This window comes from Macrosteles quadrilineatus, unplaced genomic scaffold (assembly GCF_028750875.1).
Source record: "Macrosteles quadrilineatus isolate MER2022 unplaced genomic scaffold, UCM_ALF_1.0 Scaffold_1__1_contigs__length_201487025, whole genome shotgun sequence".
Taxonomy (NCBI): Eukaryota; Metazoa; Arthropoda; class Insecta; order Hemiptera; family Cicadellidae; genus Macrosteles; species Macrosteles quadrilineatus.
In genome coordinates, this window is record NW_026542594.1 from 125,293,760 (window position 1) to 125,365,848 (window position 72,089).

Sequence of the window (72,089 nt, forward strand, 5' to 3'; positions counted from 1 at the left end):
GTTTAACAAACACCGTGCGCAAGTTCGAATGTGACTCATTGTTGTGACACACACTTTTATTTTAGACCCTTCAAAGTCATAATTTAACTACACTTACAGTACATTAATAACTCCTAAAATAGAACTAAACCTATTCACTTTGTTTTGGTGGACCTAGACTCAGCTTCACTTAGAGAATAACTACGTCAGATAAGATAACTGGTCTGGGAATCCCAAACAGAAAGGTCATCGAGGCAGAAACCGAGCAGTCGGCTGTTAGAGAGGGAGAAGGAAACAGTGAAGGTATGTGAGACCAGTATACAGTAACACAGACACCAGAGACCAGTTGTGCAGTCTCCAGAGTTAGGACAACATCACAGGTAAACAAAACCACCCCCATCGAGCTACTTCAGTAGTGGCAGTACTTTGTTGTTTAGCTCACAATATTATCAATACAGATATTTTTACCACTATAAGTGAGTTTTACAAAGGTGTTTGTACTCCATTGTTAATTAAGAAGGCATATGCTTATTTATTTCATTATTTACACTTTAGGTTCCATTCAAATTTTATCCTAATTATTCTTGATTATTATAGTTCACTACTTAACCCTTTCAGTCACGAATGATTGTAAAAAATAAGCATAGATTTTTTTGTTTTAGCGAATTTCCCATATAAGAAACAAGCTATTACTTTTTCGTTTTGAGGTCCCTAGAGGCCAGAATCACCATCCGTTCAAATTCATATATATATACACATATATATATATATATATATATACATATATATATATATGTTTATATATACTTCCCATAGCGTTTAAGTATTGCAGATACATTAATTTAACTGTCACAGACGGTTCCCACACTCCGCACGGCTCGCCTTTACTACTTCCTTTACCACTTCCTACAACATGGACCTTTTTCTCTCCCCTCCCATATCGTTCTTTGAACGACTTCGTAAAATAGTTAATATAGTAAAATAGAAATCGTCCAGTGGTTGAAAACTAGCCCAAAAATATGTATATTTACAGACTTCTCTATTCCCCCCCCCAACACTGTACATAAAACATGTTATTGGAATTTGTTTAGATTTTCTGTTTATATTTTGTTATTTTGTCACCAGAATGGCAACCAATAAGACCCATGTTATTTTTTTGTTAAATTCTAACTCATTTTTCGTGCTTATTTTGAGCATATTTGAATTTATAAGGGGATTCTGCACACCTGCAGGAAAATATCTTTCATTTGGTACCAACCGCGCGTAATTTGGTCCATTAGTATGGTCAGGCTAGCTGTCATAAGTTTTGCAAACTTTTTTAGTATATAAGATAAGATAGGAGGATAGATAATAGAGATAAGATCATAACAGCTGATTAGATATTTTTTTTATTTAATCTTCCTCATGTCAAAACAAACTCGTTATAGTTATTTGTGTAACTAGTGGGCTCCGCGTTTTGAGAATATAGTTCCGTATGTTTTTGTAATTTGAGGGGTTTCCGCGCCTAAAAAAATGCTTTAAAGGTATTTCCTTGTTTATTAAGATCGTAGGAATGTTTTAAAAACGTTTAAAAGGAAAGTTCAGAAAGTTCAGAAATACCGAAACGATAAACACGAAATGACAGGTTAAATCGTAGTTATAGTCAATCAGCTGCTCATAGTATTATTTTCTTTAAGTGTTGCCAACCTATTTCCAAGCGTACACGGATTACGTGCATAATAGAACCACGCTGTTTTGTGTTGTTTCGTTGGAATCCTGATGTGCGGCAAAGTATAAACCGTACGACAAAGTATAAACCGTGCGGCAAAGTTTAAATATGCAGCAATTAGCAGCTTTCTGTACTATAAACAGTACAAGGAAGCCAACTTTGTCGGGTGACTGTAGGAAAAATATTAAATAATGCCACAGCAAACGTGCAGACTAAGCGAATTTCCATTTGCCTGATTGGATTTACACTAAAATCTCTCTTTAAAATTTTACATTCATTCCCTATTTAATAAGCATTAGTTTAACGAGTACTTAGGTTTGCTGCAACAAGGAGGTTTAAAAAGTGTTTTTGTGAAACTTTAATATTTAGTTTAGTATGAATTAAATACATTTTCCAAATTTGATTAAAATATGTCCATAAACAAGCGAACTAGTTTAACTATCCTCCATAAGAATAATTTTTATAATTTTCTCCGTAACTATTAGGCGCCTAACACAGTTTCAATATACTAAATAATATGTTTTTAGGCTTTACAAAACCCTCAAAACACCCCATAACTCCCGTTCCCATGGCACGATTGTGCTGGTTCGCTAGCTTGTTCGAATAAAATGTATGTTTACAAGTTTATATCAAATGTAATCAAAATTCGATAATTTTTACTCGAGTTATCTTACTAACGGACATACACACACTAATACAGGGTGCCCCGTAACTCTCTGGACACTTGTATATAGCGTTATTCCTTATGTCAAGACAGACACATTTCACTGTAGGAACATGGGTCTGTGGTGTCTAGTTTACCGACTGTCAGCATTTATGTGTTTTTTTACAAAAAACATTAATAACTCCTAAACGGTTTGAGATACAGCTTTGATATTTTGCAAAAATGTTAATCTTATTAAGACCTATTATCGTTAGAAATTATACTAAAAAATCATTAACCGTTTCAAAATGGCGGCCATGTAAAATATTTTATGCCAAATTTCACGAAATCCGTTAAATTTACAAAAGAATTGTAAGAGAAGCTTGTAAATTGTAGGTAGTTTTTAATGATACCTTATTTGTTAGGATTGGGTAAATAATAACAGAGAAACGTGTTGTTTTCGTAATGTATGACCACTTTTCACCATTTAAACAATACTCCTTTTACGTTGTTTAGCATTGTTTAAATGGAGAAAAGTGGTCATACATTACTAAAACAACACGTTTCTCTGTTACTATTTATCCAATCCTAACAAATAAGGTATCTATAAAAACTACATAAAATTTACAAAATTTTCTGTCTCTTGCAATTGTTTTGTAAAATTAACGGTTTTCGTGAAATTTGGCATCAAATATTTTAAAGGGTCGCTATTTTGAAACGCTTAATTATTTTTTAGTATAACTTCTAACGATAATAGGTCTTGATAAGATTAACATTATTGCAAAATATCAAAGCTGTATCTCAAACCATTTAGGAGTTATTAGTTTTTTGGTAAAAAAACACATAAATACCGACAGTTGGTAAACTAGACACCACAGACCCATGTTCCTATGGTGAAATGTGTTTGTCTTGACCTAAGGAATAACGCTATATACAAGTGTCCAGAGAGTTACGGGACACCCTGTATATTATATGGGGTAGTAAAAAGTCCCGGGACGGCTTAATATTTTTTTACCGTTAAGGAGTCGGAAGAAAATCTTAAATAGAAGCATAGGTTGATATGCACATCCAATTAATGGTCTTTGTTAGTAAAATATAATGCCACAAAACCCGACCTCAAACGAACAACTGAGTAAAAAATGACAGTTATTCAAAGATGCATTGAGTTTGCATTGTTTTTATACATTCTTGAAGGTAGACTATAATATAATAAAACTCACATTTGAAACTGAACAGACAAACTTTATTAGGTAACGCCAGAGACAAACATTGTTGATATTTAGACTACCCAGACTGGAATGGCTAACTATCTGAGTACGGCTATCGGTTACCTGGTGGGGGTAAACCTATGATACATCACTACCTTCCCATGTATAAGTTGACAATATGTACAATAATTAAAACATCAAGAATTCAAGTGACAAAATAAAGTAAATAAAACTTTGTTTACAATTCTTAAAAATACACACAACAAAACCGTAAACAACTTCTGAGACAAAAAGGACAGTTCAATATCATCAATCAAATTCAGAAAATGTAAATCTTTTAGTCGGCTTGATAACTCTTCCTGTACTACTAGTCTGCTGAAGGGGACTTGTATGTGAAGGTTGGAGAACGGGTGGAGATGGACGTGGATTGGTACTATTGTTAACAGGAGATGGTCTGGGTGGACTAGGACTAGGCACATGTCTAGGTGACGGTGTTTTGGTGTGGAGTTTCATTAGGTGAATGAAGTTTTGGAATATAATATTCTCTAAGCTGATTTACATGGACTTTGTGAATACTTTTGTCAGATAACACTCTTACCAAATAAACAGTCTGACTAATTTTCTTGGCCACTTGATCAACCACAAACTTTACACCAACATTTGTTTTTTTATTCAGATTTACCCATACAAATTGATCAGGATGGTAGTTTGGAATTCTTATCTTTTGCTTGTCTTTACTTTTAGACAGATTCTTTCTCTTTGACTGATTCGATACAAAGTTGAAACTTACATTTCTTTTTAAAGAAGACAAAGGTGTTTCAGGTAAAAAAGTAAGTAGCATTGCCATAGGAGATTTACCCGTTACAGAGGATGGAGTGGAACGATAAGCGTATAGACAATCTAGTAACATTCAGCTAATGCTTCAGTACACTGACTATATGTTGCTTTCTTGAACGCGATAGGACTTAATATAGACTTGAGTTCTGCATAAATACTAGGCTGCAAATTAACACACAGATAACTTTTTTTAAGATCATCATCAATCTTTTCTATTTTGAAATACAGTTCTAGTGTTTCGATATACAACGGAAAATCTTCCTCTTCCAGGAAAAAAACTGGTGCTTTAGACATTTTGAATTAATTATTGACTAAATTATAAAACACACAGACAGACGTTGACAAAATGGACGACATTGACTCACCGACCGGAGACCGGCACTTCTTCACTTTTCACTTTTATAAAAACTTGCAGTTATTGACACAATCACTTAATTAAACTGTTTTAAAACACATTTTCTCGTCGCCACTGACGTGTTCTTAAAGGTAGACTATAATATAATAAAACTCACATTTGAAACTGAACAGACAAACTTTATTAGGTAACGCCAGAGACAAACATTGTTGATATTTAGACTGCCCAGACTGGAATGGCTAACTATCTGAGTACGGCTATCGGTTAGCTGGAGGGGGTATACCTATGATACATCATACGCTACCTCAGGGTAGGACTTCAGCCAGCTAGAAATCGGAAGAAAATCATAACCGTATGCATTGGTCGATATGTATTTCATATTAAATCTCATAATTATTAGAATACAATGCCACAAATTTGAGTTCAAAGGTACAACTGAGTAAAAAATAGCAGCCGTTCAAAGATTCAAAATGGCAGTTAACAGCTGTCATTGTTTACTCGGTCGTTCGTTTGAGTTCAAATTTGCGGCATTGTATCTATCTCTTCTCTTCTATCTATCTATATATATATACAGGGTGAGTTTTAATTGTCCCCCCCCCCAACTTTTTTCTACATTTTTTCAAATATCAATCCCAGACCACTTCCAAACATTGTTGGGTAGTAAGTACTTCATTTTGACAAGGTGGTCATTTCCGGCCGCCATCTTGGATCCGCCATATTGGATGCAAAATTTTTTTTTCAAATGTAAAGGTGGGGTTGTGACCCATTATTTCGAACTACATTTTTACCCTGATTATAATGCCGCAAACCGTTTAAGTAAATCTTGATTCATTCTAAAGTTACGAGGGCTTTTTAAAACTTTATTTTTAGCCCATTTTAACATTGTGCATTTACAAACTAAGACCATAATCCCAAAATAGTGCCAGATAATGATAAGTATACACTACCAGTAATTGTCCACCTATTTTCACTTGGTTATGACTGATGTATTTTTTTTCGGCCGCCATCTTGGATCCGCCATTTTGAAATGTGATAAATTATTTTAAATATGAAGGGGGTGTTGTGACCCATCATTTTGAACTACTTTTTTAAGCTGAACTTAATTCCATAATCCGTTTTTCATTTTCATTTTTTGATTTTGAAATATTGACATTTTTAACAAAACAATTTCAATATTTCATAAATAAAACTTGATAACAAAAAATGGATTGCGGCATTGAGTTTAGCTTAAAAAAGTAGTTCAAAATGATGGGTCACAACACCCCCTTCATATTTAAAATAATTTATCACATTTCAAAATGGCGGATCCAAGATGGCGGCCGAAAAAAAATACATCAGTCATAACCAAGTGAAAATAGGTGGACAATTACTGGTAGTGTATACTTATCATTATCTAGCACTATTTTGGGATTATGGTCTTAGTTTGTAAATGCACAATGTTAAAATGGGCTAAAAATAAAGTTTTAAAAAGCCCTCGTAACTTTAGAATGAATCAAGATTTACTTAAACGGTTTGCGGCATTATAATCAGGGTAAAAATGTAGTTCGAAATAATGGGTCACAACCCCACCTTTACATTTGAAAAAAAAATTTTGCATCCAATATGGCGGATCCAAGATGGCGGCCGGAAATGACCACCTTGTCAAAATGAAGTACTTACTACCCAACAATGTTTGGAAGTGGTCTGGGATTGATATTTGAAAAAATGTAGAAAAAAGTTGGGGGGGGGGACAATTAAAACTCACCCTGTATATATATATAACTCAAATACCACTGACTCATTCATTCACTCACTCACTCATCACGAAATCTCAGAAACCATAAGACCTAGGAACCTGAAACTTGGCAGGCATCTTCCTTTTGGGTAGTAGACGCTCACTAAGAAAGGATTTTACCCTCTGACCTCTGGGATCCGCCCCAGTGGCTCTGGAGTTTCCCATGTTAACCTTATGAGTACTCATATTTAAATGGAATTAATGAATCTTGACAGCTGTTTCAATTAAACAAGTTGGTTCTGTTCTATGATGTTCAATAGCATTAAAGTTACAAGGATTACCAACAGGGTGCAACACTATTATTTCTTTTACATTTATGACAACAGCTCATTTGCAACCAAAAGGTGAGTGAGCGTAGCGAACGAACCTCAACCTGGAGGCGAGTTAGCATAGCGAACGAGCTCCAACCTAAACGTGAGTGAGCGCAGCGAACGAACTTCAACCAGGACGTCAGGACGTGATTGAGCCATGCGAACGAGATCATCTTGAAAATTAAGAGGTTAAACGGGGCAAAGCCCGCGGGTTACAGCTAGTCTGTATATAGATGCGAAATTCCGATCAACGCCAAACCATATAGTACCTAGAAGCATGAGACTTTGCATACATATTCCTCTCATAGCGTAGGCAGACAATAAGAAGCGATTTTACAAATTTCCCAATGGGCCCCGCCCCACAGAAGGTCAAAGTTAGCATGGAGTTCGTAAAGGAAGAATAATTTGTTTTCGGTTTTTGTTTACATTTGTCTGCACAGATGTTAGATAAAAAAATTAAGTTTACTAAGGTTAATTTGGACCATATAAACATCATAGTTGTGTGCCAGTGAAATTAACATAATTAATTGTGGCATTTTAGTTTTATCAACTACTAGCTGTGCCCGCGGGCTTTGCCCCGTTTAACTTCTTAATTTTCAAGATGAGCTCGTTCGCATGGCTCAATCACGTCCTGGTTGAAGTTCGTTCGCTACGCTCACTCACCTTTTGGTTGCAAATTGGCTGTGGTCATAAATTAAAAAAAATAATAGTGCTGCACCCTGTTGGTAATCCTTGTAACTATAATGCTATTGAACATCATAGAACAGAACCAACCTGTTTAATTGAAACAGCTGATAAGATTCATTAATTCCTTTTAAATATGAAAAATCATAAGGTTAACATGGGAAACTCCAGAGCCACTGGGGCGGAGCCCGAGAGTCCGATAAGAATAAAAACAACTCAGTTTTCCTATTTAATGCCTAAAGAATCGGTGTAACAAATTTCAGCCTCCTAGGTAAATGGGAAGTGGGAGAATTAGTGATGAGTGAGTGAGTGAGTGAGTGAGTGTGTCAGTGAGGGCTTTGCCTTTTATAAGTATAGAAGATAACGGCAGTTATTACTATTATAACTACAGTATTATAACTAACAGTTATAACTATTAGGTCTACAAATCATCGCATAGGTGTGATTAGTGTTGAATAAAGTAGAATTAAACTTAGTTTTTATTGCATTTGAATTTTTTTAAACTTATGATATTGTTCTGTTAATATTCTTTTAGTTGTTTAAACCGTCTCATAGTACGGACACTGAGGTTTTAACGTTCCACACAATATCATTAACATCACAGGAGACTGTGCGTGTTTATTTACTTCACTCTCATTCATAATTCAACTTACACACATACATACACTAACTGTACGCAAAACAATTGTTGAACATGTTGTGAGAAACTGGGTCTCCTTCTCGGTCTTATCCCACGACAGTGACGGGAATAATTAACTTAATTCAAGGGAATACTTCTATGAAATGTCTAATCCATTTACCTTTGGTGGGTTGTGTGAGCTGGTTGAAAGATATTCACATTTGTTTTCGAGGTTTATCGAAATGGTGAATTATGTCAAGTTTGGCTATGAACGTAATACCTTGAAAAGACTCAGATTTACTAGTGGGTACTTCGAAGTTTATCTTCACAAAAATGTAATTGAGTGATTACCGGATGTGCTTGAAGGTAATCAGTTTTTATACCACGACTTCCCTTGGTTCCTACGGACTACCCGTTTAAAGGTTGCAATTCCCTTTAAAAGTGTTGCTTCGTCCTCACCACCAACAAAGCGCAGGGACAGTCACTTAAGATCGCAGGACTAGACTTGAGAGAGGATTGTTTTTCTTATGGACAATTCTATGTTGCATATTCATGGGTCAGCTCAGCCACGAGTTTGGTGATGCTAGCACCTTCTGAGTAAACAAAAAATGATGGATACAAAGATATTCTGTAAATAATCAAAAATAGTACGAATAACGATCAAACTGTTAACTGCAGTTTTATTCATCATCGTAAAATGAAATATAAAAATTTAAAAAATTCATTGTTTATTTAATGTGATTTATTGTATCATAATCTGGCACTTATAATCACAGTATAATCTTTTTCCCCAAAGTTTGGCAACATTGGTATTGCAAATCCACCAAAAATAAATATTTGTATCGTCCTATATATATAGGACACAGTGACCCAACTGGTGAACCGTTGAACAAAACGAAACGTTTAAATATAATTTAACTATTTAAAATGTTTCTTCTGAGAGGGAACAGATTTTACACATTGGATGTTATATCTAATTAAATACAATTATTATGTTTTGTATGTAACAACAAAAAGTGCGTTTTACATTGTGTGATTTAGCAACTGATTCAATATATCCAGTTTTACGGTATAAAAATTAAAAAAAAATCCATTAAATTTGCATTTTTGTATTGTTCGAGCATAGTACCATTGACTATAGGATTCTGAAGATAGTCGTGTCGGCCTTAGTAATACAATACTAGAAGATCGTGCCAATCATACTACTAACTATACTAAAAGATCGCGCCACTCATCCTACTAACAATTCTACAAGATCGCGCCAATCATCTTACTAACTATACTAAAAGATCGCGCCACTCATCCTACTAACAATTCTACAAGATCGCGCCACTCATCCTACTAACAATTCTACAAGATCGTGCCAATCATCCTACTAACTATAATAAAAGATCGCGCCACTCATCCTACTAACAATTCTACAAGATCGCGCCAATCATCCTACTAACTATAATAAAAGATCGCGCCACTCATCCTACAAACAATTCTACAAGATCGCGCAAATCATCCTACTAACAATTCTACAAGATCGTGCCAATCATCCTACTAACTATACTAAAAGATCGCGCCACTCATCCTACTAACAATACATCTTTACTCAATACAAAGACAAAACGTGTGATCTTTTTGATAGAAAATATCTTCAAGCATTCTATTATGAAAATTGCTTTAATCATTTATTTTATATATGACACCTATTTAAAACTTGTAATTAATACCAATGAAAAATCAGAACATACGATTTTCCATGACATAACCCTTCAATACAGTATTCCAGTTAGACGTAAAAGTGTAGAGCTTTGGCCATACTTAAACGTGTCCAGCACTTGTTATTGTTTGACTAGTCGTCTTCCGATATAAAGCTCTAAATCTACTTTCGCACCAGGTTTTTGAGACCATGTTGCTGTGCACCCCAATGGTTGTTGGACCAGGACTTTTGCTGTTATTGACAACAACCATACTGGAATGCCTCGGTCAGATGAGCAGTAAGTACCACAATAGTTCTACCTTTGACTTTTGGATTCTGATTCTGAAGATTGTACAAGTAAGAGTGCACTAAAATATTTATTTGTTATCAATATTTTACACCACTATAATTTGCTGTACAATTTAGTTGGCTAAGATCAAATAACAATGTTAATGGTATTTCCTATTTTTGCTAACATTACAAGTTGTTGAAACATTCTTTTAAAGTATTTTAAATACCCCCGCTTGGGCCCGCTTAAATATGCATTAAAAATTCATGTAATGTTTTTCTTGACTTCAAAACTCTATTCAAAATCAATATTGAATATTTTTTTTAGAATTTCAACTTACTATAATCAATTTCAACTTATACTGGTAAAATATCAGTAGGGGCAATATGCCGGTTTAAAGTCACTTGGGGCGTTTTTCCCCATAAGCATAACATGGTGAGCTTTTTTAGCCACTTTAAAAAAAATCCTGCTCTCGGTCTATACACCCCTATACAAATGTTCTATACTATTGTACAACTCCATAAACATTTAAAATCCACATCCATTCTTATGTATATTCTCAAAATCGAGCGAGGTTTGCACGTGAACTCGGGCGCGCTCCCGGCCCATAGTCAGGCTTCTCGCTTCTTGCTTCCTGTCCCCAGTGGCAGCTCATGATTGAGTCCTGGGTGGGAAACCTTCTAAATGTCATCTTTTGTTGAAACATTTCCTAGTTATTTTTTTAAAATTATATTTTAAATTTCTTAATTTCTAGTAAAAAATTTTGAAATTTTTTAAATTCTGGTTGGAAATTTTCCAAAAGTCTATATATAGAGGTAACATCGGCCTGAGACCTCATTCCTAAACATGAAGCCGTCATGTCAACACTGCTCCGTGTCGCTCTCCAACAAAAGCAACCTGATTCGCCACTACAAGGTAATACATCAAATGATGGCGAAACTGTGCAAAGTTTGTGATTTAATCTGTGATAATAACATGGCTCTAAAATTGCATATATTACAAAGTCACTTTTTATAACTTCTGTAAAATGAATGTTGTTGGACATTTTTAAAGACACGCCAATTCTTGCATCAAATGTCCATATACAATTATTAAATTTGTCGGTGACTCGATTAGAGCTGACCTTGAAAATACTCTGAAGTCTTATCCTCTTCCGATAAAATGGACTTTAGTTAGGAAAATCAAATTTATAAAATATTCAATGGATCAAAATGGAAAATTAGTTAATGAGAAGGAATGCATTGCGGATTTTAGAAGCCTTTCTACCTTAACTATTTAGAAGAGAGATTTAAAGCCTCAAATTGAAAATGCACTTTTAAAGATTGACGCATCGATGCATAAATATCAAGCCCAAGGTAGTGGATGGATATATGACCATACTAAATATTGGCAGTTGCAGGTTAACAAGTATAAGCCCCTAACTCCAAAGTCATATATCCCCACACCAAAAAGTATTCAATAAAAACATGCAGTTTTAAATATAAAAAATTCTGACAATAAATGCTTCTGTTGGTAAATTTTTGCAGCTTTAAATCCAAGGAACTCTAATGAACATGCTGAAAGGGTCTCCAATTATGTACCTTATGAAAGTCAGTTAAATATGAAAAATATAAAGTAACTTGTAAAAATATCTGAAATAGATAAATTTGAAAGACAAAATAACATAAGTGTTAATGTATTTGGAGTTGAAGACCAGAAATGTATATATCCATTAAGAACGACCAAACTGAATAGTAATACTCATATTGATTTATTATTACTAGGTGAAACCCGTCGAAATCGACGGTTACTTTCAAGGCTTACGCTAATTCATCTAACTGCGATAAATTGAGTGAAATTATACATATTTTGATCATTTGGCATTGTTTAATAAGTAATAAGGGTAAAAACAATAATGATATTAATTGCGTTAATTACCAAATATGGTTGATAATTCAATGAAAAAAATATTTCCCATACCGTACGTCATAGGAGTTAATTGGTATGCTATTTGGTAGCTCTTCCATTGGAAGAACCTTTAAATAGTATTAAATTCGTATTGGTGGATCTTTTGTAGTTAAACACTTCCATGATTTCATCAGTGTAATGCAGATTGAGCTATGATTTTATATAAAAAAAAATACCTGTTTGTTGGTAAGACACGTTCTAACTTCAAAGGGTACAGTGTAAGTTTGATTTTTCCTTCGTCACGTCGCGTCAGTTCATATCGTACTTCTGTGCCAATGAATAACCTTCTATCATAGTTTTGAGAAATTGGTTGTAGGGTTACTGTTATAGCTGGAATTCCTTGACATGGGGGATGACAGTTAGTTGTCTCAGCTTTATCAATTACATAAAGTTTTTAATATAATCTCTCTACGGAATGTTAGGTGTAGGCCTAGTGGAATATACTTGAAGTGAAGTTGGCTTTTATTCTTGAACTGTTAGGGGTCTCCTCGTTTATATGGTCGTGCGGCTTCATTGGCAACAAATAATGCAAATGACATAGCAACGTGGCATTTCCAAAAAGTAATAAATACTGTAAATTGGCTGCTACGTAAATATTGACGTTTACATGCATTTTTAATCGACGTATCTTATAAAGGATGATGTGAAGGAATATGGCCTATCTGTCATGGCAGTAGCTGCTTAAATAGTATTTACTCATTGTGCCATTTTTACAGCCAAAATGTCGTGTTATTTTCAATATTTTACCAGCCCAGTGGGCTACGGTCCGTAATATAGGCTACTGCAAATAATTTTTCAAGATAGGTACCATTTTAGGAGTGTTTGGATGTTATTAGACACGGTAAGAAGAGCACAATAAACTTCTGCAGATGAATTATATGTTGGAGAAATATAAACCAAATTATAAATGTCAAATATCACAATGCGAGTTTGAGCATTTTGTAACTATATGGGTAAGTTAAATAGATTTTTTTTAATTGCGGCACAGTGCACTTCAAGAATATATATTTTTTTTTTACATAAATTAATGGGTTTTTTATGAGGAGCGCTAGTAAACATGCACAACCCTTTTCGTTAGTCTAATAACATTAGAATAGGCTCTCTAAGAGTTCATGTTCTTATTTGTATACATATCTATATTACGTTTTCACTGTTGAATGAATACATTGAAGTAACCTCTCTGAAAAGTATGCAATATATTGCAGGTTTCCAGCTTAATGAATTTCTAAATCATGCACATATTTCTATATAAATATCGTAAAATGTTTTATCCAATTGCTGTAAACTACTTTAACAAAATATGGACACGGCTCAAATAGGCACCGTGCCCTTCTGCCCCTGTATTTTTTTTCACACAATCGAAGATTTTTCCAATGATTGAAAACATGTATGATAATAATCTCATAAGCTATGATGATCTGTCTAGAATAATATGATAAAATATAGGCAAAAGTGGTGAAAAAGCCAGACACAAGCCCGTAAAGCAGATATAAGATGGTTCAATAAGAAATCTGTGGATGGACCTTTAAAGGCTTCTGGGGCAGAGCCCTAAGGGAATTTACTTCGTTTTTCTTTTGATAAATCATCTACAGACCTGTCAATCACGCATAAACCACTGGATGGATTGGGCTGAAATTTTTCATGATGATAGCTCACATTCCCGATTAACATATAGGCATATTCTTATCTCAAAAATCCCTTCGGGCTCCGCCCCAGTGGCTCTGTAGTTCCCCATGTTAACCTTATGAGTATTCATATTTAAAGGGAATTAAAGAATTTAGTCAGCTGTTTCAACTAAAAAAAGTTGGTTCTATGATATACAAAAGCATTAAAAAGTTATAAGATTTACCAACAGGGTGCAGCACTATATTTTTTGCATTTATGTAAACAGCTAATTTGAGCTAAACAGCAACAAACAACTGTGATACGCAATGAGAACTGTCAAAGTAGGATTGTTTACAGCTATGTTTATGTGTTTAATGTCATGAATAAATTGTGACTTTTTAATTTGTAAATCTTTATTTTTCTTTATTGGTTACCTAAACAATAAAGATATATATAAACAATAAAGCAATAATAAATAATAAGAATCATCATAGGGTCTAAACTAAATAATAACTAAATAATAAAGCAACAATAAACAGTAAAGCCATAATGTTCTACCTCATCACCTGATGAGGTAGAACATTATGGCTATGGTAGATGTGTAATACCATAGTATACCGTCAATTTAAAGAAGCAAATTTTATCAAACTTTGTCCTCCCCCATTGCAAACGCGAAGCTTGAGTATAACTGCAATAAGCAATTTAAACTTATATGCCAACCCCGTACGAAGGACGGGTACTCTGCTAGTAATTCTATATTTAATGTTAAAAAACCTCTAATTACTTAAAATTACAGTGGTTAAAATTACAAATCACTCCTCTGTTCCACACAACACTTTGGCAATAAATAATTTGGATGAAATTCGAATATGTATTAATAATCAAGATTTGCAAAGTATATTACAAAGTAGAGAAAATAACATTACCAAAAGGAGAGATCTTAGTTGATGATTTAAACCAGTTATTAGATGGCAAAATTTAAGTTATAATACATAAAATGGAGAAACAATAATTAAGACTAAAGTCAAACTTATGTTCAAAGGGCTTATTCCAAAATTAAATCAACTTTAAGGCAACAAATTAACCATTGGAGAAGGTGAGGATGTTTTCTATTATGACCACAAAGCTCCAATTACAATAGAAATTTTTGAAGGTACATATGAGGTGTTTGAGCTTGCAAAGGAAATTCAAAAGCAAATCCCGGACTTCTTACTCACAGCTAATAAGAAAACTATGAAAGTGACATTACATTCTAGCCATGTGTTTGATTTTACAAAACCTTGTTTAGGGTCTGTTTTATTGGGATTTAAAGGAGTTTCTACACCTTATGTTCCGTTCGAATCTACAAATAAAATAAACATTAATAATGTGAATAGGATTAGAGTAAAATGTAATATTGCAAATGGGTCTTATTTAAATGACAAAAAATCACACACCATACATAGCTTTTATCCAGAAACTCCTCCTGGCTACAAAATTATTGAAGTTCCAAGAAATATTATATATTTTCCTGTAAATAAGAGAAATTTAGATGTTGTCAGTATTACATTTGCCGATCAGCACGACAAGGCATTTGACTTTAATTGAGAAGAAACTACAATTACTTGTTATATAAAAAAGATATGAGAATTTATAAGAGTGGGCAGCTATTTATAAGTGTACACAATGCTAGGTTCCTAAAATCAAAAGGACTAAAGTTAAAATTTTCTATCAATAAAATGGAAGATTTTCTAGATGTTACAGGGAAATTCCAATTCGACGATAGTGTGGTTAAAATTACAAATCACTCCTCTGTTCCACACAACACTTTGGCAATAAATAATTTTGATGAAATTCGAATATGTAATAATAATCAAGATTTGCTAACTCTCCCATGTAGGAGTTATCTCTATATTAAAGGAGAAATTGAGAATCATGATTAAGGTCATTTTATAAATAATGCATTTGCGTTCTTATTTGATGAAATTAGATACGAAGTTACAGGTAAAGAAATAGACATTGTAAGAAACCCAGGAATTTCTAGTCTAATGAAAATATTGAGCTCTTACAATAAAACTACTAAATTGTCAAATGTGTCATTTTATTCTGACACGAATTTAAAAGAGTTCCATAAAGGTGGCCAATACCTTAGTATTGGTACAATAGTACGTGTTTGCCATTAGAGCTGTTAATGGGTGTATTTGAGGATTTTAATAAGGTTTTGGTAAATGTCAAACAAGAGTTGGTGTTGAAAAGATCCAAAAATGATTTAAATTGTATATTAACAACCACTAGTGCTCCAACCAGTGGCACTGCTTATACAATTCCCAAAGTTACACATAACTCAGTTCAATGGGTGATGCCACATGTGATACCATCAGATGGAGAGAAGTTATAATTACAAAAGATGTTATTGCAAAATAAAAATTTGCAAATTGCATTTAGAAGTTTAGAGCTGCATGAACTTCCATCCTATCCCAATACATGGCCAGTAAAGACGTCTTCCAGTTTGGAGAAGCCCAGGTATATTATATTTGGTTTCCAAACAGCTAGGTACAATAAAGCACGAAAAGAACTGATGAATTTGATCACTGTAAATTAAAAAATCTCAAAGTATTTCTAAACTCTGAATATTATCCTTATAGCGATTTAAATCTCGACTTTGAAAATGGAGATGTCTCTAAAGCTTATGAGATGTTTATGAGGTTTAGAGAGACTTACTACAATATTATCCCAGATCCTATGATTAGTAGGGCTGAGTTTATGAAGAAATATCCACTAATTGTAATAGATTGTTCTAGACAGAACGAAACAGCGAAGGAAGGAATTGTTGATATTAAATTAGAGATTGAAACTGCTTAAAATGTGCCAAAAAATACATCTGCATATTGTTTTATAATACAAGATAATGTGTTTGAGTACAATCCTTTGTCAAATGAGATAAATAAAATGTATATAAATATTAAAAACATTCAAAAAGAATTGGTTGACTCTGCAAATCAAATACGAGAAAAATATAGAGCTTTAAAACGTGGCAAGTTTCTAGAGGCTGAAGAGAGGTTCCAAACATTTCAACCTTTAATAGAGCCATTACAAGAATAAAAAAAAAATCACTACTATTAGCACCTGTTATAATATAAGTTACAACTCTTGTGCTTAATCTTATTCCTCTTTGCAGTATCGATGTTAGTTACTCTATTAAAAAAATAAAGGTCTTTGAATTCACTGTAGGTAGAAACGTGTATTCACTACCCGTGTCGATCCTCTGAGATAAGCCTATAAATATTGTATTAATTAGCAATAATAATTATATCATGGTGTCAGAAGTTGATTTGAGTTCAGTTATTGTGAAATTATACATAAGTTTTAAATAGCAGTAATAAAATGGTCCAGTAAAGCTGTTTAACTATTGTCGGAAAGTGGGATAGGTTATAGAGAAAACTACGGTCCCCAGATCTGTCTGAACTCACACTGGAAAACGGCGTTGGAAGGCTACGGAGCCCCGAGATAATGGTTTATGGGATTAACTGTGATCCAGAGTATGATTTGCGATGGAATCTTTAAGATATGTCGGCTATATCGTAATAATGAATATTGAAGCTATATTATGAGATGTAATACAATGAATGTAGCATTAACTCCTCCTTCAGAATTTCAGTTGACTGGTAATATCCCTGAAAATTTGACAAAATGGAAGCAGAGACTAGAACTGTATATTTCAGCAATTGGTCTGGATAAGGCCCGGTTCACACGAACGACATACCTAGCAGACTAGGCTTGGACTAGGTAAGCAGCACGACTGGGTAGCGGACCACAGGATCACACCGGTTCAGACAAACGACATGTCCACGGACTATGTGAAAACTGAAAATATCGATATCAATGCCACTCGGATCCATCACTGGTGAAGACAAAGAGAAGAATGCGAGCTGCAGCGCGACTACCCGATCGCTCGTGTGAACGTAAGGCTACATGTACTGCTACGCACGCAGTTCGACTGGGCGACTGGGTAGTTGCCACGACGGACTGGGAAGCGGGGCCCGACTCGACTAGGTTTTGGGACATCGATCAAACTCGAACACGACTACTAGTAGTAGTAGTAGTAGCTAGTCGGCGTCCTAGGCTCGTGTGAACGGCTTCATTTGATCCTGTGGTCCGATACCCAGTCGTGCTTACCTAGTGCATAATAAAGATAACGAAGACCGGAAGATAAGTATATTATTAACTTGGCTAGGAAAAAATGGAATAGATGTATTCAATAGTTTTGTTTAGAAAGATGATGAAGAAGATAAGAATAAATTTACTGATGTACTCATGAAATTAGATGAACATTCCAAGCCTAGGCCTGGCGCACACGGTCGATTTTTCGATCGGCCGATAAAAAAATCGGCCAAAAATAAATCGCCCTTGATTTATGTCTAGGCGCACACGTGGCGATTTTTTAGTCAAGAAATGGATTTTTTTAAATGGGTTTAAGCTATACTAAAATGGACTTTGTTGAATTAACCTATGTTTGTGCTCTTCTAGTTAGACCAAAGAAAAAAGAAGACAACTTAAATATTGGGTTCATCCGATAGTAAGTCAGAGACTTTTAAATCGTCAGTTTTATAAACTATACACTTTACAAGATGACAGTAAAAAGTTCTTTAAGAATATTTGTTGAAAGTTTCAGTTTTTATTATAACAGCTGTGACATTTTTTTAGCAAAGAAAACAACACAAATCAGACTGAAGTACTGAAGTCCACTGACTCCTGTGGAGAACAACAAGCGACTGGCCGATTTTTAGTCGACCGTGTGCGCGGACTGATAACAATCTGTTCGTTACAGATTTTCGGGCGACAATCGCCTCGCCTACGAATCTGTGGCAAAACCCAGATTTTAAAATCGGCGCAATTCTCGATCGCCTGTGTGCGCGCTTCCATTCAAATACATGATGCACAGATCAGTCGATGAAATAGTCGCCTCAAAATAATCGCTCGTGTGCGCCTAGCCTAAGAAAAATGTGACTTTTATGAGACACAAGTTTTTACCAGGTCCCAAGAGCCTGGAGAAACTATTGACCAATTTTTTACGGACTTGCGTAATAAAAGGAAAGATTGTGAGTTTGGTGATTTAGTTGAAGGTCTATAATGAGCCTAGCTCTGAAGGTAATCCTAGTATGCCTAGTTCAAATAATCATAGGTATGATGTGTTTGTTGGAAACATAAATAAATCTGAAGCTGATGTTAATGTCAATCCTAAAGCTGAATGTAAAGAGTGGAGAGCTCTAATTCGAGTTCGTAATAAAATTTGTATTTTAAAATTGACACGGGTGCTGATATAAATGTGATTTCCAAATCATTGCTTTATGAGTTAGGATTGAATGAAAATGTGTTGTTACCTGTCAAAGCTAATGTCACAACTTTTAGTGGTGAAAAGTTAAATGTATTGGATAAGTTCTCGACTGATTGTCAGTATCAGAATCAAACTGGTAAACTCTTCTTTTATGTAGTTGATTTTGATTGTGATTCATGTGAATATATAATTTCATTAAATTATTGTAAACCAAATTCATTTATTGTTTTTTATGATTGAATCTTGGACAATCAAGGTAAAATAAAAGAATATTTTGTAATGTGTAGACATAAAAACATATCATGTATTTATCTTTCAGTGTTATACAAAGGTTGGTATTAAATTAATTCTAAATTATTTAAATATGTTGTGTATTTTTAAACAGTATAGTCATTACATGCAACAGATGTATGATAATTTTGTAGGCTCTGATATACCATTTAATAATTTAGGATATTTGTAATGATTATTGGAAAGAAAATTATTGATTTTTAACTATAAACTAGCTGTTTGCCCGTTCTACGTACGGGAATCTTGTAGTAAGTTGACACCTTCTAACTTTCAGAACAGGAGTTGGTTTGCATATGAATATTTCCTGATATGCTGGCAAAACTATTACTGTATAGGAATACATATAAACCTTCGCAAATACAATATCTGACAGTTTCAAAGCCAAAACGAATGCTTCACAATTATATGTCACCCGATCGTGTTAGTCCATATTTTATATCTAATGATAAAAGGAATTGCTTTATAGATCTATGAGGCATAGCCCTAAGGTAGGCCTGTAATTGAAAGTTACTTTTCACACTGGTTAAAAGTAGTTAAAATACTACCTCAACCTCACTACTGCACACTTTTTCGGGTTGAAATTTTCATTAACAAAGGTGCTTAATGTTAATGCTTAAAACATCTTGTATTTTCCACGAAACACTGAGAAATAAGGACATTAATGCGTTACCAACTGACAGCATACACACACAAAATACAGAATTGAATTAGGGGATATCCTACGCTTTAACATTGCAAACAAAACAATTATTTGAAAGTTGTTATAGTGTCATCAAATGGCTAGTTGTAAATAGTAATGTGATTGTACGTAAAAATACTGCTACCACCGGTTCTAAGGAAAAGTAGCAGTACTAAAAACCAACGTTTACATTTAAGAAAATAACTATAGTACTTACGACCAATTCAAACTGTCCTTCAAATCAAACTGTATTATAGGTGTTAATCCGTTGGCTAATATATAAATAAATAAATACACAGGCCACAAAACATGTAACATGTAACGTTAACAAATAAAAAAAACGTTTGCTAAAAAAAACTTTCACTTGATGGGGTGCAGTACCGAAATTACTAGTCTCCCTTGGTTTTAATTTTCTTTTTAAGTTTTCGAAAATCAAAGTTATTTCCCAATAGCATTATTTGTAAGCAACTTTTAATGTCAACATATTAATGACAGTTTGAAGATACCACCTTTATCCAAACAAAGGTTTCTTATTTAAAAGATTACGTAAACTCTAAACGATCGGTACATATATCTAGCAAACATTCAGAGGAAATGTTACAAAAACGCACAAATCTGGGGTTTTGGACGTTTTTAGTTTTACTTCCTAGATAGGAAAAGTACCGATATCGTTGTCGAAATGTAAGTAGAAACCAAAAGTGAACAACACATTGGAAAAGCGAGTTTAGCTACATCTGTAAGTTAACCTTCTGTTACGATCACAGCAAAATCAGATAGATCTTCCAAGATTTCAGCAACATCCACGATCACCCACTGCATTAATTTGTGATTTTTTTACTTTTATGGTAAACAGATTCAATTAAAAAAAATAATGATCCAAGTACTAGAAACCCAAAATCAAGTAAAGGTGTAAAGTATATGAATTTGATTAAACATATTTGGGGTTCTAAAGGAAAAATGGAAGGATCTGGCATTAGAAAATATCAATTTTAACCAATATCCATATGAAAATAAAATTGAATACAGATAATATATTGATGATTTATAGAAATTGGAAAGTATAATCAAATATATATATATGCTGAAGGAAAAGCAGGAAATAAAAATTGTATTAATGAAAAAAGGGCTATTAAGGGTTTTATTTAAAATAAATTCTATGAATTTATTAACAAACCAGATGGTATAAAATACTTAAAATAATTTTTTCAACAATTATATCACCAATTATAGGTTCAGGATTACTAAGATTATCAAACTAGTATGAATTTATAAATAATTTACTATTTGAATTGCATGTGTGTACAGTATCTAGAACCTGGAACTAAATTTGTGTGAGTCGGTGGCTCAGTCGGTAGCGTCACGGAGCTTAGGCCCAAGGCAGCGATATCGTGGGTTAGGATCCTGGTCACTGCCGATAAAATTGATCAGTACATTTCACCACGAATACTAGAAAGATATTTTTCTTGTAATCGTGCATTTCACCTTTGTACTGTACCTTGCTTTGCTGAATACGTTCCACGCACGGGCATATGTCTATGTGGACGGGCAAATGCAAGGTTAAAAGACGCCGCCAACCTCTTAAATAAAAAAAATAATAAAGAAAAATTACAAAAGAGATTGAAAAGAGGTTATCCTGGTATAAATGATTTGGATAAATCTGCCAAAGAACATGATATATTTTATCATAAGGATACAGAGTCTAGAAATTAAATTGTGTAAGAAAAGGCTTGGAATATAGCAACATCTAGTGATCATGGTATTAGTGAAAGATAAGTAGCATTACCAACATCTAGTGCTATGTGGTTAAAAAGAAAATTTGTGTATGGGTTTAGAGGTTGGATTAAAATTTTAACCTATAGAGAAAGTACATGTAAATGTAATTGACTATCAAAAGTCTTAAATTAAATCTGCTTTTAAGAAAAATATAGATTTAACCATACAATTTTAAATTAACCAATTTAACAATGGAAATGATATATTATTGTTACAATTGAAAAAATTGAAAAACAAAAAATTAAATACTGGATTAAGACTTGAATTTTCTTATAATCAACATAAACAAATAAAAAAAGTCTTGTAATATATCAACATCTAGTGATCATGGTATTGGCGAAAGATTAGTTGCATTACCAACATCGGGTGCTATGTGGTTAAACGAAAATTAGGTATGGGTTTATAAGTTGTATTACAACTTTTTGAATAAAAGTTAAAAGAATGTCAGGGAACGCCTAGATCCGTTTTAATAGATTTTCTTTTTCATAAACTCATTAGGTTCCAAAATTGTTCGGTTTTTTACAAATATATATCGATTGTTTATAACACTGGGTGCACGCTCATTCTTCCCGTGTGTGGACGAAACGAAGGTAGCCTAGTTAATAAGGCTGCGCTGGTTAGTAAGTCGACCAGACCACACAGTAGTAGTCTACTCTAGGTTGGCGCACAAATGACTACACTGGATCGAGCAGGCATGCATGCTCAATGCTCAAACAGTGTCTTGCAGAGCAGGAGATCATTTCGAGCATGCCTGAGGCCTTGGTGCAGATGTGGTGAATGTGTATGGTCATAACTCAAATGACAAGTCAACAAAACACCATGGCCTCTGTTGGTTAGACGTCCAGAACAGGCTGCCATATAGGAAATATTCAGTATCCAGAAAATTTTTTTTATGATAAAATTTGTCAACTTATTTGTGGTGGGATTAGCATCATATTATCTTTGGACTTAACTAGCTGAGAACATCATTATCAACAAACTAAAGAAAAGGGATTTTGACAACTCTCTTTATGTCATTAATTAATATGGAGATCAGAAAATATCTAGATTTTTTTATGTTTTCAAGTCAATTTAGAAAGAAAACCATATTCGCCCCATAATGCCACATAAAAGCCAGTTCACATGATCTAATCAAGACAGTTAGTAAAATTCATCCTGATGAGGGAGTTTTTATTGGAACTTTAACTTAGCCGCATTAGAACTACATAGGAATCTGTATTGGAAATGTTCTCTGTATAGTAACACTTTATCAAACAATAATATTATGATAGAGCTAGTGTGATAAATAAAAAAAAAACACAACATTAATAGATCTGACAACAGTAATTGTTTTTTTAGCTTCAGTTAGAATGTGGAATTTGGAAATTTTCAAAGTAAAAAATAGAACAAAACTCATATTTGCCCCATAACCCTCTAAGAAAGCCTGTTCTGATCATCTGGCTAGGATGCTTTCAATTTTCATGCTAGATAAGTCTTCACTCTCTTACATCCAATCATATCAAAAGTGGAGTTTCATCAACAGTTTAGTCGCTTTTGATTTCATCCCGGGATGATAATGTTACCCATAGTATCGAGGAATTAAAGACACAATTTAGGCCTAATACTTTGTTTGTTTTTAAAGCTCTTTTCAACACATCCTGACCCATTGGATTTTGAGGTTAAATATCATACAACCCCCTGTGAAAGCATTTTCTCATGGTCCAGTAGCTAGGATGCTTTGTGTAAATCAATTATATTAGATATGTGTTCACTCTCTTATATACAATCATAATATCAAAAGTGGGGTTTTATCAACCATAGTCATTATAAATTTCATGGGATACTATTCTTTCTTATATACTACTACCCTAACCTTTCATCAGGGGAAGACACAAACAAAGTGGTGAATGGTGAATATACGTGTATATAAACATTTATTTCGTTTAAACATTTAAACGACATTTAAACATTTATAACGTGTATTTCGTAATACAATCTGAAACATCCAAAAAGCTGCATTTCATGCTAAAAATGAATCTATTAAACGGGTTCCACTTTCATAGATTTCAATGTGAAAGCGCAGTTTTGGCGAAATGTTGCACGTTACCGCTGGCGGAAATACTCGGAGTTGGACGATGGTTGGACCAGAATGGGGATGAGTTGCAGCGTTGCCACATCGAAGGCCGCGACCTTATACTAGAGCCTTATACATGTAAGAGACGGCTATGCTGGTACGCGACTTATTTGATCGTTGCGCGACGTACCCTTACCGGTACCAACAGAAAATTTTCTAATACAGTGTACCGGTAATGCACTAATGGGGGAATTTGAATCAAATATTTAAGTTCTGTAGAGAGTAAATTTAGACCCAGCTTTAGTTTTAGATTGAGAATGTACGAGGGTTGTTTTTTTTTCAACCTCCGATAGGCTATGAACAAAAGACAAGTTCATATAAAACATTAAATTTATTACCAAAAGTTTGGTCCATTTATGGTTACTTTTTGACATAATCACCAAAGAGATTGAGACATTTGCTATATCTGTGCACCAGCTTTTTAATACCCTCTTCAAGAAAAGTGGCCGCCAGTACATTCCAAAAAACAAAAAAAATTCAAAAAACAAAAAATGTCAATAAAATAAAAAAATCAATAAAACATAAAAAAAGGACTTTAAAATGTCTAGAAATTCAGAAAACAAATCAATAATGGTGAATCTGTGGTTTATTTAACCATTCTGCCAACTTGTTGAACCAGCTCATTACTGTCGTTTCAGATGACTTGGTTCAACAGTTCGACAGGATGGTTAAATAAACCACAGATTCACCATTATTGCTTTGTTTACTGAATTTCTAGAAATTTTAAAGCCCTTTTAGCGAATTTCCCATATAGGGAATAAGCTATTACCGTAGGTCTCATGGTAAGACCTAGACCCGGGACCGATTTACTTTTTCGTTTTGAGGTCCCCAGAGGCCAAAAACACCATCCGTTCAAATTCATATATATATATATATATATATATATATATATATTTATTTATTTATATATGTGTCCGTTAGCGCGATAACTCAAGCAAAATTGATCCGATTTTGATGAAATTTGGTACAAACGTGTAAACCTACATTTATTTGAACGAGTTCGCGAACCAGCGTAATCGGACCATGGGATCAGGGGTTTATGGGGGGTTTTATGGGGTAAAAATAGGTTTTTTCCATTTTTGACCCTAAAAACTTTAAATTTCTAAATTTCTTTCCTGACCATTTTGAAGAGCTTAAAAAAACAAATAATTTAGTATATTGAAGTGTTTTTGAATGTTAATTGACTACGGAGAAAATTAAAAAAATTGTAAATTTAAAATTCCCATGTTATTCTTATGGAGAATAAATAAACTGTTCTAGTTTGCTTGTTTATGGATATATTTTAATCAAATTTGGCAATTTGGTTTATTTCATACTAAGCTATCAATATTTCAATTGAAAAAACACACCTCAACATGTTCCCCGTAGCAGCAAACCTAACTACTCACTAAAATTAATGTTATTTAAATAGGAAATAAATCTGAAAATTTATAGTGAATATTTTAGTAGAAATCAAGCCGGGTAAATGGAAATTCGCTTAGTATGCAGGTTTGCTGCGACGGGGGTATTTTTATTTTTTCTTGATTTTTTTATTTTTTTTATATTTTTTGTTTTTTTGAATTTTTTTGTTTTTTGAATGTACTGGCGGCCACTTTTTTTGAAGAGGGTATTAAAAATCTGGTGCACAGATATAGCTAATGTCTAAATCTCTTTGGTGATTATGTCAAAAAGTAACCATAAATGGACCAAACTTTTGGTAATAAATTTAATGTTTTATATGAACTTGTCTTTTGTTCATAGCCTATCGGAGGTTGAAAAAAAAACAACCCTCGTATATGCTATTTATGCATGTTAAATAAGAGCTATATGTTTTAACTGAATGTTTATATTGTAATATTTTGTACTGCAATATATGAGTACAACTACACTGCTCTTACCCATTTTTTTAATTTTTGTAGTACAACAAGGATATAAAACCAGGAAACTTCCCGGACTTGACGTTTGTGGGAAACCCAAACTGAAGTTTGAAGATAAAATCATTAATGGCAGACCAGCAGAGTTAGGTAACTACTATATTACAAATTCAAATACTATAGTAATCAATTAAGGATTGCCATACAACTACTAGTTCACATACATGACATAGCAATTTATTTTAGTGGAATAACCTGACATGCCAAGAGTTCTAGTAGTTGTATCTTAGTCAATTCACCCTTACAATATGACAGGATTTCTAATATCATTTTAATTTAAAAGTATACATCTTCACACAAATTAGAAATTTTTTTTACCTAATTTAACAATGAGTTTTTATCATCGATCTCTATTATTGTTTTTATGTAACCAAACACAAATCCAATTTTAGTAAAAACATGACGTCTTAAAACTTAAAAATCTTGAAACTATAAAATATTATTGTTATTAATATTAGTTTCCTTCCATATGTTTTCATAAAACATTTAAATGTGGAAAATGGAGTTTCTTTAATATTTATAAAAATGTAACTGATTGTGTGAAAGCTCACTTATAATAGGATTTCTTTTCCTTTTTCTCTCAACTAATAAGGTTTCTTTAACAGCTAAGTAAGATTTGTATAGATTTCGAAAATAATCCAATCTGGCGTAATTGCAAGCAGAAATGTCTGAAAAATGTGTCTATGGAATAGTTTTTTTGTTCATTTTTTTGTTGGGTAGACCAAACTAGCAAATTAAAATATGTGTATCGTTCATCCTGAAACATCCTCTATAGGTTGCATAAAATTGTCATCAATATATAAGTTAACCTTGAATAATTGCCATTAGTACAGTATAAAGATTTAGTTGGCTCCACATAATAAAAACTTTCATAAACTTTTACCATGTCTCAAGAAGACAGAACTGATTTGACTGAAAAAGAAACCAAGATTAATTCTTAATACATCAAGTTACCATAGTCTAGGTAGGCATATTAAAGATTTGCCTGGTTTGGTTACACAAGGAACACTCTGACTTGAGTGACAATGTCAGTTGGAAGTGTGCTGACAATCTTATCATTGATCAATACATCTTGAAAATATTCTAGGTGCTTAACCATAGATGGCCAATAATCATGGGCGTCCATCCATATGGGCAAGAGGGAGCTCGAGCCTCCCCCCTTTGTGACCCTGACAAGGGTGACCATAGAGACTGAGAATTCCTGAAAGTTTGCGTAAACTTATTGAATCAGTAACTCTGCGGGAATTTTGAGCACTGGTGAACCTGCTGAACCTGCTTTAGTCTGCGGTCACGGTGAAATTGTGATCGTCATTTGTGGTCACGGCAAAATCGAAAAAAAATCCGAAGTCGTGAAAAATCAAGAACATGTTCCGCGGTTACGGTAAGATCGAGAACATCTTCCGCGGTCTCGGCAAAACCAAGAACATCTTCCGTGGTCATGGCAAGATCGAGAACATCTTCTGCGGTCACCTCAAGACCCAAAACCCCTTCCTCGGTCACGGAAAAATGAAGAACATCTTCCGTGGTCTCGGTATCATGGCAATATCGAGTACATCTTCCGTGGTTACGGCAAGATCAAAAACAACTTCCACGGTTGTGGTGTGGCAAAATAAAGAACATCTTCTACGGTCACAGTAATATGAAGAACATCTTGTGTGGTCACGGAAAAATGAAAACATCTTCAGTTGTCATGGTGAAATCATTAACGTTTTCCGCGATTAAGGCGCAAAATTGAGAGCACCCTCTACATGCTAAGATCGAGAACATATTCTGCAGTCAATGCGATATCATGAACATAATCCATGATCCTGGCGAAACTGTATACGTCTCCCGCAATCACGGTGAAATCAAGAGCATCTTCTTTGGTCACGGCAAATTTGATAACATCTTCAGTAGTGGCGGTGAAATCATGAACGTCTTCCGCTGTCAGTGTAAAATCGAGTACTTAGTCCGCGATCACAGTGAAATCGTTAACATCATCTCTGTAATCATGGCATAATTGAGAACATCTAAGGCATACAGTAGGCAAAATCATGAGCATCTTCCGAGGTTAAACAAATCTTGGACATCATCGTCTTCGACCGGTAAAACCAGGTTTTCTGTTGGGAAAACTGTAAAAAATAGTGAATTTTGTCCAGGAAGTTCTGCCCAAAACAACAGATTTTTTTAGATTGTGGAGTAAACCTTGGAAGTTAAACGATTCACATTATGCTAGTGGCCACAGTAGTAAGTATTTAAATTTTTTAAACGAAGCAATAACACATAAATTTACAAAGTTAATTAAGGTGTAAAAAGTGTTAAAACAAACATTTTAGATCTAAATTTTAACCATTTTTCTCAAGTACTCCTAAGACCACCATTTAAATTTTACGGGGTTTGTTCCGTACCTCAACCCCCAGTCCCCCTTATAGAAAAGTCAGATGGACGCCCATGCTAATGATGACTACACAAGGAACTCTGATATGAGCATGACAATGTCATTGGAACCGTTCTGGCAGTCTTGTCACTGGTCAATGTATCTTGACTATGTTCTAGGTGAATACCCATGAATGACCAATATTGTTTACACAAGGAACTCTAACTTGAGTGACAATGTCAGTTGGAACTGTGCTGGCACTCTTATCACTCTTCAATACACCTTGACTATGTTCTAGGTGCTTACCCTTGGATGGCCAATATTGGTTACACAATGAACTCTAACTTGAGTGACAATGTCAGTTGGAACTGTGCTGGCAGTCTTATCACTGATCAATATATCTTGACAGCTGCTCACTGTGTACATCACACTACTATTAGAAATAGAAAACCACCTTTATTTGTGTAAGTACAGAGTATTTAACCTTTTTTAGCGAATTCCCCTATAAGGAAAAAGCTATTACCATAGGAGGCACAGAAAGACCTAGACCCATGTCAAATTATTGGGGTTGGGGTTTTATATTTTAAAATATTGGAAAATCGGTTATTTCAAATTTTAACCTGTAAAACATAGACATTTTTAAAATTCCCATATTACTTGTGGGCAATAAACTGTTGTTGTTAATAGATTTTTCTTTACCAAATTTGGCAAATGTATTTATTGTATACAAGAGGTTAAGCTACCGGTACCTTGATTCTGTCGAAGTAATCCTCTAAGTCGGGAGACGGACAACGGCCCAGATCTTTGTTTGTGTTAATCCCCTGATTTATGGCCTGAGGGTTGTGGTCATCGGAGGAGGGGTGGGGAATCGAGAATTCTTAATCCCATCGGAGGAGTTAACTTTTTGTCAAAGATTTCGCTTAGAATGCGATTACTTCTTAACCGTACATCTTTTGTTAGAATTTATAATTTTATGATCAGAACTATTTTTTTGATTAGTAAACCTTCATTCGATTTTTCATTATCAGCAAGTTTAGTTAGTTTGGTTAGGTTATGACAGTTAAATTAAATTTAAATTTAACCTACAAACGATACTTTTTAACAGCGACAGTGATAGAGCTAACAATTTGCCGCAAACAGTTCGGCTATGCTTTTCATATTTCCCTTTTTTATTTCTGTGGGGTTGATGTCAATAGTATGGTAGTTCTTCTTACAAATTGACTTTAATTTAGTCAATGAGGTGTTGTAGTGTTCTCCACCTTTTACCAAAACATTGTGTATGTTCGTTTTAGATCTTTGAAACACGAAACGTTTGCATAGCGATATCTTGAAATGCCAAGATCCAGTGGGCTTAAAGACCCTCTTGGCTTCACCCAGCCAGTCTTTTACCTTACAGTCTTCATCAAAGTTTTGAATGGTTGTCCTGTTACCGATAATATCTAAGTACTCATCAGGGTTCGCAATCACTTCGTGTTTTCTTATGTCATTCTCAATTTTTCCGAAAACACGATCGGGTGGTATGAATGAGTGCCCACGAACGGGAAAGATTACTTATTGTATTTTGGTATCAGGCCACATTCTAAGCATTTTTTGTTAAACTTGATGTTGTCATTAGTTTTCAAGACTTTCAATTTTACATCTTTGTATTTATATGCAAGATATGCTTGACTAGCTTCTAACTTCATATTGTGCATTACCTTCCGGATTACTTCATGAACTGTATACAAGAGGTTAGGTTACCTTGACTCTGTCCAAGTAATCCTTTAAGTCGTCATTAGTGTGACCGGTTTCACAACATCCATAAAACCAGAAATTGGCAGCTTATCACAGTTTTGTTAATAGATTACTGTCAATCCCTATGTCTGAAGAAAACTACAACGAAGAGGTCAATACCAACATTGCAATAGCCAACGGTTACAGGAGCAATATCATCGACAAATTAGTCTTGAAACATAAGAAGAAAAATAGCCGCATGAAATCAACCTTATACAGACCGAAATACGTTTCTACTGAATTTGGCAGCTAAACCATACATTAAGCAGAAAAAATGTCTAAAAACCAAGTTATCGTCCCATTTAACTTCGAATTAACTTTCATCAGTATTAAAAGATAAGAAAACAAACCGCTGATCAAACAGAAGATTCAGGTGTATACAAACTACATTGTGACAGTTGTCCAAGATTTTATATTGGCCAAACTTCCCGCCCATTTGAAATACGCATTAAAGAACATCTCCCGAAACCATAACCTAACTCTGCCTTTGCTGAACATTTGATTAATAACAACCGTGAATACACAGATATCAACAATAATCTAGAAGTTCTACGATCCCATAAAGGAAGGGAAAGATTATTAGATACTATTGCGGAATATGAAATTTACAAGACCGGCAAAAAACACCCCTAAAATGATAAATCCTTATTTGAATCCAATATAATTTTTGAGGGAGCCTTAAACATCGACGAGATATTATCAACAGCTGATAAATAGAGGGGGGTTGGTGGGGAGAGGAAGGCACTACGTCAGTCTAGACCTTTTTGTACCCGCCGCCGTGTTTTGTCCATTCGATATAATGAAAAATAGTGGGGGTAGCTGGAAAGTATTCCGAACTTGATGGAATTTTTACATGTTGTCTGGGGGCACTCTGGGATGTATATCCTGAGTTTTCAACCTCTAGCACCCTGTGCTAACTTTAGGAGGGGCCAAAAACTTCTATATTTTCGGTATTTTTTATGTTTCTTGTGTATATGTTGTAAACTAAGCATATTTTGTATACCATTGTGCAATACAAAGTTGTAGAGCATGAAATTTGCAAAATTTTGGTTGGTAAAACATTTTTGTACACTCGATATTAACTGGAATACGGCCAAAACAAGTTTGATTTTTTTAAGCAAATTGTTGAACACGGAAGGTTTTGGCCCTATAACTATTTATTACTATCTTTGCCATGTAATTATTTTAAAAACTAATTAATATTAACATCTTGGAATACCTATTAACCCCCCCCCCCATCACCCTTCCTGCTCACACCAAACACCTTCGGTGGAAACTTGATCAAAATTGGTCCAGAACTTTTCATTAAATCTAGTGTTTTAAATCATTCAAATATTGTGAATAGGATGAGTGCACCAGTGAATGATCACCCCCTCAGTGAATTACAGTTTTGAATCAATAGCATCATAACAGGCTTTCTGTATTTCCTAGTCCATTACAAACGTGTTTAAAAGTAACTTTGGGGCATTATTAAAATTCACTCTGTGACTGATTCAAAAAAGAAAGTGTCAATCATCCTTTTGTAACACAAACAAAATTAGATGTTTCAAGCAGTTCATTTTTCAGCTTCCTACTATGGCGTCTAGCACAAACATGGTTGGTTGTTATTTGTCATGGTTCCTTAATTATTGATTGGAACTGTAATATATTACATGTAATTCACAGTTAACATGTTAAGGTACAATTCTGTACTCATTTAAAGATCAAAATCCTATTCAATTGTATATTTAAACAGCCGGTCAATTGCTGGGTCACAACTCTATATATATATATAAGGCAAAGCCCTCAATGACCGACTCACTCACTCACTCATCACTAATTCTCCCACTTCCCATTTACCTAGGAGGCTGAAATTTGGTACACTGATTCTTTAGGCATTAAATAGGAAAACTAAGTTGTTTTTTATTCTGATCGGACTCTCGAGCTCCGCCCCAGTGGCTCTGGAGTTTCCCATGTTAACCTTATGAGTACTCATATTTAAATAGAATTAATGAATCTTAACAGCTCTTAAAACATATACAGGGTGATTTGTACTCAGTGTGACAAAATTTCTTTGGTGTAAGTACAAAGTAAATGAAGTGTGATGATGCATATCAAATGTTCCAAGTCTAAAAATTAGCTTCCCAAAAAATTATTTTATGTTTTTCAAAAATAACCATGCTTTTAAACTTAATACAGCAATTTCTCAATTACCTGTATATGGATTTGAGTAGATAATGTCATTTTCGTGTTCTACATTAAATTTTGAACAAGAATAATATAAAATAACGGAGGATCAGTTGTAAAAACTCCATTGTAAATAGATTCAAAGATAAAAATTAAGATGTTTGATACAAATTTTAAAATCAATTGTCTATTACATTTTTCACACCCTGTATACAAGAAAGTGTCGGAATATGTTAAAAACTGCGCCAATTTATAAGCTTTCCAACCATATGCTACACTATTGAGGTTTAGATATTTTGTTGTTTGTTTTAGTGGTTTGAATACCAGAAAACAGGGAACTTTTTTACTGTTTTTACTGTTCAAGCTGAAACAAAAATACAACTTTTGCTTAATACCTGCCGACTTTCTATGTTTTAAATGTTAAAGACGCCATGCTTTGTAGTCTTCAAACCATTAAAGCGTACATAAGCAGACATAAACCTCAATAGTGTAGCATATATGGAAAGCTTATAAAATGGCGCAGTTTTTAACATATTTCGACACTTTCTTGTATACAGGGTGTGAAAAATGTAATAGACAATTGTTTTTAAAATTGTTATCAAACATCTTAATTTTTATCTTTGAATCTATTTACAATGGAGTTTTACATCTGATCCTCCGCCATTTTCCATTATTCTTGTTCAAAGTTTAATGTAGAACACGAAAATGACATTATCTACTCAAATCCATATACAGGTAATTGAGAAATTGCTGTATTAAGTTTAAAAGCATGGTTATTTTTTAAAAACATAAAATAATTTTTTGGGACGATAATTTTGAGACTTGGAACATTTGATATGCATCATCACACTTCATTTACTTTGTACTTACATCAAAAAAATTTTGTCACACTGAGTACAAATCACCCTGTATTTACGCTTATACTGTTACTCACAAGACGGTAAATATACAAAACAGATGGTAAGTGGTGATCGATTTCGATTGGACACTCCAATCATCATCATCAGACCCAATTAGTCCAGGACCTGACTAGGGTTCTGTGTGCATGTCGTGTATAGAGAATTTTGCTTTTGCATTTCAATATAGGTGTCTTAGGAAGTGTTTTCCACTCGGGTGTCAAGTTCGCACCTGGTACGTTTTCGAGCTATGACGTCATCAACATGGCGGCCATTGATTTTTTTAAATCGTATATTTCGCAAACTATTTGTCGGATCGGAATGATTTTTTTTTGTTTGAAAGATAATTTTAAATGCTACGTTAAAATTGGTGTTTTTATGAGATTTATCTAGTTTCTTGACGTAATCTTTTGAGTAAAACATATCGAATTTGGTATTTTTGTAAAGATTTTTAAACGTTCTACAACTTTTTTCATTGGTGGTTTTTGATAAATTGTATCAATAAAATGTTACAAGCAAAAATAACACAAAAATATTTAAAAATACAGGTTTTTGCATAATTACGAAGAATGTACTAAACATACAACAAATGTGTAAATGTAAAACAGGTAGCATTTAAAATTATCTTTCAAACAAAAAAAAAATCATTCCGATCCGACAAATAGTTTGCGAAATATACGATTTAAAAAAATCAATGGCCGCCATTTTGATGACGTCATAGCTCGAAAACGTACCAGGTGCGAACTTGACACCCGAGTGGAAAACACTTCCTAAGACACATATATTGAAATGCAAAAGCAAAATTCTCTATACACGACATGCACACAGAACCCTAGTCAGGTCCTGGACTAAATAGGCGAATGATAGATTCGAATAGATTCAGTATAAGCGTAAATATATGTTTTAAGTGTTATAAGACGTTTCTTTTATTTACTTTCCGTAAATTTAATAACACGTACAATGCTGATCAAGAAGTTATTCTTAACAGCTGTTTCAATTAAATAAGTAGGTTCTGTTCTATGATGTTCAATAGCATTAAAGTTACAAGGATTATCAACAGGGTGCAGCACTATTATTTTTTTGTTTATTTATGACAACAGCTAATTTGCAACCAAAAGGTAAGTGAGCGTAGCGAACGAACTTCAACCTGGAGGCGAGTTAGCGTAGCGAACGAACTTCAACCAGGACGTGATTGAGCCATGCGAACGAGCTCACTTATGAAGTAAAACGGGGCAAAGCCCGCGGGTACAGCTAGTTAGGGTATAAACAGTGAATGGCCGCTTCGGTCATTAACTGGATTTAGGTCAATTTTCTTTATTGATATTGATGACAATGTTTTCTTATGGAGTAAGCAATTGTTAGGAAATACAAAATTTCATCGGAAATTATGAGTATACACTATAACCAAAGTTTGAATGCGAGTTAAATCTTACGGTCATTTCCTAGATAAAAAATGATCTTTCACTAGAACCTATATTTTAACGACCCTGATATTTTAATTTTTTACTTTACTTTTTTCTATACGAAATCTTATTCGGTGAAAAGGAGGAGGTGTAATACAACAATTGTTATATAATATGCAGCCATTCACTGGTGCGATGATTTATGTGCAAAAAATTGAATCTTTCGACTCCTTTTTTGAACATAATACATAAAGTTGTATCATCGGGAAGTACATTGAAATATGGGCAATACATTTCAACGATTTCGTACAATGTAGCTTAGTAGTATATTTTCCCATGTCGTTTACAAGTAGAAAATCGACCTTAAACGGTCATTCACTGGTGCACTCACCCTTCTATATCGAATGTAAACAATGTCAATTTTTGCTTTTCCACTGCTATTATGTAGAGAAAGTATATTGATTCTTAAAATAAAAACATTTTAGCGAATTACCTATATGGGCAATAAGTTATTACTGTAGTACACATGGTAAGACCTGGACCCGGGACCAATTAACTTTTTCGTTTTAAAGGTCCCTAGAGCCAAAAACACCAACCAGCATGATCGGACCTTGGGAACGGGGTTGATATAAGGGGTTTTATGGAGCAAAAATTGGTTTTTCTCATTTTGACCCTTAAAACAAACAAATTAGCAATTTATTTCCAAACTATTTTGTAGAGCTTAAAAAACAAATAATTTAGTGTATTGAAGCGTTATTATGCGAATAATGGTTACGGAGAAAATATAAAAAATATAAATTTAAAATCCCCATGTTATGTTTATGGAGATTAAGTAAACTGATGTTGTTTTCTTGTTTATGAGCATATTTTCAGCACTAAACTATTAAAATTTAACAAAAATCTTTTTTACCGTCCCTGTTGCAGCAAACCTAGAGTACTCGTTAAAATATTGCTATTTAAATAGGGAATAAATTCGAAATTTTTAAGGAAAATTAGGCAAATGGAAATTTACTTTGCCTGCAGGTTTGCTGTGGTTGGGGTATTTGTATTTACATTTTGGGATTTCTTTCGTCCAAATTGTTTTTACATAATTTATTGTGTCTGTATATTTGCAGCGATTTAATGAGAACTTCTGGACCAACTTCCGAACCTTTCCGTTTCAACAATTTGCTTACATAAAAAAATAAATCAATCTTTGTTCGGCCGTATCTCAGTTAATATCGAGTCAACAAAATTGTTTTACCAACCAAAATTTAGCATATTTTATGCTCTACAACTTTGTGATGCACAATGGTACACAAAATATGCTTAATTTACAACATATACACAAAAAACATAAAAAATACCGAAAATTTTGAAGTTTTCCGCCTCTCCTAAAGTTAGCACAGGGTGCTAGAGGTTGAAAACTCAGGATATACATCCCAGAGTACCCCCAGACAACATGTAAAAATTTCATCAAGTTCGGAATATTTTCCAGGTAAAAAGTGTATATCTACTGGACTAGTTGTAATTAGTTGTATTGCGATGCATTTTATCGTTTTATGTTTGTGTACGTGTTATGTGTTACGCGTTTTTCAAGACTCATGACGACCTCCTAGGAGCGAGTGTACGTCCAGCTTGACAATGATGACATCATAGACATCGAAACCAGTCGCACTAATGACGACTTAAGGATTAGGCTACTTGGACAGAATCAAGGTAACTTAACGTCTTGTATACAATTCATGAAGTAATCCGGAAGGCAATACACAAGATGAAAATGTATTTAATTTATCCTCCACCGATTAACTGATTTTTCGTCAATCCTTTAAACCGATCCTAGGTAACTTGTCCTACTTTTTTATCCTCTACCAATAAAAAAAAAACACATTTCCCTTTCCCAAACCCTCGTACTTAAATCTAAAACCCATTCAGACAAATTGAAATTCACTTAGTCTGCAGGTTTGCTGGTCGAGGCTATTTTACTGACAGTTATCAATTTATCAATGGTAATTTTGTTCAATCAACCCCTTACCTTACCTTACCCCAACTAATGTAAAAAGCCTTACAAATCAGCCGATTGTATGAAGCTTTCGGAGGAGACTTTATGTTTAATACCGGGAGACCATCATGCTTTGCTCGAATTCAATAAAACATTTATTAAATAATTTTTAACGTTTATTAAATAAGTAGCCTATTCAATTGAAACTTTTGCAAACATTCTCATTTCCCAGTAGCATTCGGATAATTTTGTTATTTATCTTTCCAGTTTCAGCATTAAGTGTAGCAAGGATAGTACGGTACCTATAAGATTTTCGAATATTGTCCACTTGCAATGTGGGTGCATAAGCTAATGCTTATTCAATAATATCTCTCATCCGCTGACATAGCGACTTTTTTGGTTTGAGGAATTTCAGACCTCACTCTGCTGACGTTCTTCCAAACGTCGAGCAGCGATTGGTCGTCTCTTCTACTCAAAATGATCAACCTGTTAGTTGTTCATCATATGTCTGTGATCATATTGCTCGGCCATAAGACCTGAAATTATTTCACTATTTTAATTCTTCGATGCGTGACTTGAGCCGAGGTTCTGAGACATTTGGTGAGATGTATGAGCTGGTTAGATCTGGTTCGGTTGTAGAGGAAGTGGTAAAATTTGGTTCTCAATGATTGATTGTAGCTTCTTTCCCTTGCAGATTCTGTAACTATTTTAGCTTTGGAAGTTTTCCGCGTTTCATTTAAAATCTTGAATAATTGCAATGTTTCATGGCTTAATTACCTTGAAACATTTAACACTAATATTATGTACTAGCTGTAACCCGTGGGCTTTGCCCCGTTTAACTTCTTAATTTTCAAGATGATCTCGTTCGCATGGCTCAATCACGTCCTGGTTGAAGTTCGTTCGCTACGCTCACTCACCTTTAGGTTGGAGCTCGGTTGCTACGCTCACTCACCTTTAGGTTGGAGCTCGTTCGCTGCGCTCACTTGCCTTCAGGTTAGCTCGTTCGCTACGCAAACTCGCCTCCAGGTTGAAGTTCGTTCGCTACGCTCACTCACCTTTTGGTTGCAAATTAGCTGTTGTCATAAATGTAAAAGAAATAATAGTGCTGCACCCTGTTGGTAATCCTTGTAACTTTAATGCTATTGAACATCATAGAACAGAACCAACTTGTCTAATTGAGCGGAGCGAAGCTCTTATACGTCGACTCTTATGCATTTCGTAATACGCAAACTCCTCCTAGACGACTGAATCAATCGTTTTCAAATTTTGCATGGTGATAAAGACCATACCGGTGAGTGCCAACATCTATATGGCGTTAAAAAAGTCTCTCAGGAATCCACCCCACTGGGTCGCAAAGTTTCAATGTTATCCTTATGGAAGCAGTATTTGACACATAAACAAAGACATATGATCAGCTGTTGACTTTTGAATGCCGTAGATAAAGAAATAGCTGATAGCATTATTCCACAGATATTAGAACAGAAACGGTATGGATCATAAATATATAATCAAATTACGACACTAGCTTGGGGTCACGGAAGTGGTGAAGGAAGTAGTAAAGGTGAGCAGTCTGGAGTGTGGAAACTGTTTATGACGATTAGATAAAGGTATCTGAATTCCTAAAATTCAATGGAAAGGGGGGAAAACAGGTCCGCGACGTAGAACGTGGTGAAGGAAGTAGTCAAGGTGAGCTGTCCGAAGTTTATGACGATTAGATTAAGGTATCTGCAAGCCTAAAATGCTATAGGAGGGGAAGGAAACAGGTCCGCGACGTAGGAAGTGCCGAAGTAGTGAAGTAAGTAGTAAAGGCAAGATGTCCGGACTGTGGGAACTGTTTATGACCAATATATTAAGGTATTTTCAATCCTATGATGCTATGGGAAGGGAGGAAAACAGGTCCGTGAAGTAGGAAGTGGTGAAGGAAGTAGTAAAGGCGAGTTGTTCGGAGTGTGGGATCTGTTTATGACCAATAGATTTAGGCCAGGCGCACACAGGCGATTTTGAGTCGCGCAACAGTTGCCCGACTAAAATTTTCAACATTGATTTAAATTGGAGTGCGCACACGGAGGAAACAGTCTGGGGACAGTCGCGCAACTGTTGCAACCGATGTTCCCGGACCCAATTTGCCACTTGCCAGCGACTGCTCTGCGACTGAATTGTTGCGGGACTGTCGCTCCAGGTTTGGTATCCATTGAAACAAGTGTAGATGCGCACACATGCAACTAAATAGTCGCTGTGTCGCTCAGTCTCACCCCAGGAGTTCAACTACTCGTGGCCAGAACTGTCACTACTGTTTGCTCTCTTGTTGTGTGAAGATTTTAGAAAATTACAAGTATGAGTGTGCGTGATGAGGATGTCGAACAATTAATTGATGAAGTTGAGAAGATGCCGACTATATTTAAAGTCATTGAAACTGTCCTTTCACAAGTCGCTCACTAAATATGGGATGAACCCAGTATCTTTCCCAGTTCTTTTTCTTTCGCGGGCGAAACTTCAGCAACAAAGCACATACTACGGCTGTATCATTGAAATCCATTCGGAACGCTGTAACGAATGTATTTCCAACACGTCTCAAGACTAGATCCGCGACTAAAAAGTTGCCTGTGTTCGCACTCCAGCTCAACTGTCGCTAGACTTCAGAGTCTCCGAGAGAGTTGCGCAACAGTCCCCCGATTAGTCGGGCAACTGTTGCGCAACTCAAAATCGCCTGTGTGCGCCTGGCCTAAGGTATCTGCAAGCCTAAAATGCTATTGGAGGGGAAGGAAACAGGTCCGCGACGTAGGAAGTGCCGAAGTAGTGAAGTAAGTACTAAAGGCAAGATGTCCGGACTGTGGGAACTGTTTATGACCATTATATTAAGGTATTTGCAATCCTATGATGCTATGGGAAGGGAGAGAAACAGGTCCGTGACGTAGGAAGCGGCGAAGGAAGTAGTAAAGGCAAGCAGTCCGGACTGTGGGAACTGTTTGTGACGATTAGATTAAGGTATCAGCAATCCTATGATGCTATGTGAAGGGAGGAAAACAGGTCCGTGAAGTAGGAAGTGGTGAAGGAAGTAGTAAATGCGAACAGTCCGGAGTGTGGGATCTGTTTATGACCAATAGGTTAAGGTTTTTGCAATCCAATAATGCTAAGGGAAGGGAGGGAAACAGGTCCGTGATGAGGAAGTGGTGAAGGAAGTAGTCAAGGCGAGCTGTCCGGATTGTGGAAATTGCTTATGACGATTAGTAAGGAATCTGCAATTCTAAAATGCTATGGAAAGGGAGGGAAACAGGTCCGTGACGTCGGAAGTGGTGAAGGAAGTAGTAAAGGCAAGCAGTCCGGACTGTGGGAACTGTGTGTGACGATTAGATTAAGGTATCTGCAATCCTATGATGCTATGTGAAGGGAGGAAAACAGGTCCGTGAAGTAGGAAGTGGTGAAGGAAGTAGTAAAGGTGAGTTGTTCGGAGTGTGGGATCTGTTTATGACCAATAGATTAAGGTATTTGCAATCCAATAATGCTAAGGGAAGGGAGAGAAACAGGTCCGTGACGTAGGAAGTGGTAAAGGGAGTAGTCAAGGCGAGCCGTCCGGAGTGTGGAAATTGTTTATGACTATTAGAATAAGGAATCTGCAATTCTAAAATGCTATGGAAAGGGAGGGCAAAAGGTCCGTGACGTAGTAAGTGGTGAAGGAAGTAGTAAATGTGAGCAGTCCGGAGTGTGGGAACTGTTTATGACGATAGATTAAGGTATCTGGAATCCTAAAATGCTATGGGAAGGGAGGGAAACAGGTCCGTGACGTAGGAAGTAGTGAAGGAAGTAGTAAAGGCGAGCAGTCCGGAGTATGAGAACTTTTTATGACGATAGATTAAGGTATCTGGAATCCTAAAATGCTATGGGAAGGGAGGGAAACAGGTCGGTGACGTAGGAAGTGGTGAAGGATGTAGTTAAGGCTAGCAGTGCGGAGTGTGGGGAATGTTTGCGGCAATTAAATTAACGTATCTAAAATACTAAAATGCTATGGAAAGTGATGAAAACAGGTCCACGTCGTAGGAAGTGGCTTAGGAAGTAGTAAAGTATGAGCATAGTGTGAGAACCGTCTGTGGCAGTTAGATTAATGTATCTTCAATCCTAAAATGATATGAGAAGGGAAGGAAACGGGTCTATGACTCATGACGTAGGAAATGGTGAAGGAAGTAGTAAGGCTAGCAGTGCAGAGTGAGGGAACTGTCTTTAGCAATTACATTATCGTATGTGCAATCCTAAAAAGCTATGGGAAGAGAGGGAAACAGGTCCACGACGTAGGGGGTGGTGAAGGAAGTAGTAAAGGTGAGCAGTGTTGATTGTGGGAATGGATTAATGCATCTTAAATGCTAAAATTCTAAGAGAAGAGACTGTAGACTGTAGGTTAAAATGATTACGAAGCACGAATCGATACATATTTTCGATACATTCAATCATTTACAATCGAAATTTCCAACTGAGTTGACAACAGCTGATGTTTACTCCATAGAGGCTGTAAACGATTTTTGGTACTTTCCTGTTAAAGGGAACATTCATTACTATCGATGATTTTTTTCACGATATATCGATGTTTTTTTCCGATCCATTACAAATTGACAACAACTAACTGATCTTGTTTAGGCTGAAATAGTCTGTTATATGGATTAAGAAATGAAACTGTTCTAAGCTAACCTAACATAACCAACCAAACTTGCTGTACCATTTAAAACTTCCGTTTGGGTTTGATAATAGAAAAGGCAAGTTAAACACGGAATTTTTAAATGTTACAGCAAGTTTGGTTAGTTATGTTAGGTTATTTTTTTAGAACAGTTTCATTTCATTAATGTTTGTTGATACTGAACAAATAGTTTTCGTAGTTGTCAGCTGATGTGTTTCAATTTGTTAATATCGATGTATCGAGAAAAAAATCATCGATAATAATGAATGTTCCCTTTAACAGGAAAGTACCCGATTTTTACTCCCTAAAGAGTAAAAATGCTACTTTAGACCCGCAACGCATGCATTAAAACGACTTTTACTGCAATATGCCAAACCAATATAATATGAACCCTTGATGACTCCGCTCAATTTTGTGGATGCCTCTGCGAACGCCACCTAGTATTGAAACAGCTGTTAAGATTCATTAATTCCATTTCTCATAAGGTTAACATGGGAAACTCCAGAGCCACTGGGGCGGAGCCGATTGGACGGATCACGAAATTGATGGTGTATAAACCTATTCCATGAAATTCTACACGTATGTACCAAGTTTTGTGGCAATCGGTTCAGCGGTGTCTGAGTTTATCACTGCCAAACAAATATATATATACACATCCTCTTTTATACTTATAGACTAAATAAACTAAGTAAATACAACAACAACAATTCTTTTAAATGTTTAGCCCAATCCAAACTAACCAATACAGTTATTTTTGTTTATACGTCAAGTTATGACAATGAAAATAACCTGTAACAGCTGTTACCGATAAAATGGAACTTTCAAGGGCCCTAGGAAAGAAACCAGATTTTTCCAGCCTTTAGACCAACTCCAATAGATTTCTTATGGCTAAATACCCCATCGCGAGAAATCGATTGGAGTTTTCTAAAGGCTGGAAAAAATCTGGTTTCTTTCCTAGGGCCCTTGAAAGTTCCATTTGATCGGCAACACATTTTTGTAGCGGCAGTTAACAAAAACAACTGTTACAGGTTATTTTTACTGTCATAACTTGACGTGTAAACAAAAATAACTCTATTAGTTAGTTTGGATTGGACTAAACATTTAAAATTTTTTTCTAAAATGTATGGTGGATGTTTTACTTTCATAAAACATATAAAATATACCACAATATTCTTTTCCCAGTCATCTTCGTGTTGCGAAGCATGGGTATAGTGGCTATAGTTTGAAATATTTCAATAATACAAATCAAGGAAAATCAGATATACCAGTGAAATTAGTTGTTCCTTTTTTTCTTTCAGGAAAAAAGTACGTCTTGGAGATTTAGACTTGGATCCCAATGTTGTAGACGGTGCTAATCCTATGGATTTTGATGTGGAAAAGGTTACTTGGCATGAAGGATACAGCAACGCCAGGAAAGAAAATGATATAGCATTAATAAAACTGAAAAATAAAGTAAAGTTTACAGGTAATGTGGTAAATACATTTTAATTAGGTAGTGTATTAAAACAAGCATGTGTATGGCTATTGATAGATGTCCCCCTATGATAGATGATTGATGATGAAAATGTTATACAGAGTACCAATCAAAAACTAACAGAAAAAATATGATTTCAACAGTGATAGCCTTTCCTCTTGGTGAGATTTACCTGATGATCGGGAAAAAGGTTATACAACACAAACACATAGTGGTTCTGTACAGCTGTGCTTTAAGATGTCAAAAGTGATAGCCTTACCTCTTGGTAAAATTTTCCCGTTGAAGGGGGAAGTGGTTATACAACACAAACACAGAGTGGTTCTGTGCTTTATGATTCCAAAAGTAATAGCCTTCCCTCCTAGCGAGATTTACCTGTTTAGGGGGGAAGTGGTGTGGTTATACAACACAAACACAGAGTAGTTCTGTACAGCTGTGCTTTATGATGTCAAAAGTAATAACATTCCCTCTTTGTGAGATTTACCTGTTTAGGGGGGAAGTGGTGTGGTTATACAACACAAACACAGAGTAGTTCTGTACAGCTGTGCTTTATGATGTCAAAAGTAATAACATTCCCTCTTTGTGAGATTTACCTGTTTAGGGGGGAAGTGGTGTGGTTATACAACACAAACACAGAGTAGTTCTGTACAGCTGTGTTATATGATTCCAAAAGTAATGGCCTTCCCTCTTTGTGAGATTTACCTGTTTAGGGGGGAAGTGGTGTGGTTATACAACACAAAAGCAGAGTAGTCTGCAGGTATGTTGGTATTGTTTGGAAGACAATCAAACTATCACTTAAAAGTAAACATCTAGACATATTTGATTGGGAAACAGTACATTTAGAAGCTTTGCACTCTATTTGCTCGTTATTGTGTACCTTAACGAATACAACACCTCATGAAAAGACTATTTGTCTATTCTAGAAGATCTAGTAATGGTAAGACAACTCAATCTTGGCTCATGAACCCAGGTCCAGTGCTCATGAAACGGCCTGTCAGGAGCTCGAAATACGAACCACTTGTTAAAGAAGTACTGCTCCTTGAGGGGAATCCTGAGTATTCTCACATAAGATAAGCAGATGGCCGTGAAACTACAGTGAGTTCCAGGCAATTAGCACCTGTAGGAAAAGTGTCTAGATATGAAGAAGACTCAAATTCCAATCTACAAATAATTAAAAGTAGCTCTGAAGTTAAGATAGGACCTGAGCCTGTCTTAAAATATGAAGAAAGTCTGAATAAGGAGCATTTTGCTCAAAGGAGAAGCTCCAGGAGTAAACACCCGCCTTTGTATTTAAAAGACTATGTCAGCGAGGAGGGGAAGAATGCCATATAATTCCTCTCTATCTGTACAGAGTAACATCTGTTCAAATGTTTAGAAATTGTTTTTGTTTAATATGATGTTAGTTGGTTCATATTGTTAGCATTGTATCATTATTCTAGATTATTTGTTCAATAAAGCCTAACTAAAGGCAATTTCGATTACCTAACTAAATGCTAAAGGTAATTTCGTTTATCAACAAACAACAAACAACAAGCTTAATTCAGCCCGATTGTAGTTTTTTAAGGTGAATAATTCACTAAGGTACGTACATTTGAAAGGGTTTTTCAGAATTCGTGTCGGATATTTTAGGGTATTATTCCTGGGTTAAAAACATATCCAAATATCATATTTAAACTGTCCGGAAGTCCTTAGTTACTCACACAGCCGCTTTTAAGGCCAGATTTATTTAAGTTTCAAAACCATTTTATTTTTTAACCCCTTTGCTTGACCAGAATAGTTTCATTTTATTTCCCCAAGACCTACAGCCAGTTTACCTATCCATCCTATACCAGTATTCAAATTTGCCGCCATACCCCACTACCTCAAATCAAGAGTCACCTGGGAAGTCCACTGGGTCACATGACTTCACTTCTTCAATATGGCTGGAACAGCAGGAATCAACAGTATGAGGTACTCCTATTTTTAGCAATTCCTTTTAGTTTCGCCTCCTCCTACTCATTTAAATTATTCCTAATCGCTTTATTTTCAGCCGCCATTTAGTTTTTTCACTTATTAATTGTTTTCTAAAATGTGGTAAAAGAATTTTATAATTTTTGTAGCTTTTTCTCGTTGTCATAAATGTTTGTGCGAAGTTTCAACTTTGTATCTTTTACCACATTTGTAGAAAACAATTAATAAGTGAAAAAACAAAATGGCGGCTGTGTGAGTAACTAAGGACTTCCGGACGATTTAAATATGACACTTGAATATGTTTCTTACCCAGGAATAATACCCAAAAAAATCCGACACGAATTCTGAAACACCCTGTATAATAATAACATTGCTGTGTTCCAGCGGTCTAACTTCTGTCCCTTTTGTTTAGGTCTTATGAGGCCGATTTGTCTGCCTCCACCTCAGTTCCAGGATAACTTATTTGTTGGATCCTTTCCTACAATTGCAGGATGGGGAAAGTCTACTGTAAACAATGCCGGTATACAATATTGAATTTCTTTTCAATTTCATAAATTGACAAGTTTTTTTACAGTATAATTAATTTCTAAAAGCTAAAAACATTTCAACAATAAATTCCAAAAAAGTAGTAAAGATATAAACCTCTGTGGTTTTTATTTGTGCTAACTCTAAATACCCCCGCCGCAGCAAACCTGCATACTTAGCGAATTTCCATTTGCCTGATTGGATTTAAACTAAAATGTCTCCTTAAAAATATCACATTTATTCCCTATTTAAACAGAATTAGTTTAATGAGTACCTTTTTTTAGGTTTGCTGCAACAGGGAGGGTAAAAAAGTTTTTTTTAATGTAAAATGTAAAAAGGTACTGTGGTAGCTCGGCCGCTTAGAAAATGACCTGCGCGCCAATGCTAAACCAATGCTGGAGGAGGTCGCTTTCTAAGCGGCCGAACTATAGTAAGAAATCAATGTATTTTCCAAATTTGATCAAAATATGTTCATAAACAAGCAAACTACAACAGTTGACTTCTTCTCCATAACAATAACATGGGAATTTTAAAATTACAACTTTTTTGAATTTTCTCCGTAACAATTAGGCTTATAATAACGTTTCAATATACTAAATTATTTGTTTTTTTAAGCTCTACAAAATGGTTTAAAAAGAAATTGTGAAATTTTGTGTTTTTAGGGTCAAAAATGGGAAAACCCTATTTTTACCCCATAAAACCCCCCATAAACCCCCGTTCCCATAGTCCGATCATGCTGGTTCGTGAACTCATTCAAGTTTATCCCGCCTTACACCTTCAAACCAAATTTTATCAAAATCGGACAAAAATTACTCAAGTACTCGTGCGGATGGACATATATATATATATATATAATATATATATATATATATATAAAACATTTTGAACGAATGATGTTTTTGGCCTCTAGGGGCATCATAATGAAAAAGTAAATCGGTCCCGGGCCTAGGTCTTACCATGAGACCTAAGGTAATAGCTACTTCCCTATAGGGAAATTCGCTAAAACAGAAACGTATACTCTTTCTATAAACACGAGGTAACAAAAAATATCGTCCGCCGCAAAAACCTGCAGCCTATGCAAATTTATATTTATCTGGCTGGATTCGATCTAATATATTCCCTGCTAGATTCCAACTAAAATATTTCCAAAAAAAAATGATGAGATTTATTAATTTTGTTAAATAATTTTAATTTTATTGACCACTACAGGTTTGCTGCTACGGGGAAGGTCATGAGGTGTGTTTTTCAATTGAAACATTGATAGCTTCGTATGAAATAATCAAATTTGCCAAATTGTCTTTGCTCGCGTTATCATGCTTACGGACATAAATATATATAATATACTGTATATATAAATATAATATATAATATAATATTATTTAAATTTGGACGGATGGTGTTTTCAGCCTCTGGGGAGCTCAAAACAAAAAAGTAGATCGGTCCCGGATCTAGGTGACCTACCATAAAATCCATGAGACCTACAAGTATAGCTTATTTCCTATATGTAAAATTCGCAAAAACGAAAAAACCTTGATTCCTAATAGTTTGAATTTTTGTTTCAGCTTCCTAAATAGTAGCCTGCAATACTAGAGGACCCATGCTGCTCGGCAGCGATAAAATATATATAATATCCGAGAAATAATCAAATTTATGAGAAGCAAACGTATACAAAAATATTACCAATACTGGAGCTATTAATTTTTAATCATATAAAAACCTTATGAAAAATAATTTTTGTGTTGGTTTTTCACTTTGCGATTGAATGAAACGTGTACGATTTGAATACATAATATCTTAGATGAAAGCCAGTATTTCACTGTAGGTTCTTAGACTAAAATATATAGGTTTATTAAATTATAACTGGTGAAGGTACATCTTAAATTGAAGTAATAATTAGAAAATAAATCAAATTATTTGTTTTGGTCGGGTAATATAGTAGGTAAATATTTGCCGATGCTTTATGAGAAAACTTGGCGTGCAAACCTTCAATTTGAGACCTCATTCATAAAAATCGGTTCGGTGGAAAAGCCAAACGAACTCGGAAAAAACCAAATTAAACTCACATAAGAAATACATGAGAAGCAAATTTCGTTAACGTGTAAGCCGAGTGGTATAATATATAAATATATGTCGATGCTTGATGGCAAATCTCTGTGTGCATACCTTCAATTTGAGACCTCAATCATGTTAATCGGTCGGGTAGAAGAACCAAACGAACTCGACAAAGAGAAACCAAATTTAACTCCCATAAGAAATACATGGGGGCAAATTTCGTTTACGTATACACCGAGTGGGACTATAGATAAATACATGCCGATGCTTGATGGCAAATCTGTGCGTACATACCTTCAATTCGAGACATCAATCATGAAAATCGGTCGGGTTTAAGAGCCAAACGAACTCGGCAAAGAAAAACCAAATTTAACTTCCATAAGAAATACATGGGGAGCAAATTTCGTTTACGTATACACCGAGTGGGATTATAGATAAATACATGTCGATGCTTAATGGCAAATCTATGCGTGCAAACCTTCAATCTGAGACCTCAATCATGTTAATCGGTCGGGTAAAAGAGTCAATCGAACTCGGCAAAGAGAAACCAAATTTAACTCCCATAAGAATTATATAGGGAGCAAATTTCGTTTACGTATATACCAAGTGGGATTATAGATAAATATATGCCGATGCTTGATGGCAAATCTGTGCGTGCATACCTTCAATTCGAGACATCAATCATGAAAATCGGTCGGGTAGAAGAGCCAAACGAACTCGGCCAAGAAAAACTAATTCTAACTCCCTTAATTTCTAACATGGGGAGCAAATTTCGTTTACGTACAAACCGAGTGATACTATGGATAATTATATGCCGATGCTTGAAGGCAAACCTGTGTGTGCATACCTTTAATTTGAGACCACAATCATGAAAATCGGTTGGGTAGAAGTGGCAAACGTAGTCGGAAAAGAAAAACCATTTTTTGTTATGTATAAGATGGCAAACCTTTAAATAGAATAGTTATTTGAGTAACTATTGTGCGAAGTGCAGCACTATTTTTTCCTATAGTTTCTATAAAGCATAAATAGGACCTATTTAGTTTTAGAACCACTATACAACATGTTTTTAGGTTCTAGTATTCGAGGTAGTATCTTTAAGTGTTGCCAACTCATTTTCTAGCGTAAACATATTTCGTGCCTAATAAAAGCACACTGTTTTGTGTTGTTTGATGGCCAAAAAAAAGTGTGGCAAAAATGTTCACACGAACTGTGTGTGTTAACTGTGGTACCTGGGGACCGAGCCATGGCTCGGTGTAGTTTATTTCGATTGTAAAAGCAATATAAAGGAAACTCACGTTTTATTTACAACTAATTTTGGCTTTTATTATTTAAGTTTCAGTGGATTTCAATAATTTATTACGAAGGACATTTTAGCCTGGCAACCCTCAAGACATCAATTTATTTTACAGTAGATAAAAGGTCGCTCGTTTATAATAGCCTATACTTGAATAAACATTGTTTTAACATTTTGTTTAAATTAAAACAGTTGATTACTTTGGGGATTAAGTTTTAGTAGGAGAGAGCCAAGTTAAATAATCAGTATTTGATCGGAACTTGGAACTATTTTCACCTATATTGAGTTATATTCAGTGTAATCTTTGCTCAATAGTAACAACTGTTGTTTTTCCTTTTGTACTGTGCTTTGTAATTTGCTAGTATACTGCGGGTAGATGGCTTATTATGAACTTATGTTACAACTTACAAGTCTTTTGTTTACTTTTTCCTTGTTATTTTGTTCAACCAACATGGTTACTTAGGAACCATAAGCCCATAAGCCTGATGTTAAAAAGTGTTGTCTTTCAAATTTCATTTTTTTACGTAATTAGATTTTTGTTGGCAGTTTTAACTGCATCAAACACGTTTTTAGGCAAGAAATTAATTATTTACAACATTTGAAGGAAATCGTCGAAGCCGTTTTCGAGATCTTTGTGCAATCATTCATACATTCACGCAAACATTGCTCATATTAGAGTATAGGAAAGGATAGGATAGGATATGATAGGATAGGATATGAAAACCAATAATTTATAATAGTGAGATATTACTTCAGGCATTGGACAATTTTTAAAAATAGACATGGATAACCTTATTATACAATAGTGATTAGTTACAGGTCAAACTACCAGGCTTCTTGAGGCAGAGGTTGAGATTCAAGATACATCAGAGTGCAGAAGAAATGTAACCTCTACCTCTAAACTAAGGAATGCCATCATTGACCACCGAGTAGTATGTGCCGCCTCCCCAGGCAAGGACTCATGCCAGGTTGGTAAAAAAACATTTCATAACCATGCAGTATGACTTGAAAAACTGTGTTACAAATAAAACTAGTTCTATTTCAGATACAGCGACCCTGAACTCCCCCCCCCCCCCCACCCTTACTTCTATAAACTTAAACCTGCTTTATTAGTTTTTGTGTTATTCTGTATGGTTTAATTTTTAATTATGCTCCTTATACCTCACTATCTTAAAAATGTGCCACTTAACTCCCTTTAAAATAATACATTTTCCTTTAAGGAAAATTTCCTTTAAATCAGCTGATCGGAAAATCCAAGCACGGCGTCATCATTGACCACGCTGATCCTGACATGCAGTCTAGACATAACTCCCGCCCGATCACGTCGTGTCCCGTTACCATTCTAGTATTGCCCTTCGTTTTAACCCATATAAATGTTCGTTTTTATGTTCGTGTACGTGTTAAATGTATTTATTTATTATGAATTGACGACCTTCGAATGAAGCTAGAAGACATCTGTACTGGCCCGACGATGACTCCTTTGTGAGTCGAAACCGGTTGCATTTAGCAACACATTGGTCGCATAAATGCAGGTATTTATGCCAATTATTTAGAATGATGATTATATTTATGTCCTGTCTGATTCTCTTCTTCTACCGGACACTCTTCTCTTCATCGAATTCTTCTTCCTTATTTTAATGGATTTAACCAATCTCCATTTATGAATAAAAACTTCTTACTTTCCATTATCATAACCTTTATTTTACTTTCTCCCCCTATACCATTGTATATAGAGAAAGTATTGTATTCGTCAAAATTTTCGAGTTTGAGTTTTGAGTGAATATATTCGTTTTGGGTCCCCCTGGACCCAATAAAGTGATTTTTTAAGTGATGTATGTGTGTGTGTGTGGGTGTGTGTGTGTGTGTTTGTGCGTGCTGGTGTGTGTGCGTGTGTGTGTGAGGATGTGTATCAGAGCTGCATATTACACCTGTAGCCCGATTTTGATGAAATTTGGTATGTTGGTACTAATCCATGGTATCTCCAGGCGTTTTTCTTCATTTTTTTAAATTTTGTTTTTTATTGTTGATTTTCCCATAAAATCACAAAAAATCTTCTTTTTTTAATGGCCCGAACGATTTTGATAAAAAAATTATTATGTTGTAGCCCTTTAACTTATAAACAAAATTATATAACTCCCATTTCTGTAAAAATTATGGATCAAAAGTTGTTGTAAATTTTGTTATTTTCCAATAAAAACCCCCATAAAATAAGAGAAAATCATATTTTCTAAAAAAAACCCGGTTTTGATTGGAATTAGTATGTGATAATCCTTATAATTCTTAACAACATAGTGCAACAAATTAGACATAACTGTAAAAATTACGGCTCAAAAGTTATTGTAACTTATGTTATTTTCCCATAAAAACCCATTGAAAAAACGGAGAATTTGTTTAACCAATTCTGATTGAAATTCTTCTGTAATGGTCCTTTATTCTAAACCAAATAGTGCAACTCCATCCCATTCCTGTAAATATTACGGTTCTAAACGTAATGCAACTTTTGTGATTTTACCTATTAAATATCATACTATAGTTACTCTCATCACTTACCCATGGTAAAGGTTGTTGGCAAGCTAATGGGAGAAAGTATGTGTCAGATTGCTGATATCGTTTATATGCTATGTCATATCACAATAGTTACAAATTAAGGTATTACTCTCTTGTTCATAGGTGTCCACCCCCCCCCCCCCCCCCCCAATGCCAGAGGTGCAATTATCCCCCATTTTTATGCTGCCCTCTATTTAAACCTCCCCCCACAAATTTACTTAGCAATTTTCCCTTACCACATAAAACAAACATTTCAAATATTTAGTAAAATTGAGGTAAAGAAAAACAGGACAATCAAAATTAAATGTTTAATAGGAAATGTAATTTAACAATACAAAATTATATCTATAACTAATGGACGAATTAGAACTTTTTCGATTTACAATTCAGAATCTCTACTGTCAGACAACATGTTGTCAGTATTGTAATAGACAACGTCTTAAAAACGTTCAACAATATACTCGGTGAATTACTCTTCTCCAACACAGTACTGTACAATATATTAGGGGCGTAGATTTTTACAGGGATTAAGAATTCAAACAACTTTAAGTGCATGAATACTTTGTGTGAAGTACTTTGGGAAAAATTATCTTGTTTCAAAACTATTAGATATATTGAAAGCAGAGTCAAATATGGCAGACTAGGAGGGGTTGACCACTCCCAGGCTGCCTTCTACGAAAATCACTGGGCAAAATACCCACAATACCTTAATTACCACCAGAACGAAATTTTTTGTGACGTAGTAATCTTATAATTAATTTTGATAGCCCCAGGATTGCGTTTTATTACTAATAATGGTAGAAACGCATACTAAAAACATTGAAAGACTTGAGGGTTTTACTTAACCTACAATGTTGCCTATAAACATGATGACTAGATCTTGTGAAATGGTTGTGGATTTGGTTTGACAAAGTGAGGTTATCTAAATTCTTCTTAACATAACATAAACACACAAAAATATATACATTTATCACAGTTAAAATCTTGGCTTGTTTGAACAAGGGCCTACAGTGCTCATTAGGGTCTAGCCTACATTAAATAAAAATCCTCACAGCCTTTTTCTGAATCACGAAAACTTCACTTATGTTGTTCAAAGGTTTATTGCGGACATTTTCCATAACGATTGTAAAAACAATACACAACGTTTCGGGATCTGGAATCTAATCCCGTCCTCAGGTGAAAAAACTCATTCATTTATTCATATCAACGGATACACCATTTACAAAAATGTGTTTTAAGCACATGAGCTCCGCCATTTTGTTGTTTTATTTTTCCAGGGACCGGAAGCAATGAATACAAGTATTCATTGCCGGAAGCCATTTCTGTTGTCTCCGTGTTTCCGATTGGTCGGCCATGTTGTTTCAGACTTCAGTCTCATTGCGAACGGTGGTATTAGTGTTCCATTGTGTGAGCTTTTTACGTTACACCTTTTATAGATTATAGTGTTTTGCGATTGGTTATTATTTGCATGTTGTATCACGACTTGACTGCTATACAGTGCATATTTTTTACTGCTACCCTCTGTAGTGTATTCCAACTTAGGTTGGGCGTTTGTGTATTGTTAGTTGTAATGTGTTAGTTTTTTGTTACATTTTTTTGTTATATTTTTTATTATATTTTTATTCTGCTCATGTGCTTAAAACACATATATTTTGTAAATGGTGTATCCGTTGATATGAATAAATGAATGAGTTAAGTTTTTTTTTTTTTTACCTGAGGACGGGATCAGATTCCAGATCCCGAAACGTTGGGTATTGTTTTTTACAATCGTAATGGAAAATGTCCACAATAAACTTTTGAACAATATTAACTTTGTTAACATTGTTTGTATAGTTGCATATTTGATTTTATATCCATTATTGTCTCATTTAAGTAGTAGCATGTTAACTTGTTGATTGGAACTCATTATTGTTTCATGAATTTGTTGTGCCAGTATTACTCTGTATTTATTAAGAGCATTTTCATCATCTTTCGGCATCATTGCACTTGCATGTAACCTTATCATTAAACTGCAAAGTCTTTATTGTAAATAGATTGTAATTGTAATTTTGTTATTAATTGATTGTATATATTGTTCATTATTTAAGTTATTTGAAATCTAGCTGTCTTGATTGTTATTATTAACAAACATTGTAAAAATGGTGGAACCGTCGATAGTAAATAAATAAACTCACCATCACCAACAATGAACTTCAAACAAAGAACTTAACTTATTTTTGAACTATTGCCCCAGTACAAAATAGCATAGAGCAAAACACTATGAAAAAAAGCAAAATAACAAGATCTTAAGTAATGACTAGGTAAGCTAAATCTAAGGCGACGCAACATGTGGACAACTTTGGAAAGCTTTGAACAAACCTTAGTAACATGAGTATCCCAAACTAACTTAGGATCAAGATGGACACCTAAAAGTTTAACGCTACTGTCATCATCTGCCTCTTTTGGTGCTCTTACGTCTAGAGAAAAAGTTATATTCTGTGTCTTATTCAAGTTAAGGAGAAATTTGTTAGCTGCACACCATTCAGCTGCCTCTTTAAGAACTACTTCATTCATGGTGCAACAAAGGTCATTACAATTTTTCTCGCTTCTAAAAAAGGTCGCATCATCAGCAAACATGACAGTACTAGCAGAGACACATTATCAGGCAAGTCGTTAACCATAACCAAAAATAGGAATGGGCCCAGGACCGAGCCCTGCGGTCTGCTGTAGCCCTGCTGCGGTATACCGTACCCAACCTGGGTAGCGACTGGCATTGAACCCTTAACATTAACTTTTTGTCGCCTATTTGTTAGATATGATTCAAACATTTTGATTTGAGGACCGACTATCCCATAATAACCTGATTCAGGCTATTAAGTCTTGCCAACGGCAATGTACAAGCGCGAATTGATAGAGTTTTTTATTGTGTTTTTACAATTTTTAGAAGTAATAAAAAACACGTTCGCTCCTAGGTGGCATTATAGATTAAAAGAAGTAGATACTTCTTTTAATCATAGTGTCTACTTCTTTTAATCTATGGTGGCACATATATGTTCCGGGTGAGGTGTGTCCACTGTATAGAAGATATAAATATACCATGTAATATACCATATAATATTCCACTAATATACCATGCAAAGATAGAATAAAACTAATTATTCTAAGAACTTTTATACAACATTCAACTTACTTAACAACTCGCTTCAAAACAAGTCAACAACATAGTAACCCCTGGTAACCATAGTCATATGAGTAAACATACAAATATAATTATTTGTATGTTGTATGTTGTATTAATTATTAGTAATCTAAATCACATGTCATTCCAATACATCCTCTCTCCTATGATAAAATGTTAAAACTGATCCCGCAATGTAGGTTTAACTTCTCTTCCGGTCCTAGTGAAATACCGTCCATTAACCTTTCTGCCTCTTTCCCATTTCACTCTATTTTCTTCTTTCTTTTCATTAGACGTTTAACTGTGTTTTCGCTCTATTTTCCGTTGCTAAAGCTATCTTCTCTCTCTTATAATAAAGAGATCTCTCTCTTAACGGCAAAAAGTTTACCAGCGTACGGCCAATCTGAGTATTACACTACCTGCAGCCCAAAGTTAAAATTTCTAAAATTAGGTTTTAACCTATGCAATGAGTTATTTTCAAATTCAAACTCAAATTCAAATATATTTATTTAGGATATTACAAGTCCTCGCCAAGTTTACAAAACTTGTCGGCCAGGACCAATAGATTCAAAAAAATGACAAACAAAGTTTACAGATTTTTCTCTTTTTCTTTTGTTTTGTTTTTTAAGTACAAAGAATTATGAAAACTAGTTCTAAGGCGGTTCGTGGCAGGCACTTATTAATAGCAAGAGTGTTTTGGCAGCTAAACTTAATTCTAAAAGCGTTAAAAAGAAGTGTAACGAATAAACAATAAATAAAAGGTAGGAGTGAAAGCTCATATAACCAACGGCATTCACCTAGATTGCAATCTTTTGCTGTCTTTGGAATTGTGAGTTTATGTCGTGTGCTGGTGGTAGTGGAGCGAGTAAGTGTCGAGAGAAAAAAAAGAGTTGCTTGACAAGCTTGAGTCTTGTTTGTTCGATTTTGATACTTTTATTCAAATATTAGTAGTCAATTTCACTTTAGAGCAATTTTTTTGATGGCGCATATGTGCCATAAATATTATGTTTTCTCGAAAATAAAAGGTTGTTTTGAATAAAACAAACATGATATGTAATCAGGTTAGATTTAATTTACAGGAAAACTCTTCAAATTAATAAAACCCGCTAGACAAAACTACTTTCTTACTTTACAAAACATTGCGTTACATTTCTTTGGAATGTCGAGGAGTTTACAGAAAAACATGTTTTCAAAGTGTTCAAAAATTCCGGAAAATTTTTCTTTACACTGTTTTACATTATACTTCCATAAAAGTTCATTCATCTGCTGCTCATTGTTCATGCCACGCCGTGAAGCAGTCTGGCATGCAGAGTCCAAAGCTCTTTTTTCGTCATCTTTGCAGTCACCACACACGTTAAACGTAGTTTAGGTGCCACAATTGTCGCATAACAGAGAAGAAGCGCAGTTGTGGAACTATAATGTCATATATGTATAGACTTCAAACTGTTTTACTTCATGAATGAAAATGTTTAGAGATAAAGTCGTTCTCTTTGTCTAAAGTAGACAACAAAATTGTTGGTCACAAAATTTAAACAAATAAAAAGAAGAAGGTAGCTTCTAATGTTATTCTTTTGTGACAAATTTAAACATGTATTTTTAGGATTTTATAAATACTACCGAGCGGAATCGTCTAGAATTTCAATGGTATCTTCCCAGGGGAGTCATTATTATTTGTGCAAAATTTGAACGCTATTAAGTTAGTGCAACGGTTCTTGAGTTTTTTGCCCTAAGCGGACAACTCTGACAATCTCTGACTCCGCTACACACGATGGATAGATTAGTTCACTCATATATTTATCTAATGACACTGAGTAGTCCATTTCCAAACTAATCATCAAAGGTGAATAACTAAATAACTTAGCCTTAGCGTTAGCTGAAAGGCTTTTTCAAGCAAAGTTGGAATCAAACATAAATTATTTGTAAAATGTTTACCAGTTTGTGTGAATTGGTCGATACATAACCACACTCATCCACATCTCACTCTGAAATACTGGTACAATGTCAGAGTGAGATGTGGAACAGTATCAATTGTTATCTCCTGAATTTCGGCTTCGAGGTCACACCCTATAACAAAAACAAACAACTTTTATCCAAGATATTGTATCTATTCAATAAGATTTATTTCCTTCAGGGGGACTCTGGTGGACCTTTGATGCTGCTTAAGGATATAAGAAGAAATGGTGGAAATTACTTCCTGATGGGAGTTGTCTCCTACGGCTTCGGATGTGCTGAGGAAGGCTACCCAGGTGTTTACACGAGAGTCAGCGAATACATGAGTTGGTTAATAGACAATATGGATCTATGAACTCCTAGCATTAAGTATTTATTTGAAAATATTGTATTATCATGACTGTACTCCTTTGATCCCTGAAAAGTTGTTATTGAAGCCAATACACATGTAGCCAACAAAATCTTAAGATATCAGGCAGTGACAAAAACATCGCAAACACATAAGTAGTAATATTCTGAAAATATTTGTAAAACATGTCTGTATATCATGACAGCTATCCATGTTTTTTGTACCACACACACTGCAACAATCATGGATTTATTACTATAAATTAGGATAGGTCATTCATTTACACTGTTACATTGAGAGCATTCTTTGAACATGTACCTATGCACCGGTGACTTACTCATGGGTACCAACCCGGGGCTCCCAAACAGTTAGTCACCAATTTACGCTGCACATCGGAATGAAGTTTATAATTTTATTAACTATTTACTTTATCATATTAAAATTTAGCAAACTTACCTCCACAGAATAAATCATACATTATTGTTTAATACAATCCATCAATTTGATAAAACAATCAAAAAATTATTTGATGGACCCGCCATCTTGCATATGTCCAAGAAACTAACCAATCAGAGGCCGCTGTTGTATTACACACTGTTGCGTATTCCTAAGAAGGTTTTTTACTAATAAACTAAGTGGACTGTATCACCGGTCCTGCAATGGTACACCGATACATGTTTCCAGAACGCGCTCATTGTTAGTAATTTGGAATGATTCGTTTTTAAAAATAAATTGTTATAAGGATTATAGTTTTTCAGTTACCTTTGGACATAGTGGAAGTAAACAAATAATGTTTTTTTTGTCCACCCCCCTTTACGTTTTACTGGACCAAAATAATGAATGGAAATACCCATTTTTAGGGTAGTTTATAAAATAGTCATTAGTGTACCAAAGATTTAAATATTTTCAATATTCAAGTACAATCCTAATACTTGTGTCACAATGTAAGTCTCAAAAGAGAATTCATTAATGAAATTCTAAGAACTGTTTTGGTTTAGTGCCACACATACTATAAAAAATGATTAGAAAATTCTGTAATAGCTAAATTATTTCAACTAATTAATGTTACAACTGAAAATTTGAAATTAGAAATGTATTGTGTGGCCGCTACACTATTTCAGTATAAATTTTACCTTTAAAATGGAAAGCAATAAAAAATATGCCTGATAACACTTGAAACACACATATACAGTTAAACTAGATGGTAAATATAAGTTATCTATGTAATATAGTAGGTAGTTGTGATCGATTTTTATAGGACCACTATTATAGGTCAACTACTGTCTTGTTGAACAGTATAGGTGTAAATTTGTTTTAAGTGTTATTTATTATTTTAGAAATATTTTTATTTTGTTTCCTTAAAATTAATATCACCATTGACTATATAACACTAGTGTTAAATAGTCAATGATATCACGTATGCTGATTAATAAGTTACTTGTTTAAATAAAGAACTCTACTACACTAATACTAATTTACAGAATAAGAAAAAGGTACCATACACAGAATTATGTCATGGGATTAAATACTCTGTCACTTTGTAACGTGCCGTTTTTCCCGCTCGGAATATATACGCTATTCCGTGGTTATAGCGGGAAATACGTCACCAACTCTCGCCAGCGGATCGCTCAAGTCGGCGTGCTGGGAAGTTTCCAGGGTTCAGATAAAAATAATTTATTTAATTAACTCAACAACCTAGCACAGGTACAGATTTGTATACTCAAATGTGTAGTGTGAATCAGGTGTGAACTCAGTACCGGTAACCAACAATGCTACAGTACCATCATCATCGTTCACACCTGGGAACAGCTGATTAAATTAAATTTAACAATAATGAAAAAGAATCTTAGAACGAATAAAATTCTAAAACAAACTAATGTTGTTTAAGAATTTTACAGTTATATACAACTAGCAGAGCACCCGTCCTTCGTACGGGGTTGGCATATTCAGGGTGATTGATATAAGTGTGCCAGCCGTTTTTTAGCGAATTTCCCTATAGGGAAGTAGCTATTACCGTAGGTGGCACGGTAAGACCTAGACCCGGGACCGATTTACTTTTTCATTTTGATGTCCCCAGAGGCCAAAAACACTATTCGTTCAAATTTTTATATATGTATATATATATATATATATATATATAGACTTATATATATATATATATACGTCCGTGAACGCGATAACTTGAGTAATTTTTGTCCGATTTTGATGAAATTTGGTTTAAAGGTGTAAAGCAGGATAAACTTGAATGAGTTCGCGAACCAGCACGATCGGACCATGGGAACGGGGCTTTACGGGGGGTTTTATGGGGTAAAAATTGGTTTTTCTCACTTTTGACTCTCAAAACACAAAATTTCCCAATTTCTCAGTAGTGGTGAACCCACAATATGACCTCACTTTCGGCGTTTTAGAGGCACTTTTAGGGCACTTTTTATAGGGGAAAAATGAGAAAAATGAGTGGCTCATTTTTTTGGCCACTTTTTTAAAGACCCAGCTCTCGACCTATACACCCCTATATAAATTTTCTACTTTTTTAATACTGAAAAATACTTCTGGAATATGGCTCATTTTTTTGACCACTTTTTTAAAAATCCAGCTCTTGGCCTATACAAGCCTATATAAATGTTCAATACCATTGTATAACTCTATTCCACATCCATTCGAACATGTATATCTCAAAATCATGCAAGGTTTGTACGCGAACTCGGGGGCGCTCTATGGCTATGTGTAAATTATGCCTGACTCTAACGAATGACTGTGAGTGTACCTAATGACCCTAATTAAAACCAATTGTCAACATTTTCTGCCTGTCTTGTGCCAATCTGTCTGGCATCAATCTGGTTTAACCCTTTCAGTGCTATGAAACGATATATTGTTGTTTTTAAAAATCTCTAAGGGATATAGAGAGGAAGGTTATTTTTAATAAAAAGTAGCAAAACGGCCATTGGTGACCTGCATGTTCATAGGATACACTAACAACCACTTAGCTAAAAGATTCGCCCAATCCGATGATTTCGAGGTGTATGTCTAAACCCAAGGATTATGAACACCTCACTATGCCCCAGCGGTTGTAGTATATCGCTACAAACACACAGGTCACCAATTATTTGCCACACAGGACGGGGATGGAACCCCGAGCAGACGAATGCCACTGGCCAAGTGACACACGCCTTAGCCCTCTCGGCTATCTGTGCTTGAAGACTGAGGAGTCAAAAACTGGTATTTAAGCTAACACCACTGATCGCGAACAGATAGCGCTACAGATGGTTGTTCAATGCATTACTAAGTAGCAGCACTAGTTAGTCATGGACTATTTAGATGATATTTTTCAGTTGAAACACAACAGTGATCATAAATGTGTTCCAGAGACTTTGCTGCAAAATATTATTTTTCTTAAAATAGCTATAAGTTATTAAGATAACCTTGTCTAACTAAATCAAAGTTAAATTCAATATTACGTTGTAAACTATATGTATTTTGATTTTATATGAGATTTTGGTTTCAAAGAATGCTATCAGAACATACAAAATTATAGGAAAACTGGGAAAATTATTACAAAAACTAAGTTTTATTTAATGTTTACTACAAATACTGGGATTTATCTTTGTTCTATATTTTCTTATTGTCTTATTATTCAAAATTAGCATAATTATTAAAATAGTGACAACATTACAGTTAAAATTCAACAACATGTAATGGAATTAAAAGTCTTACAAAATATGAACTATTGGCCTAGCACTGAAAGGGTTAAACTGGTCTGTCTAGGGTAGGTTTAGACAATTACCAAATATGTTTGATTGATTGACCTTAATTATTCAAATTGTTAAGTTTTAAATTAATTTAGACAATTTTGTGATATAAAAAAGGGAGATTCTATAGTATCATCACTCACTCTTCCACCTGGATCTTCTTGTTTTGGTAAGTCTTTGATATGTAAGCCTAGTAGAAATAAGTTGTCGTGTGTCGGGTCATGGGATCAATTGGTTGCATAATTGATGTTTGTACTCATACTCTGTATTTCTTTTAACTTAGGAGTGTAGCTAATATTCCATTTCTTAAACACTTGGCTGATTTTGGTCACTAAGGAACTTGTAAAAAATATATACAAGTTATTTCTTAAAAACTTAGCCGAATTATACTCACTGGGGAAGTTTGAGTGACTTATTATTTAAAAACTTAGCCGAATTATACTCACTGGGGAAGTTTGAGTGACTTATTATTTAAAAACTTAGCCGAATTATACTCACTAGGGAAGTTTGAGTGACTTATTATTTAAAAACTTAGCCGAATTATACTCACTAGGGAAGTTTGAGTGACTTATTATTTTTAAACTTAGCCGAATCTCAATCACTGGGGACTTTGAGTCACTTATTTTTTTTTAAACTTAGCTGAATCTCAATCACTTGGGACTTTGAGTCACTTATTTTTTTAAAACTTAGCCGAATCTCAATCACTGGGGACTTTGAGTCACTTATTTTTTTTAAACTTAGCCGAATCTCAATCACTGGGGACTTTGAGTCACTTATTTTTTTAAAACTTAGCCGAATCTCAATTACTGGGGACTTTGATTCAAAAATATATACAAGTTATTTTTTAAAACTTAGCCGAATCTCAATCACTATATAATTTTTTCATAGGTAGTCTTCTCTATATAACTAACACTAACTCTGTATAAATGTAGACTCAGCATTCTGCTAAAAAGAGTTTTTATTTAAGATTTAGAATTTAGTTTTGATTTAGAAAATGTTAATTGCCATATATTATTGTATAAAATTGTTTTGAATATTAAAATTTAGAATTATGATTTGAATTATTACTTCTCATTAATTTAAATTGTAAAAATGTAATTTCTACTATATAGAAGATGCCAACCTATTTTTTAATTTCATATATAAAAATGAAGACCACATGTCAACATTGTTTTGCATCGCTCTCCAAAAAAAGCAACCTTATTCGCCATTACAAATTGATACATCAAATGAAGGTATGTAAACTATGTGATTTAATCTGTGATAGTAACATAGCTCTAAAATCTCATATATTACAAAGTCACAAGACTTGTAATTTCTGTAAAAGAAATGTTGTTGGTCATTTTAAAAGACACGTAAATTCTTGTAACAAATGTCCATATACAATGATTAAATTTGTCGGTGAATCGATTAAAACTGAACTTAAAAGTACTCTTCAGTCTTGTCCTCTACCGATAAAATGGACTTTAGTAAGGAGAATCAAATTTATAAAATATTCAATGGATCAAAACGGAAAATTAGTTAATGAGAAAGAATGTATTGCAGATTTTAGAAGCCTTACTATCCTAACCATTGAGAAGAGAGATTTAAAGCCTCAAATTGAAAATGCTCTTTTAAAGATTGACGCTTCCATGCACAAATACCAAGCTGAAGGTAGTGGATGGATATATGACCACACTAAATATTGGCAGTTGCACGTTTACAAGTATAAGCCCCTAACTCCAAAGTCATACATTCCCACACCAGAAAGCATTAAATTAACAAGAGCAGTTTTAAATATAAAAAATTCGGACAATAAATGCTTTCTTTGGTCAATTTTAGCAGCTTTATATCCATGGAATACTAAAAATGCTGAAAGGGTATCGAAATATGCACCCTATGAAAATCAGTTAAATATGACAAACATAAAGTATCCTGTTAAAATATCTGATATAGATAAATTTGAAAGACAAAATAATATAAGTGTTAATGTATTTGGAGTTGAAGACCGAAAATTTATATATCCATTAAGAAGAACCAAACTGAATAGTAATACTCATATAGATCTATTATTATTACAACAAGGTCGTAAATCACATTACTGTTTAATTCGTGATTTTAATAGATTAATGCTGCGGTCTACAAAAGATGACCATAAGAAGTATTTTTGCAAGTTGTGTTTACAACATTTTTACACTAATGATATATTAGAACGTCATGCAACATATTGTCAAAACTTTGATGCCCAACGAGTGGAAATGTCTAAACAAGATACATTACAATTTAAAAACTATAAATATCAACTTAAAGCTCCATTTGTGATTTATGCAGATTTTGAGTGCTTTATAAACTCCAATATACATATTCCATCGGGATTTGCATTTGTTGTTGTGAGAGATTCTAAGATTATTTCTGAAGAGTTATATAGTGGCGAAAATGTTATGGATGTGTTTTTCGAAAGATTATTTGAGACTTATGACTTCATTAAAAGTCAAATGGCGATATATATTCCCCTTGTAATGACTCCTGAGCAAGAGGCATCATTCCAAAACTCAATGCATTGTCACATTTGCGAAAAGCCCCTATATTTTGATAGGGTACGGGAACATTGTCATTCAAATGGCCGATACCGTGGAGCTGCCCATAATGATTGCAATTTAAACTATAAAGTAACAAAGAAAATACCAGTATTCTTCCATAACTTGAAAAATTACGATGGACATTTAATAATGCAACACTTGGGAAAATATAATCGTAAATTAAATTGCATAGCCAAGGATATGGAAAAGTATATTTCATTCTCTGTTGATGATTTAGTATTTTTAGATTCCTATAACTTTCTGTCCCTTCCATTATACAAATTAGCTTCCAATTTAAATACATTTAGATTCATAGACAATCCACTACTACAACGTAAAGGCGTATTTCCCTATGAATATATGACAGGACCAGACAAGTTTACAGAGTCTCTACCTCCAATTGAAAAATTTTACAGTACTCTAACTAAAGAACATATCTCTCCCAATGAATATGAACATGCTAAAAATGTCTGGACCCATTTTAATATAAATAATTTACAAGAATATCATGATTTATATCTTAAAACAGATGTATTGCTACTGGCTGATGTGTTTGAGACATTTAGAGACCTGTGTTTAAAGGATTACAAACTTGACCCCGTACATATGTATTCACTTCCAGGACTAACATGGGAAGCTTGTCTTAGAATGACTGGTATAAAATTACAATTATTTCAAGATATTGACATGCATTTGTTCATAGAAAGTGCAATCAGAGGAGGAGTCAGTATGATTTCCACACGTTATGCTAAAGCCAATAATAAATATATGGGTGAACATTATGATCCCAATCAAGAGAGTGTGTATTTAATATATTTAGATTGTAACTCGCTATACTCAACAGCTATGTGTGAGACACTACCTATGGATGGATTCTGTTGGACTAATGAGATAGACTACAAATACAATCAAAATGATGAGTTTGGATACATTTTAGAAGTTGATTTAAAATACGATAAAAGCTTACATGATTTACATAATGACTATCCATTAGCACCTGAGAAAATGAATGGCAAATTAATACCTAATTTAAATGACAAAACTAAATATATTTTACATTATAAAGCATTACAAAAATATGAGGAATTGGGTTTGGTTGCTACAAAATACCATAGAATTTTAAAATTTAGACAGTCCAAATGGCTTGCGCCCTATATTAATTTTAATATTGAAAAACGCAAATGTGCTAAAAATGATTTTGAAAAAGACTTTTACAAATTGTTAAATAATAGTCTCTTTGGTCGAACAATTATGAACCAACGCAAGTTTCGTGATATATATCTCAAGGATGAGTCACTATTAACTAAATATGTTACTAATCCAAGGTTTGATTGTAGTAAAAAGTTTGATAACAATTTACATGCTATACATTTAAATAAATTAGTTGTAAAGTTTAATAAACCGATATATTTGGGAATGACCATTTTAGATATTAGTAAAGTAATAATGTATGATTTCCACTATAATTATATGTCAAAATTTAAGAATAAAAGATTTCTAATGACAGACACTGATTCTTTAATGTATTCTATAGTTACAGAGGACTTTTACAAGGAAATAGAATGTGACTTGCACTATTTTGATACCTCTGGATATAGTAAAGACCATTTCTTATACTCTGATAAAAATAAAAAAGTTACTGGAAAGTTTAAAGACGAATTAGATGGTCATATTATGTATGAATATTGTGGTTTAAGACCAAAGTTATATTCTTATATTCCTCTAAAATGGTTATATGAAGAAGACAAACAAGCTTTAGAGGTGAAGAAAGCTAAAGGAGCTGATGGTGCTACAGTTAAACATCTCCTCAGACATCAAAATTATTTAAACTGTCTTGCAACTGGGCAAGATTACTATGAGAATGTGACAAGAATTAAATCTACAAATCATCACCTTCAAACCTTAACTATGAATAAGAAAGTACTATCGTTTGACGATGACAAGAGGTTTATTCTGGAAGATGGTATCAATACTCTTGCACTTGGTCATTATAAAATTGATCAAACATAAATCTATATTTGCCATTATTTTTTGACCTTTCTTTGTCTATTACAAAAAAGCCATATTTAGTTTTATCCCAACATTGATGACAGAGATTTCTAAATTGGTTAAATGAAAAATCATTACCAACATGATTGTTATAAACATGTTTTAAATTCAAATCATCTTGTTTAAATAATATTAGGAAATTTACATTATCACGTAAATGTTTGTGTACTTTGCTGTAAGATTGACACAGGTAAAAACAGTTAATATTTTTATGTCGACCCATTGAGAAAAATTGTGTAATATTTGGACTATTTATATCATCAAATACAACAACTGACTGTGATTCGACATCATTTGGTGTGATTTCACAGTTAGTAAACGTGTGTAATTTCACTTCGTCACACAAACTAAATATTTCAATTATTTTTTTATATTTTTCTTGTTCTAAAGATTTTGATATTAAATATAGATTTGTAAATTTTAATCCTTCCTTTCTTACAATTAAATTGTAAATTACAACCGTCTTCCCACTTCCACTTGGACCACAAATAACACATCGAATATTGGTAGGAAATAGACCCAACTTCTTTGGTATATTTTCCTTAGTATGTACTATTTTAAATTTATGTTTTTGTTGAATAAAAGACATTTTTTATATAATAAAAATGGTGAAAAATAATAAGAAAACATGTAAAAAGGGCAAAGGTTTATTCTTAAAGCCTTACAGGGGTCGAGGGTTATTGAATACTCTTATAAATAATCTTCCATTTCCACTTCACATACCATCATATCGGTACTGTGGACCTGGAACGAATATACGTGAGAATTTAGCTAAAAATGTACCTCCAAAAAATAAACTAGACTCTTATTGTAAAGAGCATGACATATTCTACATGAATAATCCCGATACCGCTGCTCGGAACAAAGCAGACATGAGATTAGCAGACTTAGCTTGGACTAGAGTAACGGCCAAGGATGCAAATCTTGCTGAAAGAGCAGCTGCTTATGCCGTGACAAATTTGATGAAGGCAAAAGCAAAGATGGGAATGGGATTAAAATTTAATAAAAAATATGGACAACTACCAGCTGTTAGAGGCCGCAAAAGACGTGCCTCACTTCCGGGGGGTGTACCTAAAAAACGAGCTAAAAAATCTAACACCAAAAGTAAAAGAGTGCGGAATAGTTAATTTAGACAGTTCATCTGGCACACATTGGACAGCATATCGTAAAAATAAAGATATTGTAATTTATTTTGACCCATTTGGAATCCAACCTCCAAAAGAAGTAATTAAATATTTTGAGGGACATAAAATATTCTATACAACCGATCAAATACAAGATTTAAATAGTTCTATTTGTGGAATTTTATGTTTATCATTCATAAAAAATTTTTGTTTATAAAAATGGATTCATTTACAATAACATTTTCGGGTACAGAGCCAGAGCTAAAGTCAGTGTTCTTTCCTCCCATAGAATTAAATGATGATTATGTAATTGGATTAGTTGATTTTCAAAGTTATAATTCTATATTTAATGTGAAAAAACCTCTAAATACTTTAACATATTACAAAGTAGAGAAAAAAACATTACCAAAGGGAGAGATCTTAGTTGATGATTTAAACCAGTTATTAGATGGTAAACTTAAAGTTATAATACATAAAAATGGAGAAGCATTAATTAATACTAAAGTCAAACTTTTATTCAAAGGGCTTATTCCAAAATTAAATAAACTTAAAGGCAACAAATTAACCATTGGAGAAGGTGATGATGTTTTCTATTATGACCACAAAGCTCCAGTTACAATAGAAATTTCTGAAGGAACATATGAGGTGGTTGAGCTTGCAAAGGAAATTCAAAAGCAAATCCCAGACTTTTTCCTTACAGCTAATAATAAAACTATGAAAGCGACATTACTTTCTAGCCACGTGTTTGATTTTACAAAACCATGTTTAGGGTCTGTTTTATTGGGATTTAAAGGTGTTTCTACTCCTGGTGTACAGTTTGAATCTACAAATAAAATAAACATTAATAATGTAAATGTGATTAGAGTAAAATGTAATATTGCAAACGGGTCCTATTTAAATGGAAACAAATCACACACCATACATAGCTTTTATCCAGAAGCTCCTCCTGGCTACAAAATTATTGAAGTTCCAAGAAATATTATATATTTTCCTGTAAATAAGAGAAGTTTAGATGTTGTCAGTATTACATTTGCCGATCAGCATGACAAGGCAATTGACTTTAATGGAGAAGAAACTACAATTACTTGTCATATAAAAAAGATATGAGAATTTATAAGAATTTATCTATAAGTATACAAAATGCTAGGTTCCTACGATCAATAGGACTAAAGTTAAAATTTTCTATTAATAAAAATGGAAGATTTTCTAGACGTTACAGGGAAATCCCAATTCGACGATAGTGTGGTTAAAATTACAAATCACTCCTATGTTCCCCATAACACTTTAGCAATAAATAATTCTGATGAAATTCGAATATGTATTAATAATCAAGATTTGCTAACTCTCCCATGTAGGAGTTATCTGTATATTAAGGGAGAAATTGAAAATCATGATAAAGGTCATTTTATAAATAATGCATTTGCATTCTTATTTGATGAAATTAGATATGAAGTCGCAGGTAAAGAAATAGACATTGTAAGAAACCCAGGAATTTCTAGTCTTATGAAAATATTGAGCTCTTACAATAAAACAACTAAATTGTCAAATGTGGCATTTGATTCTGACACGAATTTAAAAGAGTTCCATAAAGGTGGCAAGTTTAGTACTTGTTTGCCATTAGAACTGTTAATGGGTGTATTTGAGGATTTTAATAAGGTATTAGTAAATGTCAAACAAGAATTGGTGTTGAAAAGATCCAAAAATGATTTGAATTGTATATTAACAACCACTAGTGCTCCAGCCAGTGGTACTGCTGATGCAATTCCTAAAATTACACTTAACTCAATTCAATGGGTGATGCCACATGTAATACCATCAGATGGGGAGAAGTTACAATTACAAAAGATGTTACTGCAAAATAAAAATTTGCAAATTGCATTTAGAAGCTTAGAGTTGCATGAACTTCCATCATATCCCAATACTACAAGACATACATGGTCAGTAAAGACATCTTCAAGTTTGGAGAAGCCTAGGTATATTATATTTGGTTTCCAAACAGCTAGGGATAATAGTGCACGAAAAAGAACTGATGAATTTGATCACTGTAAGTTAAAAAATCTCAAAGTATTTCTAAACTCTGAATATTATCCTTATAGTGATTTAAATCTCGACTTTGAAAATGGAGATGTCTCTAAAGCTTATGAGATGTTTATGAGGTTTAGAGAGACTTACTATAATACTATCCCAGATCCTATGATTAGTAGGGCTGAGTTTATGAAGAAATATCCACTAATTGTAATAGACTGTTCTAGACAGAACGAAACAGTGAAGGAAGGAATTGTTGATATTAAATTAGAGATTGAAACTGCAGAAAATGTACCAGCAAATACATCTGCATATTGTTTGATAATACATGATAAAGTGTTTGAGTACAATCCTTTGTCAAATGAGATAAATAAAATGTAAATAAAAGATGAAAAACATTCAACAAGAATTGGTTGACTCTGCAAATCAAATACGAGAAAAATATAGAGCTTTAAAACGTGGCAAGTTTCTAGAGGCTGAAGAGAGGTTTCAAACATTCCAACCTTTAATAGAGCCATTACAAGAATTAAAAAAAATCGCCAAAACAGAGAGGCCTCGAATGGAGATACTCCCAATGACTCCATCTAGAATATCAATGATACCAAGATTACAACCATTACAACCATCCACCCCACAGAAATTAGATTTTGGTCTTTTAGCATCAGACTATTTAGGAAATTACCTCAGTAAAAGTAGTATGACAGACACTACATATGGTATTAGACGAGAAGCAAATAAATTTTTTATTGGAAATAAGGAAGTTGACATTGCCAATGATGATGTTACAATTGCAAATAAAACCTACAAGGGGACAAAAGGTTTGTGGCAATTGTTAACTTTAAAAGAACCTGAGGATTATACTCCGGCTGATTTGCAAAATTATAAAGAAATTTTGGAAGCTACAAATGGACATTTAAAGAGTTACAAAGATGGTGCACCAATTTCAAGTAATAGACATACTAAATATCTTAATATAATTAAACCTCTATTTAAGTCTGTTGGTGAAGGTTTGAGACAAGTGACTGGTAATAAAATAGACTATATTTATTGGGATGATCCTAATGAGCTTGTAGATAGGTTAAGACTTCTTTGGCTAAGTCGCCAAGCCGGTAACTCAGGAGTGGATAATGAAATAGATTCCATTATTGAGGAATTGAGAGAAAGTGGTATTATTTATTAAATAAAAATATGTTTATAGATAAATTTTATCGTTTATATAATCCATATAATAAGCCTGCAGAACCCAGGGCTAGTAGTGAACCTACTTTAAATTTACAAGACGATAGTTGGAATTGTTTAAACCATAAAATTGGTAATGTTAAAGATGGGGAGTTTGTAGATGATGTATCAACTTTGGGACAGACATTAACTAGAAAAGGTGACGTCTTTTTACAAGGTAAAACTAAATATGAGTTTTTAGAATCTAAGAATAAAAATTGGAATGCTAAAAAACAGAAAATTACTAATGTGGGAAAGGGTGAAAGTTTAGATGATGTGCCCACTTTACAACAGACTTTAATACGTAAAGATGGTGGTATATTTGTACAAGACAATAATAATTATGAATTTTTAGAATCAGAGAATGGTGTTTGGAATGCTAAGAAACGGAAAATTACTAATGTGGAAAAGGGTGAAAGTTTAGGTGATGTGCCCACTTTACAACAGACTTTAATACGAAAAGATGGTAAATTTGTACAAGACGATAATAATTATGAATTTTTAGAATCAGAGAATGGTGTTTGGAATGCTAAGAAACAGAAACTTAGCAATTTGATGGAAGGTACAGATAGTAAAGATGCTGTGAATGTTTCACAAGTTCCAAAAATGGAAGCAGGCTATTGGAATTTTAATAATAAAAGGTTAGTACGTGTTAAACCTGCCATTGATGACACTGACTGTGTTACAAAAGAACAGACCATAACTTATAATAAAAAACTACATTGTTGGGATGCCAAAAAACAATTTATAAGAAATCTACCAGAGGGGGAACATTTGGATGATATTTGTCTAATGTCACAATCTATGCATTACGATGGATCAAAATTTGTATATGGAGAAAAAAATTTTAATTTGATGGAATATAATCCTGATTTATTAGTTGCTGACCCCACATCTTTGAGTGGATTTAAGTATATAGATAATAGACCATATATACCAGAAAACTATGTATTTAAAAGAATGGAAGATAATCTATTGATTGGGGCTAATGGTGATGTATTTAGAGTTACAGGAAAGGATGATGTTATAAAAAATGAATGAAATTGCATACGAACTTCATAAACCTGCAAGAAAGAATTTCATTAGAAGGTCTTTCAAAGTATTAGGTATAAATGAAACCGTACAAATAGATTTAATTGATATGCAAAACTATGCTAGAGAAAATTCTGGCAATAAATATATTTTAACTTTAATAGATACATTTTCTAAAAAAGCTTATGCTGCTCCACTAAAGAATAAGACAGGGTTAGTGGTTACAGAAGCCATTAAAACCATTCTACCAAAGGGGGTTAAAAACATTCAATCTGACAATGGAAAAGAATTTTTTAATCAATATTTTAGCAAACTAATGAAAAAATTAAATATTAATCACTATCACACATTTTCTACAACTAAGGCTGCAATTGTGGAGAGGTTTCAGAGAACTTTAAAGAATTGGTTATATAGGGAATTTAGTGCTCAGGGGAGTTATAAATGGTTGGATTTACTTCCAAAGTTAATTCGAAAATATAATAATAAGGTGCATAGATCTGTAGGAATGAAGCCTAACCAAGTGAATGTTAAGAATAGTAAATATGTGCATGAGAGGTTGACTTCTAAAGTAGTGCAAGTTAAAAAACCAAGATATAAGGTAGGTGATAGCGTAAGGATTTCCAAGTATAAACATGTTTTTAGTAAAGGTTATACTCCAAATTGGACAGGGGAACTATTTACAATAGCAGAAGTTAAAAATACAAAGCCTGTGACTTATATCTTGAAAGATGAAAATGGCAATATAATTAGGGGAGGCTTCTATACAGAGGAGTTGTTAAAGACCAAGTATAAGGACATGTATTTGGTAGAGAAGGTAATTAGGAGAAAGGGTGATTCATTGTATGTCAAATGGCTTGGGTTCCCAAGTAGCCAGAACTCATGGATTTCCACTAAGGATGTCCAAGGGAGCACGTCATGAGCCAAACGCACAAACCTCACATGATTTTGAGAATATACTTGTGAATGGATGTGGAATAGTGTTATACAATGGTATTGAACATTTATATTGGCTTGTATTAGACGAGATCCGGGTCTTTAAAAAAGTGGCCAAAAAAAGCTCACCATTTCCAGAAGTATTTTTCAGTATTAAAAAAGTAGAAAATTTATATAGGGGTGTATAGGTCGAGAGCTGGGTCTTTAAAAAAGTGGCCAAAAAAATGAGCCACTCATTTTTCTCATTTTTCCCCTATAAAAAGTGCCCTAAAAGTGCCTCTAAAACGCCGAAAGTGAGGTCATATTGTGGGTTCACCACTACTCAACAGATATGGCAGTACCGAAACCATCTCCACGAAAACATGACAAGAATCAAATAACCGTAAAATATCCACAAATACAAAACTAAATAAAATCGCATGAGTTTCCAAATTGAAAAGTTTGCAATATCGGAATATCGCGTGGAAAGTGGAGGGTTGAGGAAGACTCGGGGCAACTCTTGCATTGATATGATGATCTCCGTGCCGTATGGTGTATGGTGGGTGTTTGTATGAATCATGCCACACGTTCATGATCAATAGCTCTGACACTGGCGTGTGAGTCAGTTGGGGTGAAATGACACCTCAGTCTGCCCTCTGCCCTTCCCATCGATGTATAAATACAAGATACACGCCCATCCCAGAGGTCTAGACATATAAAGTATATACCACACGTGACTCCAAATGTAGTTCGGGGGAAGCTTTGTTATGTGCTTCAAATTAAATTTCGAGTAAATGAAATTACTCGAAGGATTATAAGGTAAGGATTATATGGTGAAACTAGATGAGGTGCTCTTGATCATTGGACGTTTACTACAATACTGTGTAATTAATTATCCTGGCCATAAGACAGAGTGTCATAGTTACAAAGCTACACAGATCATCCTTTCACCTTGCATTGGTGTTCAGTTTAAAATACGAACACTAAATCATACGTGTTTGATGTGAGCACTATTCTTCATTGAGAAAAAAATAAACCAGCCAAGTTAACATTTTAGATTTAGGTGGCCGAGGCCCGTTCGCTCGATTCTTTATGAAAACCCAAAGGCAGACAAAACAATGACGTCACTCTCGATCATGAAGGCCGTGAAAAAAAATCGGTCA

The 72,089-nt window shown here is 34.2% G+C and overlaps 1 protein-coding gene across 2 annotated transcripts; it reads left to right on the forward strand.

Moving 5' to 3' along the window:
* The first annotated feature begins 256 nt into the window (after positions 1-256).
* LOC128984411 (venom protease-like) lies at positions 257-57,006 on the forward strand. 2 transcript variants are annotated; one of them, XM_054403731.1, is made up of 8 exons: positions 257-359; positions 10,004-10,103; positions 25,715-25,819; positions 28,384-28,549; positions 42,266-42,432; positions 44,801-44,908; positions 49,073-49,227; positions 56,095-57,006. In XM_054403731.1, exons 2-8 carry the CDS (start codon positions 10,016-10,018, stop codon positions 56,266-56,268), a joined length of 963 nt encoding a protein of 320 aa, XP_054259706.1. In that variant the 5' UTR covers positions 257-359; positions 10,004-10,015; the 3' UTR covers positions 56,269-57,006. The 2 variants fall into 2 exon arrangements, with proteins under 2 accessions (XP_054259706.1, XP_054259712.1); XM_054403737.1 differs by having other exon boundaries at positions 49,079-49,227.
* Positions 57,007-72,089: the final 15,083 nt, after the last annotated feature.

Bases quoted from the DNA above. Each gene is read 5' to 3' on its own strand.
- LOC128984411 (XM_054403731.1), top strand. From the start codon at position 10,016: ATGTTGCTGTGCACCCCAATGGTTGTTGGACCAGGACTTTTGCTGTTA. The intron at 25,820-28,383 runs GTAACTACTATA...ACTATGTTCTAG, and splicing joins TGGCAGACCAGCAGAGTTAG to GTGCTTACCCTTGGATGGCC. The intron at 28,550-42,265 runs GTAAGTACAGAG...TTTTTCTTTCAG, and splicing joins AGAAAACCACCTTTATTTGT to GAAAAAAGTACGTCTTGGAG.